Consider the following 70167-nt stretch of genomic DNA (forward strand, 5'->3'; position numbering starts at 1 on the left):
GAGCCATGAACATCAGGCCTGATAATGATGATGCGCTGCCGAACGAGGCCAAGCGATCCGCCGCTTTCGGATGTCCGGCAGGGAATCATCGTGGGCGGAGGCATGTTCATCCATTTTGTCGGGCCGACAAAGGTGATCATTTCTTTGGAAACAATGCCCACTGAGAGGGGCTCGGTCAACGGCACCAGATGGCCTATTTCGGAGGCTCAGGCGTACTGCGGATCTCGCATATTCTTATTCTGCCGGGGAAACTGCTGGGCAACAGATAGCAACCCTTGCAGGTCGAGCACCTGCACGTCAATGCGCTTTATTACACAGAAGGCTCCACCCCGCCGTCTCCATCTCCGCCTCCAGCGCCCACTCGTGCCCCTCCCCGGCCTAAGCCCCGCTTCCGGCAGCCCGCTGCTGACGCTCCGGTTCAGCAGGCCGAGCAACCCGTGCCACCCGAAGATCCCATTGTCTTCGGCACCCCAACGGATCTCCTGCTGCCTGATCGTGCCGTTCCGCTGACTGATGGTGCCACCGCACCCTCATCTCGCACCGTCAGCGAACCGACTCATCCGTCGCTGCCCCGTTATAACTCCGCACCTCCCACGCCCAACCCCGACGATGATCACGACTCTGACCCCGACTACTTGGACGTGGCTATGAAAGAGCTGCAGAAAGATCTCGATCACAATTATGTCTACAATCACCGGGGCAGGCCGTCGGAGCTCGCCATTGGGGACCAGGACAACGAAGAGGTCGACTTGGCGGCTTACGAGCACGAAGCCGTCCCGGAGCGCCCTCGCCGCCCGCCAGCCGGTTTCGCCTCAACCCAGCCGCTCTCCTTCGTGGCAGCCGCCACTTCCTCCCCCGGGTTCAGCTTCACCCGAGTCCCGGTCCCGGTCCACTTCGCCCATCGGCGTGGAGACTGCCATTGCTCGCAAGGGCAAGGGCAAAGCTATCGAGCCAGATGATGATGAGCTCGGCGACGACTACGACGACAAGCAGGGCCATGGTATATGGAGGCTTGGACTAAAGAGGAGAGGAAACTCACTGATCCCAGCGACGTTCCTATCGTCATTGCAGCGGACGGTCTCGTTCTCCTCACAGCCTCGCATTCATCAAAGTTGATGGAGGATTTGGCAGCTAAGGAACTTTCCGAGACGCAGGCGAAGCCCAAGCCCAGCAAGAAAGCCAAACGCTCAACGACTCGCAGGCCTGTGGAGGTTGTTACGGAGCCCGACACCGAGCCTCGCGAGCCAGAGGCTTCAACCTCAAAAAAGCGCCTGCGCCCGGTCGAGGAGGACGAGGACGAGATCAACCAGCCACCCGCCAAACGAATTGAGCCATAGTGGTAGTATATAGACTAAATACACTAACTAGAGCCAGGCATGTGTTAGACAAAGTTGTTTACTCCAGTTGACTCTCTGGCTCTATTGGACAACTTTCGAATCGTGCAGGCCAGGCTTGCCAGGCCTGCCGGGTCAGTGTTGATGGCCTATCCCAATGATGTAGTGATGGCTAGTGATGGTACACATATTCTCCAAAAGAATTCGTACTAATTGATGGGCTAGCTTAAACCGGCCAATATTGATGATATTGATGATTGCACGTTCTTCGTCACACTATGTCACGTAAATGATTCTGGTGATGGTACTGATGGTAGGGCCTAGGATTTGTGATGGCAGTGATGGTAGGGCCTTGGGTTAGTGATGGCAGTGATGGTAGGGCCTTGGGTTAGTGATGGCAGTGATGGTAGGGTCTGGGTTAGTGATGGCAGTGATGGTAGGGCCTAGGATTTGTGATGGCAGTGATGGTAGGGCCTTGGGTTAGTGATGGCAGTGATGGTAGGGTCTGGGTTAGTGATGGCAGTGATGGTAGGGCCTAGGATTTGTGATGGCAGTGATGGTAGGGTCTGGGTTAGTGATGGCAGTGATGGTAGGGCCTAGGATTTGTGATGGCAGTGATGGTAGGGTCTGAGCTTATAATTGTCTTTTGTTCTCTTACTCAGGTGATCTCATCAGAGCCATCATTTTTTTTTTGATATCTGAGATTTTTTTTTTCTCAGTGCTTCTTCTCTTACTCATAATTAGTTCCAGTCTCATCAGCGCCATCATTTTATTTTATTTTATTTTTATTTTATTTATATCTGAGATGTTGTTTCTTCTTATGAAAAAGACTGTCAATTCAACCCTAGACCTCATTTGCCTTCTCCTGCGGTGGATTATATACTTACTTGCACATCTAGTTGCCCACAAGGCCGACATTGCATGCAACCTTATCAAACTCAACGACGACAGGTCTCATCAACGGCAGGTCTCAATTATAAGTGCAATTTACAAACTCGATACAAGACAATTAGCTACCCAAGTCATGTCCTCCACTGCTTCAAGCCAGTCTGCCGAATACCCTTCGCCCTCTTTCTCCGCGCAGCCCCACCAATACAAAGCAGCTACAAATGTACAAAGTCCATTGTGGCCGGGGACGACGAGCTTCTCCCACTGTTCCCGCGCCAAAGACATTGGTTCTGCCTCCCGAATTGGTCGTTGACGCTCATCAAGTTTACGCCAACGCGGCTGGTTGGCAAGCCACCACTGCCACCATTGAACACGGAAGCTCTCGGACGTTTTTGACTGCGCACTTGGCCGGTGTAGCCGTTCGGCGGTTCTGGATCCAGTCACCCACATGACGTGGTCGCGACTTTGTGGACAGACCTCCAAGGCCGTTCTTCCACCCATGTCCCTTTTCAAGTCTGACCAAGGACCCCGCTAACCCCACAAACTTATTTCCCAGATCGACGCCGGAAACCTCCCCAAGCACATGATCCAGCCAGTTGGCACTCTTTGGCAAACTCGCTCGCAACTCCGCTATTGTCGGGGCATGAGTGGGGTTGGTGTCAATCGGAACGGAATCCGTGTGGTTCCCTTCCCCTTCCCCTCCTACGTTGCTCAAGGGCGGCGCATCAACCAGCATTGGATGCAAAACGGCGGAGGTAGTTGTGGCACTAGCGGAGATATGCGTGCTAGTGGTTGGCGCATCCACGAGCATTGCCGAAGGGTTGGGAGCAGGAGGGGGAGGCAGAGTCGTTGGCGGCAGCGAAGAAGCAGCGCTAGAAGGTATAGTCGGGGGCGGCTCGTTGACGGAAGTCGTGGCAATTGCAGAGATAGGCGCGCTAGTGGTTGGCACATCCACTGCCATTGCTGAAGGGTCGGCAGGGGGAGGGAGAGTCGTCGGTGGTAGCGAAGAAGTAGCGCTAGACGAGGGTATGGTCGTGGGCGCCTTGCCAACAGTTCCCCCCCTTCGACTTCGTTTTCGAGCTCTTCACGGCAGCAGCTTCATCAGCCATCGACTTTTTGAGGCTCTCGACAGCGTCAGGGATGCCAAGGCTTTCGAGAATTTGTCGGTTTCGGGCAATATTCGCTTCCCGCTCAGCCATGGCTTTCCTCGCTGACAAGCGTTGTCGTTCTTCTTCATCGACATCATCATCGTCCTCGTCCTCGTCGTCCTCGTCTTCATCATCGTCGTCCTCGTCGTCCTCGTCCTCGTCGTCCTCGTCTTCATCATCGTCGATCTCGGGCAACGTCTTGGCATCTCCCGAAGCTTCATCATTCATCGACAAGAGTGACGAGTTGGACAGATCGAGGGGCACAAAGTTGAGGGGGGGCGTCGAAATCGCCTTCTTGTGTGGGCTTAACGGGCGCGGCATCAGCAGCGACTTGTTCGCTGCGAGGGAGAGCGGCAGCTTCGCGTTCAGCCAGTGCTAATAATGTACATTAACATCTTTGAATACATATTAGAGAAAAAAAGCACTCACTGAAAGCGGTCTGCAGATATTCCTTCATTGACCCCAGCACGTTGTGAACAAAATGGTCTTTGTTCCAGTTGGGGAACGAAACTGGTGCAGGGGAGTGGTTGACGCCATAGGCGAGGCTGATGAGGTTTCAGTCTTGCCCCGAAGATAGGAGGATACGACACATACTGGACCGTCCGCAGGCTTCCTCCATATTGAGGGATTGGCCCACCAGCCATGAAAAACACATGAAGGCCTGTCGCATCTGCGATGCCTTTCATGATGCGACGCAAAAAGTGACCCAGATTGTTGATCGCCCTTGGGTCTAAGTATTAGCCAACAGTCGGTCGTTGCAGAAGCGGAAACCACATACCGTTGTCGATCCTGTGGGGTTTTCCCTGGCCAGGCGCGCAATTTCGCCCTGTAAGCTTCGCGGTTTGCAGCTGCTTCCGCCTTCGCTCGCGCTCGATAGTCTTGCTGCTCCTCCAGACTAAGCTCCTTGAATAACTGGCGCGCAATCTTCGCGCGGAAGCTGGCCGTAGGCGCTTTAGTCGGAGCCTCCTCGTCCGTCCCGTTCTTTGCCGCCCAAGCTTGTTGGACTGAAGGGTCTATGTCGGTGGTGTACTTTTCGTGCATGAACTGTTGGTAGCCCTGTCGGGCCTTATGAGGGGGGTGGATATTAGTGGCCATGGCGAGCAGTACTGTCCAGATGTCGTCTTCCGGCTTGGAGGCTCCCCGCATCGTGTCTGCACGGTAGACGAGCCATCGACGAATCTTCTAGAAGGAAAAAGCTGTGTTAGTCACACTCGTGACGACCGAAAGAAGCGCGACACACCGGCTTCATCTTCCGAATGAAGGCTGACTTTAAGCGCGAATCTTCATCGCTCAGCATGCTATCGTCGTCCACCGCTCCGGGTGCCCATCGAGGAAGAGGAAGCATCGGCTGCTCACCCTTCCTCAAGTGGAACGACACACAAAAGAAGAATTCATTGAGCACTTGTTGGAAGTAGTCGTGCTCCGCCTGGGTACCCTTCTGTCGCGCGGCTCGGAAACCGTCAACGTGCTTGCCCAGAATATAGTCTTCGATGACTCCTTTCGCCCAGCCTTTTTCGTTCTGTCGTTTTGTTGGGTCCACTGGCTTGACGACGCGTTTCTTCTTCGTCTTCCCAAGAACTATGTCTTTGGCGCTGTCGGCTGATTTCGTTTTGGACCTGGCAGGCTTTGGAGCGTCGCGGGATTTGGCAGGCGACCTGGGCGACGTTGCCTTTGCTGCCTTCGCCGCCTTGGACGACTTTTTGTTTGTCATGCTGAGCCTGAGGGAAGTGAGTCTTCATGCGTCGTCAAGCATAGGGTGCATACCGTGCGCGAATTGGTGGGCAAAGTGCCTCAGTGAAGGTTGCGTGAAGGTAGGGTCAGAGAGAGGTAGGGTCAGAGAGAGCGCAAAATCGTGACCGCACAGACATTCTCATATGTCCAGTTTCCCTACCCGATTTGCAGATCTAGATCGAGATCTCTCGGTCCTCGCTTATAATCGACAAGACAAACCATTTTCTGTCATCCTACTGATTGCCCCAGCATGATACCACTAGCCTCCATGTCGGAAACCTGCACTGTGCCTCGTCGTCACCCTATCGAGCCGTTCATTGGTCCGGTAGGCCAAACTAATACCCTTCCCGCTGAATTCCAGTTGTATTGAAAACTTCATAGGTTGTGCCCGGAGGTACGACCGCTCTCTTGTATCCACGCGGAGCTGTGCGGCCACGTATCGTTTCTTGGCCTGTCGATACCCTCGGCAAGGCGGAAACACTCCCGGCGGGGCCACCATATCTCGAGGAAAGCGCAGGATCAACACCCCGCCGGCAACCCTTCGAGCCAACACACATCCCTTACTTCGACCAGAATCCCATCGCATGCCCCTTTTGCACCCGACCTTTCCAGATTCTTGATATTGGCCCCGTCACTCTCCTCTTCAATTGCCTCCACCTCGCTGACGACGTCTTTGTTGAGAACAGCAACATCTGTGTCAACGAAGTTCTCGATCGCTACGACTCCGTTCACAAAGCTCCTCTCGGCGACGTTATCGCCCTTAAACACAGTCGAGTTCCCGAGCCCGAGGACACCGATGGCCCCGGAGAGGATTCTGATCCTGCGGAGCAAGCAGGCGACCCAGATCGGCGGCCATCCAAGGCCGATCTCTTCAGCATTCCCCATAGTCCCATCCAGCCGAGCGATGTCGACGCTATCGACTTGATGATCATTGAGTAGTGGACTTTCTTCTCATCCAGCAGATTATTGACAAGAATAACAGGGCCTGCTTTCCTTTTGTCGCAGCACGACTGGACATATTTTGTGCCCGAGACTGTGGCTCTCGCTACTCGCCACGCCAACGGCGATGCATTCTATCCGGCCATACCCTCGACTGAGGCACTGACTGCCGTGGAGATGGCGCGCCGGGCTGGAACCAGTAATATGTAGTATATTGACATGTATTTCCCAATCCGTTGCTCTCACATGTCTCAATTGTCCTTCCGACCCACCACCATGTCAGTAACCGACCGTCAGGTTTCCAAGTCCCGCCACAACAGTGACAACGACGACTCTGACTCGGACGCAATTACCATCTATACAGATGACGAAGAGAATGAGCGAGCGTTCATCTTGCGCATGCACCGCTTGGCATTGTCTCCCGCCTTCATACTCGAACAGCTTGCCGCCTTCAACAACTTGAATCTTGGACAGGACGACACCCAAACAACTGTCGCGGCAACAACCATATCGCGCCAAACCCAATCCTCCTCCTCTGGACCCATTGTGACAACGGGGCTCATTCCTTCTCCACCTGCCTCAGTCTCATCGTCAAGTACCATTCGCCCGGCAGCCGCCCGCACATCACCGGGCCGGATCTCTGATTCCTTGGCCAATTCGGGGCTCATTCCTTCTCCACCTGCCTCAGTCTCATCGTCAAGTACCATTCGCCCGGCAGCCGCCCGCACATCACCGGGCCGGATCTCTGATTCCTTGGCCAATTCTTCGCTGCATCGGCCGAGGGATTCACCATCACGCCTATATCTTTATCAGTCCCAGACTACGGCCTCGACTCTCACTCGGCATTGGCATGAAGCCGCATCCGCAACGCAAGGACTTCCTGGTGGTCGCGCCAAAACTCTCAGACGCCCAAAGAAGCGTCGCCCCAAATCGGTGGCTTACGCCGTTATACGTGGCTCGGAGATTGGGGTATGGAATCAGTGGGATGGGCCAGACGGAGCCCAGCGACGGGTCTCCGGTTTCAGATTTTCCTTGTACGCAGGATTCACAAGTCGAGCTGCAGCTCAAGCGGCCGTGGACTTCAGTATCAATGCTCAGTGGGCCTCAACGTCTTCAACGTATTCACGGACACCAGTCCCCTTGGATCTCATTCCCAAGCCTGTCAAGGACGAGCATGATATTGGAGGCCACATGCCTCGTCAACCCCACGACTGGTGGTATGTCGTCTTTATTGGGGTTCATCCCGGTCTCTATCCCTCAAGGTGGGTTGACTTGCTATTCGCCGCCTCCTCAGCTTATCCCAGCTGTTAGTATCGAGTCGCTGCTCAACGTTCTTGGTGTCCCAAATGCCTCTCACGACTCGTGGCCAACATACCAGGAAGCTAAGGAGGAGTTCGACATTGCAGTCAGAGATGGAGATGCGTACGCCAGGAATCCGCAATAGAGACACATTGTACCTTTACCTTGATATAATGTCTTCCAATGTTCATCGTGCTTCTGTTTTTTTTGCTGGTCTGTGAGAGTGTACGCAAAAAGTTTGGATCTAGGGTGATACAGGTCCGTGGCTCACTACTCCAGCACGCTCGTCGTCCTCCGACATCAGCTCACTGAAGAGCGAGATGCGGTTCTGCCGCCGTGTGGCCTTCGCTTTTTGTGCGGCAATCCGTTGTTCCTCCTCCCATCGCCGTTCCTCTTCCTCCAATTCACGCAGTTCAGCTCGCGCGCGGCGTTCACCCTCTCGCTTGGCCCATGCTTCAACGCCGTACTTCTCCATGTATGCCCTTGAAATTGGGTCATTGGGCGGGAATTGAAAAGTAGGATCACTCACTTCGCCCTTCGACTCCTATCATATTCCTGGATGGTCGACAAATGCCGCTCACGGTAATTGCGGTTGGCCTGTTGTATTCGCAGCCGGTCCTCCTCCTTGAGCACTGGGTCTTGCCGTCGTTTGGCCCGGCGCAGTGCCATTCGAGCTCTTTCCCGTGCGCGAACTTCTTCTTTATGTCTGCGAACAGATTAGTCCTTGAATAGCGCAATTAAGTCGCAAACACCTTTTGCGATGATCGGCGGAGGCGCGCCGTCGAGCTTCCAAAGCGGCTGCAGAGCGCGGTTGAGAAGGGTCGAGACGTGACGGAGTAAGTGTGGCGGCTGGGGGCAAGGACATGGATAAGAGAGGTGGCCTATGAGGAGTCACAGAGGAGTATTGTATGCTTTCGTAGACGTGTAAAAGGAGGGTAATTGACGTACAGGGAGCCAAGGTAGACGCCCACAGTGGTTACTGGAGCTGTGGCAATGTTTTGAGGAAAGTGAGTTCCAAGTAAGTGGAGGTTAAGAGCAAGATTTCAGTGTCAAATCAGGTATTATGACACCGATGGAGTGAATGTATGCACGGCTTCACGGTTTGCTAGCAGTCAAATCCAACTAGTGGGGCTTATTGTATGACCTCTTGTGATCCTAAAGCTGTGTTTATAGGCTAATCGGAGCCCTACTGAATGCCTGAGCGAGGATTTTATCCATGATGTACGGGCCCAGTGTACGTGATAAGCCGCCCAGTGTACGTGATATGCCCAGTGTACGTGATACTAGACCCAGTGGACGCGATGAACAGTCAGCCGCACCTATTGCTTTGAAGACCAATCAACTAGCTATTTGTCTTGCAATCTAATAGAATGCATCTTCCTTCTCCAACTACTTACTACCTGAAAAAAAGTGCATAAATTTGAGTGCTCGCGAAGAAGGTCGCCATTGTACACTTAAGACGGCACACGCAGAAAGAGGAAACGGAAAACATCTATTTGTAGCTTTTTCGGTAAAGAGTGACAAGCAAAACAGTACGCTAGTCCAATTCATCAACTCCCACATATCCTAGTTCACTCTCCAAAGCGATGGGGGTTTCGGACCAGCAGCGACAAACAGTCGCAGCGATGCAGGAGCAGCCTGAGAAAGGCACAGGTTCGATGCATTTACAGAGTGCGTTGGCACCGCACTCGCATTTGACTTCGCCAAGGCGCGGCGATGGGAACCTGAGACCAGCCCAAAGAGTGCTCTCGCAAATCTGGCTCTCGTCCTTCTCGGGGAATAGATATGCTTCAATGCTTTGACGCTCTTCGTCGAATGAAGCAGGCGGTTCGAATTGGATCTCGCTGCACGTTGGACACGTAAAGCCTAGATTGAAAGCCAGTCGGCAGCAGACAGCGCAAAACGAATGTTCGCATGAAAGTCTACGACTAATGTCAGCTAGTTGTTGCACAGACGAAAACGAATGATAACTCACACGACCGAATGAGATTTGACGTGGGAGCAAATAGAACAAACATGTGCGTCGGCAAGGCCGGGACGGCCGCGAATATGCTCAGGCGGGGCCTCGAAACCGGCGACATAGAGGCAGGCCCGAGAAACCTGCACAGCGTAGGGAGTATGTTGGCCCCAGGACGCGTCTACGTAGTGAACACCGAGGTCGACGAGGGCCTGAAGGGCCGTTGACTTGCTGACAGGGATGACGAGGGTCGGATTCGAGTCGGGATGAAGGTTCACATATCGGTAATTTTGTAGTTGCTCCCAGAGGACGGTAGCCATGCGATCCACAACGGTCGACATCTTGCGACGAATTTTTTGAGGGACATCGAATCGAATGTATGACGACAACATATCAACTAGAGGGGAAGTCAATAACTTTGTGTGGGATCGAGAGAGGACCTTTGACCTGGCGATCTGTACACTCGTGCAGCGACAAGTTGAGGGTAACTACGGCGAGCGCGGTCTGGAACCCCCGAATGCGTACAGAGCATAACCGCGGACCGTCCTCTTCGTCATATCCTTGTTGAAGCGCGCCTGAAGAAAGCCCTTCATTTCCTTGAGGGGGACTAGAATGTGAAACAAATGAATCAATTGGAGGGTGTCGCCAACGGTTAAAGCTAAACGACGCTCACTTGCTTTGAGTTGCGCCAAAAGCAGCTGACCTGCGAAGCGCTCAGTCGGGAGGTTGAACAGCCAAAGGGAACTTACTTTTGCGTTTAAGTGCCTCGGGTTCGAGTGGCGACTCCTTGAGTAACAAGCCAACATTCGGGGCAGAACGGGTCCGAGCCGTGGCATGATCATCCTCGTTTTTGCGCTTTCCTGGAAGTCCCAAAAGATAAGGATGACTTGTCATGGAATGCGATCAAGCAAACCTACGGCCTGCGGAAGCTTGGGAGCTGTTGCCGACGAGTGCAGGGGCTACCTCCTGGTCCGAATCTTGACTAAGGTCGATGAAAATTCGGTTTGAAGGCTCGAGTTGCCCGGTTTGGGTCGACGCCGGCGGTCCCGGCCCAGGCTGGGTGACGGTGGCCTGACAAAGAGTTGGGGACTCGGACATGAACAACGGACGCGAAGAGAGTCTGGGTGTGACGTCTAAGTATGAAAAATGGGATGAAGGAAAATAACTCACGAGAGGTCGGCCGATCGTGCGCTAGGCCTAAAACATCAAGTCTTGATACTCGGCCGAGAGTGTCGGGGGCCGAATCACTGGAAATAGTATAAAGCTGGCCAGATCTTTCACTAGTATCAGCCATTGAACTCTTCGACGCGATATCATGTCCGTTTTGAGACCAGGTATTTTTCCTTTTGTCAATTCGCCCGGAAAAAAACTAATGAATGACAGAATCAGACGGAGACGCAGCACGTGAATCTCACCACCGACAGATTAGGAGCCTACTTCATCCGCGTGTGCCTCGCCTTCTTAGCGTCGCAATGCGACCGGGTGAAATGCAACCGGGTGAGAGGATGTATCCGACCAGGGCGTGGTCAGCCCTGACGGCGATAACCATTTCCTACGACATAGCGTGTCAATGGCACCACAATCTAAAGCGGCTCATTCCGGCGATGCACACTGCTAACCACGCAAATGCTTACGCAAATACTTTGGCGTGGAACCGAGGCGATGGGGAGAGCGTTGAGCAATGGGGGATAACTCGGTCTGCGGAAACTAACGGTGTGTAATTACTCATCGCAAATTGTGAAGGACTCACCTTTTTTGCTTTTACAGCCCTTCGTGCTCGACTCTGATTACTCGGTACACTCGGATCTTGATCGTACACTTGGCGGGAATAATTCTGGTCGTTCTGTTAGAAAAAAAAAAAAAACTTCTTCCCCTGCAGACGTCAGATGTATTAGATACTTCCTTGTGCACGTCAGATGGAATGTGCACGTCAGATGGAATTTACCGTGAATTTCGGGGACTTGCGCCTGAAGAACTTTTACAGCCCTTCGTGCTCGACTCTGATTACTCGGTACACTCGGATCTTGATCGTACACTTGGCGGGAATAATTCTGGTCGTTCTGTTAGAAAAAGAAACTTCTTCCCCTGCGCACGTCAGATGGAAATATTGTACCTTGCGTGTGAGGAAAGACTTTCGCATCGTGGTCCGTGAATTGTCCGTGAATTTCTGACATGCGCGTGAAGTTTTCTTGTGCGTGTTGCTCCATTCCATATGTTGCGAAGAGCCGAGTTTGAGGATGCCCGTATCTACAAGGATCAGGCGCAGATTGATGTGAAGCGGACGACAGAGGAGAGGAGGGCCATCCTGACTATAGTAATGCTTGACTTCTTAGTGGATTACCAGAGCCTACCTTTGTAAATAGTTCAAGGTGTCGGGCGAGCCAACCTCAAGGCCCACTGTGAAGCTGGGCGGGAGATCGATGAGGAGGAGATCGATGTCAGACTCATTGTGACAGCGGGCGGTGACACGCGCTGATGCCAAGCATATCCGGCACGGTTTCCTCTGCCTAACGACGTCACCAGAGGCCCCAAGGCCCCTCTTGCCTGCTAGTCAAGCTCGTGTGTCAAGTTTGAGTCAAGCTATGGTACGACAACTGCATTCTCACTCATCATCATCTAACTATGGCTAGGACTCGTGGCGCGTTTTATGTCGGCGACGACTCCGCTGGCAACTTCGAAGCCGATGAGGGGTACGATTTCAGTTGGGACGGAGCTCGCACCCGACGGCGTCTATACAACGTCGAACCCGCAAGACCCGTAGGTCCAGCAGCAACAGCCAACTCGGTTGCAAAGGACCAATACAGCGAGTGGACGGGCTTGGTGGAGGAAGATGTTGGGACAATCACAGCCGTTGCGGACACGCTGTCGACTTTGGTTTGGGACCTCAACGACGACGAGAACTCGAAAAAGCGCCAACGCTACATCAGTTCGGTGCGCTGTCTGTCCTTGCTCATGGATAGTCGCTGATATTCGTCCCAAGGACAATCCCAATCTACTTTGGCGGCCGCTAATGGACTTTTACCTGAGTGCATTGTTGCGGCACGATGGACTGGGTCATTATACTCGGAAGCTGGAATGCTGTCTCTGTCATCAAGGAGGTGATAGTGTTTCGCTATTTCGCTGCGAAGACTGCGGCGAGTTCATCCAATGCGAAACCTGTGTTAGAGAACGACACAACCTAACACCTCTTCACGTTTTGCGGGTGAGTCTGTACTTGGTCTTCTCGTTAACGTCGTTCTCATTGAATCCCCCAGAAATGGAGCGGGGAATTCTGGACCGAGGCTTCTTTACATCGCTCGACCTCTGGCGTTGGCGAAGGCTTGAATATGATCTACCAGCTCGGTCACCATGGCTTTCCATGCCCTTTCCCCGATCCCCTCATTCGCCGTATGGTCGTGCTGGACGTTCGAGGCGTCTTCACCCTCAACGTCCAGTTCTGCGATTGTACGAAGTATCGTCAAGAAACCCACAGCCACATCGCCCAGCTGCTTGAAAACGCCTGGTATCCCGCTACGACAATTAGCCCAGCGACCTGTGCGACATTCCGCGTTCTCGAAAGGTTTCGTCTACTCTCAGTGGTCGGCAACGCCAATGCCCATGATTACGTCGGAACATTGGAGAGATGTCTCGATCCCACGACTCTTGGGACTACTCCTGTGAGTGCAACTCTCCAGAGCTAATGTAAAGCGGGCTCATTAACTCAAGGATCGTTATAAGGCGTTCAGTCGCATGTCGCGCCAGTACAATATGCTGAAACGTCTAAAGCGGGCTGGGCGCGGATATGATGTAGACGGGGTACAAGGTACCGCTCCAGGGGCCCTTGCGGTTCGTTGTTGGGCTTGTCCAATACCGAAATTCAATCTACCTCAAGGTTGGGAGAATCGACCCATGAATCAGCGGTGAGTGTTTCATCGATTGCTCGGAGGGATTGTTAATTGGGAGTAGGTATCTGGACTCCTTGGTCTTGGCGATAGATGCCAATTTTCGACTGAAGAATCGCATTCGTGTAAACGAACGGCACGATCCCTCCTTTGGACCAGGGTGGAGCTATTTCGTCGAAACAGAGTCTTATAAGGAACATCTACGAAACTATGTCGCCGAGGAAGACGTCAGCTCGTGCATTGCATTTGCAGCGCTCGTCCAGAAAGACACCCGTCTCACTACTGGTCTCCGCGTCTCGGGCGTGGGAGGCTGTGTATGCGCGCGCCACGGACTTGTCTTGCCGATGGGGTTAGGAGATTTACAGAAGGGCGAACGGCAAGTCGTTTCTAATGTCAACAACGCCAAAACCTGACGATACACAGATATTCTAACATGGATTGGGTCTTGTTATCGGCACTAGGCGTCGTCTCCGTAAAACGTTTGGTGCTGTCCTATGATATTGCTTGTCAATGGCAGCAGCATCTGCTCTCGAGGGCCAAAAGTTATCGCGAAGGATAATCCGACCATCACCACCGACCTTCATCAATACGACATAGACTTTGCGCTGCCCGTTTGGCATGCTGTCGTTCACGAGCCGACTTGTCAGGCGAAATACTCCCTCAGTTATCTCAGAGGTGTGGGACGGACGGACGGGGAGGGGATAGAGCGAACATGGTCCATCCTCAACCCAATTTCCTTTGCGACGAAGGAAATGGGAGAAGGGAATCGACATGACACGATTGACGACAAGCTCGACCACATCAATTTCGAGAAGAATATGCTTCAAGGTATGTCATGATATCCAGCATCGATATATCTTGGCCCTAATACCGGGAATTTCCAGGTCAAAGCCTCTGTCGCAAGCTTATCGTTGCTATTGCCGAGTGCGACAGGCAGACACAACAATTCATTGAGATGGACGAGAGCCTCAACGAGGAGTGCCGCGAACGCTGGAGAGCTGTCGTCGACAAATGGGAATTGGACAAAACACAACCGAATCCATATCTAATGCAAAACGGAAAGCTCGGTAGGCGTCTCGTTTAATCATCGAGTATTACACTAATATGATCATAGCGGGACCTTCAGAATCTCAGATTATGGCGGAGTTACGAAAGGAGGAGCTGACGGAGCTACGAGAAGGGCGAGCGGTAGTCGAAGGAAAGATGACGGCTGCGTCGTTCGTGAAGGCAAAGCTTCAACTGGAGGCATTACAGTAAGTCAAATATCTTCCCTGATAGATCATCGACTGATGTACGGTCGCCCCAGACGCCGCATTGAAGGGGAAACGAAGGGAAAGGCGCTTACGGCGGACCGGCGGAGTCAACTTCGACGAACTCCGCATATCTTTTTTCAAAAAACTACGAACTGTGCAGAAGCTGGAGGAAACTTTCATGCCCGGGGTGCTGGATATCCGACAAGAAGAGGAGGAATTACGCGACCCCGATATCCCTGCACCGAGCGCAGAGCACGTCCGGTTGTGGCTGCCGTCCGATCTGTCGTCTGAGGAACGGAAGACTGTGTCGGTACCTGGCCTAGATAAGATCGAGGCCAGGCTTCGTCCACGGTCAATGTACCGATGCTTTGGCTGCTTTACGAGGACGAATCCATGCCATGACTCATCTCATCCTATTCCGGAACTCTCAAGTTGTGGGGCAGAAGCGGAGTACAAGGTCAAATATGGCGGTCGCAAGGATGGCGGAGCGTAAGCACGCCGATGCTGCTAAATATCGACAAGCGTGGCGGGCAATGCGGACGCTGGTCGGACCTACCTACGCACCAGAGTTACGGGAGTTGCAGGATGCGGACTTAAATGACCGTACGGAAGTCGAAGAAGATGCAGAGGCACGAGCACGATTAGGGCAAATAGGCAGCACCCGCCGTGTGAGGACGGAACCATCGCTCAGTCGAACGACTTCCGCAGTCTCGTGGATTTGGTTTGTGGGCGGTCATGTCGATGCGGGGGAGATACACGATGGTATGTTCAGTGTATATAGCGGGAGCCTTGCTGAATGTCATATCAGGTGTACGGGTTCAATGGGCGAAGGCGCTGGCGCGGAGGGATCGGTGGACGGAGGAGGTGGCTATGTTACGGGAGGAGATGAAGCGCGTTTTGCGAAGCTTGAAAAGTGTGCAAGCTGCTTGGCAGAGTCGCGCTGACGCAGTGATGACGGGAGATTTGGGAGCAGCGGCAATGTCGGGATTGAGGGGGTATGCGCTGAGGCAGGTGGCAGTACACAAGCGCGTCGCAAACAGTTTTTTTCGCAACGTGGAATGTGTCGGCGGCGCAGGCAGTGAAGATGGTCATGCGAGAAGATGGCAGTGTGTATCAGGAGTTACTCGAAGGGACAGAACAGGCTGGATAACTGCTAAAATGGGAATAAATGTGCGGAAATTTTGTCTTAGTTATGGAATGCACCGGATGAGGCCGAGATTTGTGTGTATTCAGCGAAATGTCCGAAACCTGGACGAAATAGGTGTGGTTTTGATGGATGAATGTTGATCATCACATGCTTAGATCGGCTGCCAACAATCTGGCCTGCCGATCAGTGATTAACGGGCGGCAGACAGCGGGTAACGGGGGGGTGGGAGCATCTTTTGTAAAGTGTCTAACTCCAGCCGGTGGCCAAGCTGGAGTTGGTGTATTTTACACACTAACGCCTGGCTGCAGTGGACACTTTACGCAAAGGGCTACAGCCATGGGTGACGAATTGAAGTGGATTACACACCTTATCCCTACCTTACATGCCGCTACGCTGTCGGCGGCAAGGCGACCAACCACTTCCCAGCACTTGGGCTGTCTGAATACGACCCGAAAGACCCCGCATATCCGGAAGAGTGGGCCGCCCTCGAGTTTAACTTGGACAATAGAAAGGGAAACAAGTGGATGCGCTTGGAGGGCTTTAGACCCCACATGAACCCACGGCAGCAGCAGTTTGCCGATGCAGTGTTGGACTTGCAGAGTTATGTATTCAAGTAGTGTATTTATTATATGAATTTATGGTTATGTCGATATGTTTCAAGTTGGGCCCTGCTGACTGGCGCGCGTCATGGAGTGATCGTGTTCTTGAGCATGCGACGTGCCTACCTCCGTGACCGCGACGCGGAGTGATCGCGTTCGATGGCCCAGCCCTTGCACGTGACCCGCGTCTAGCGCGTCGACTCAACTGAGTAATCGAAACACATCTGTAATTAAGTACAGTTAATACACGCGTGCTTGAAATTGTTTTAGTCAGTACCAGTAGTTCAAGTCACGCCAACTTGTTATAACGAGGCGCAACACAGTTTTTTTTCCCCTCATGACATTGACAAGCTATGTGCTTCACGAGTACACACGTACCCGTGACCGCGACGCGGAATGATCGCGTGTGATGGCCTAGACTCTACACATGACCGCGTGTAGTGCGTCAACTTCAGTCATCTCAATAAGTCGAGACGCGTGTATAACGTGTCAACACGCGTCTGACGCATTGCACTGCTGTACTGTGGGGTAGTAAGTACTGTGTCATCCACGCATAAGGCGCGCTGACTTGTTATAAGTGAGCGCGCATCATGGATGCATCCATGCGCCTGAAAAGGAAGGGCATGGATGCATCCATGACCGTGATGCAATGGATGCATCCATGCCCCGTGGGTTGACCCAAGCTTGATTTGGGGGAGACATGGATGCATCCATGCGGTGTGGGTCGATCCATACGCGTTTGGAGGCGGGCCATGGATGCATCTATGACTTATGGATGGACCCATGCCTCGACACGTGTGACGCGTGGATGCATCCATTGATGGTTTGACCTGTGACCGTGGATACATCCATGGGTGGGTTCAATACCATCTATGGATGCATCCATAGATGGTATTGTCAAGCCGATTGGCATGTTTGACTTGGGCTCAGTATGGATGGACCCATGGTCCCTGGGAGACAGGACCGTGGATGCATCCATCGGTGGGTTCAATACCATCTATGGATGCATCCATGGACAGGTCTGGACCAACCATGGGTCCATCCATACTGAGCCCAAGTCGAACATGCCGATCGGCTTGATGGCATCATTGATGGCCAATCAATCGCCCCAGCGCGCAACGCCAGGCCAGGGCCCTAGGGTGGGGCTACATGGAGGTCAACTTGGCATGTATGATAGACTACCTGTACAGTACCTACTGTCTGTATAGAGTGCTTGGAGTATCATACAGTGCAAAGCTCAAAAAATCAAAAAATATTCAAAGGTCCATGATCTGGCCACCAATTGCCTAGGCAGTGACACCATCTTGGAGGGAATGCCCTGGCGATTTTTTGGGTGCAAAAAGGAGGTGCTAGAAGGGTAATCAGAGGCCAAGGAAAGCCATTTTGACAAAAAAAAAAAAAAAAAAAAAAAATGGACTTGAACCGAACACTTCCCCGTCACTAGGTGGTCAGATCAAAGGAAGTGAGAAAGCACTTACCGACTAGTCCAAGCATTGTATTTTTTAGGTGCTTTGGCGTCGAGCTACAAGCCATTCACCCGCCAGCCCAATTAGGAAAACAGCCCTGGGTCCATCCAAGGGGGTTGGATAGACCCAGGGCTAAAATATGCGTGACACCCATGAGCCCATCCATGATTGTGGATGGACCCAAGCACCATGGTATCAGACCATGGTCTGACACCCTCTTAGGTACTGGGTTCCACCGGGAATCTGAAGCCTCCTAGGGTAGGGTTATAGGTAGCCCGAGGTGTCTCTAGGGGTCATAGTTGGGCCATCAAGCAAATTTCTAGGTAGCTAAGTTATAATAATATATTTGAATATATTCATATCATATCTAATATCTGTGGCTGAGTTGAAATATAATATACTACCAATAGACAAAATTATGTTTCTCAATAGGCGTTGCTTTGGCCTTTGACCATCGGTCATTTATATCTCTGAGAATCACCCCCCAGGTGCTGACCAGGTGAGCATTGTGAATTCTGAACTAAACAGTGGATGCTATTTCCTACAAGCACCTGTGCAGCACACTAGACAATGCAGGCCACCCCAGCCCACAAGCATGCACGGCGCACACGCCACCGCCGTAAACCAGCCGAGTACGTTCGACTTTTGCGTTGCCTCACAGTAGCACGTGATCGCGTCGAGCGCGACGCGCCGGTCCATGTCGTCGTCTCCGAGTCCGTGCGTGTACGGGTAGGGATACGGCTCCCGCTGCGAGTTGAAGCACGGCTGCGGGCAGAAATGCGCCGGGAGCTGGCAGCAGCAGCAGTTGATCGTGAGCGTGCAGCACCCAGGGTGGTCCCGCTCGTCGAGGAGCGCGTCGTCCAGCCCCCCCGGGTTGTAGGGTTCAGAGCACATGATGCTCGCCGCGTGGCAGCAGAAGTCGCAGAGACAGATCGGCGTGCGCAGCGGGCACGTGAGCGCGCGCGTGGTCTGCGCGAGCACTTTGGCAGGGCGGGACGGCGGAGGCTTGGCGCGGACGCTGGAGAGCTGCAGCGGGGGAATGGGTGCCGGCTCTGTGGCGTGTTGGCATCAGGAGCGCCGGCCGTTGGAACGGGAACGAGCACGCACGTGTTGTCACAGGCACATCTTGTGGCAGATTGCTTGCAGATGATCTCCACGAGCCTGCGGACATCGTCGGAGCATCACCCGGTCGCGTCGTCGCGCTCTTTATAAACAATGTCGGCAAACGCAATGTGATTGGCAGATTGCCATAGGAAGCCTCCGGCGCGCGATAGATGAGCGCTGATCGGCAGTCGTCAGGAGCTTCAATCCGTCTTAGCAACAGATAAAAGCAATCACGCTCTCCTCAAAACCCCCCAACCATCCAGAGAGCCTCTTCATTCAATGCTCCATGTTTCTTCTACAAAATACAGAATCCAAAAGAAGGACAAGACCTTTCATCTACTCGCCGGCCACACGCGGCGGGGGACGCGGCAGCGGCCGGACCGGGAGGAGCCGTATAACGGGCGCCTCGACGCTCACTGTTACCAGCACCTCCAGCGGCTTCACGGCTGGCTTGGGCTTCGGAGGCTTTGGCGGGGGCGTGGGCGGGAGTGATTCGTGCTTCACATCCATAACCGCGCTCCAAGCTGTGCCCTTCTCTGCGTCCGAGGCCGAGTCAAACTTGAAACTGTCCACCGAGAAGGTTACTGTTGCGGACCTCTGGCGTGTGAGGCCCAGCCGCCCGAACAGCTCCCGCCACTCCGCCCGCGCCTCTGCGCTGAGCCCAAAAAACACGAAAAACACCGCGCTACCGGCAGGCCAGAGCCACCAGAAGAGATACAGCTCCACGAGGTCTTCATGTTCGAAGTCCACGAGATGATACTGCCAGATGTTGCCAAATCCATCATGCACGTCGGCCCACGAGGTCCATGGCTGCAGGCCCTCCTCAGAGAACGCGCTGTATGCAACGTAAGCTACGAACGCGGTCGTGAGTGTGCCTATAAGGAAGGTGATGATAACCAGGCGAACAAAAGACTCGAAAGTCATGGCATACTTGCTGCCAGCGCTGTTGCTGTGGTACTGGATGCGCACGCGGACAGTGCGGTGACGGGTATAAAGTTTGTAGAAGGTACAGGCGGAGTAGACAGGAGAAAGAATGCCGGAGAGGAAGACGGTGAGGTTGAGGATAAGGAGCGACGGCCACGAGAAGTATATCGCGGGTTGGCAACCGATGTCCTCGATAAGGTCAAAACGGTGACCCTGGACGATGATATCTAATAGGTATTTCAACGTTGCTTGGTTGAGGAAGGAAACAAGAGACGCACGAAGAGCCATGACTAGGATTGGCATCCCCCAGCAAAGCCAAATGTCGATGACGCGGTCATATAGACAGCGCTCCGCACCAGAGAGCTCGCCGTATCCAGACACAATCCTGTATAGTCTTCTCGCAAGACACAGGCAGCACCCCGGCAAGCCGACCTCCGCCCCCAGGAGCAGTTTCGTGGCTGCCGTCATCAGTATTATGCGCTGTCACGGAGAGTAGAGACAGACGCACTGATATCGCAATAGACCTTCGCCGGCAGCCCCCGGGGGTCTACATTCCCGTCCCAGACTGCCGCGCTCACCCCCTCTATGAGATTATGCAGCGAAAGCCACACTATTATCGCCAGCGTCGGGAAACTGCGCATCCGCCAGTGGTGCGGGACCGTCAAGAGAAGAAGAATGAGGGCGATAAACGGCGCTGCCGGGAGTGCACTAGGCATGGCGAAAAGGTTGAATGGACGAAGGAAGGCCCAGCCCGCGGGCCTGGAAGGAGCTCAACGAAGGTCGACGGGGCGAGACTCGAGAGCGCGGGCATGCTGATGGGGAAGGCCCTTTTAGCACTGTCCGGCGTCTCCTTGCGACGCACGAACAGACCGGGAAGATGATCAGGAACTGCGAGTGCGAGGAGCTATAAAAACACACCAGGCTGCATTGACGGCGTGAAGACAGATGAAGTCGTATGTTGCGTCGGAGAAAGGGCCCTTCCCAGCAAGGCTCAAACAACGCTATGTAGCCGCTGCTCCTGTATTCAGCCTGAGCTCAGGCTTGGGACGGCGTGAAGAGCGACCACTCACAGCACAGTCAACGCCGAAGATACCCACCGCGAAGATAGACCACAAGCCGGACGGATTGCCGTCCGCCCCATCTCCCAAGGCGCTGTTGATAGCGACGGGGGTCGTGTAAGTGCGGAAATAAGATGCGAAAACGCGGATCCTTGTTGTGACCGTGACTTCCCACGTCTTGACGAAAACCCCCATCTTGCTGGCCAGTGCGGCACGATGGCTGCCCGAACAATGTACACACACGTGCGAGCGCCACCCCACGGCGGCTCTCTACCGCTTCGAGAGTCTTTCTCCGGTTCTGCGAAGGGAGAAAATTTTCAGCACTGCCGCAGCGCAGCCAATCGGAGGCGGCGGAAATGAAATGACGTGCGTCAGCACGCTGACTACAAGCTCCCACGCTCAGACCTCTGGCTCAGAGTAGCTTCCGCCCCTTCCGACGAGCCCCAGACGACGAAGGTGCATGACCATCTGGCTGCGGCGGACATGTCGCCGTTCGGATAACTCGGAACTGGCTGCTTGTGACCCCCAGCGTTGTCAACCTGGCGGAAATCGAAGGGTGGTTCGAGGAAATCCAGTTAGGTTAACGTCAACAGCAAACCGTACTCTTATAAAAACTGGGTGGGCTGGGCCTACCTCGATATCACCCTTGTTCTTACTTCCACATGCAGCTCGTTCTATCCGCCGCTTTCGCACTCGCCCTTGCGGCGTCTTCTGTCTCGGCATTCGCCACTGACTACAAAGGCTCACACAAATTCGTTGCGCCAGGCCCCGGCGACGAACGCAGCCCGTGCCCTGGCCTCAACACGCTGGCAAACCACGGCTACCTTCCGCATAATGGGAAGAACTTCACCGTCAAGACGCTCATGGATGCCTCCTTGAGTGCGTCTTTTGCTTTGCTGTTTTCAAGCATGTGTTAACAAAACAACAACAGAGGGCTTTAACGTTGACTGGGATGCGATTCTCATCGCGGCCAAATTCGGGATGCTTTCAAGGAACGACTTCGGCTCAATTGAGAACATGAGCCTGGGCGCTCTTTCGTTGTAAGCCGTTTTCTCCCTTGAACTAAGTGATTCATGAATGCGACAGGCACAACCTCGTCGAGCACGACGCGTCCATCTCGCGAAACGACTTCGGGGACGGCACCGGTGACCACATCCACTTTAATGAGACAACCTTCTCGGTCATGGCGAATGCGAACCCCGGCGTGGACTACTATAACACGACGTCTGCTGCCGCCGTGCAGTATGCGCGCTTGCAGCATTCGAAGGAGACAAATCCCTTTTTGGTCAACACGAAGAAGGAGTTCGTCCTCCGCAGCCACGAGAACTCGCTGTACCTGAGCATCTTCGGCGACCCGCTCACCGGCATCGCGCCAAAGAAGTGCGTCCTCTCCGCCTCTGGTAAACTAATACTGATACTGATGTGTAATCCAGATTCGTCCAAATCTTCTTCCGCGAAGAGCGCCTCCCCGTGCAAGAGGGCTGGAAGCTCCCCACGACCAAGATCACGGCCGCGACGCTCTCTCCGCTTGACCACGCCATCCGCGACGCGTCGAACTGGACTGAGACATCTGTCTGCGGGCCGGTCGTGCTGTCCCCCACGAGCGTCGTCAACGACGAGCTGCAGGCGCTGCTTGTTCAATGAGGAGGACTTCGTCGCAGCAATTTCTACCATTAGATAATTTCCTTCCGTTCTTGCTCCTTGCTCTCTCCATATTGAATTTAATTCACGTTGTGTTCTTGCTTTCTTCATGAAGCGGTATCCCCGTTTTCACCAGGAGAAAAATTCCACAATCTATTCAGGCATGGTGACATAGTGGAAAAGGTGGACACATTTTATCTTGGAGTGCGAGCCTCGCACTCCAAGATAAAATGGCACTATCGTCAACTCAACGATCTTGGACTGTACGGCCCGGCGGCTCCGACGCCAAGGCAAAAGTATTTCCCGCCTGGGGTTCTGTTATTAATAAGGCTCCAACACTTTCCGTTTGACAAACTTTATAAACGGTTTTAACCCTTTTTATTTCCGTTTTATTTGTGGGGTTGAGCAAATGGTAAATAAAAGAAAACAAAAGGTTTAAAAGGTTACTCAATAAGTACTAAATAATAATCATAATAAGACTGTTAACAAGCCAAATCAATTTTCTCCTCGAGCAATTAGTAAGAACAGAAGACATTCGAGGGCCGAGCCATCCGCTCGGATACCGACTGCGCGTCCGGGTGTGCGGCTCAAAAAGCGAGACTGCGGCTCGGCTGCGCGGGTGTGCGGCTGCCGTCGGCGAACGATAAATTGTAGCGTGACACGACCAGCTGCCATCAATCCCTCTTTTCAAACAACCACCATGGTCTCTCCCGGCGTGCGGTTCCTCTTGCAGACCGTGCTCCCGGTGCTCGCCAGGCCCCTCCTGTTTGGCATCGCCCTTCACCATGGCTCGCGCTTCCTCGACTACGCGCTGCCCTTGTGGGCGACTGCTGTTGTCGCGAGCGCAAGCCTTCCCACGCTCGGCGCACTCAGCATCTGGCGCAAACAGCGTCAACATGCGCGCGAGGCTGCTGCGCTTGGTGCCCGACTCGCACCGCAACCTCAGGGGCGCTGGCTTGGCAATCTCGACTTGCTGCGCCGTCTAATGTGGAACTCACGTTACGGCTATCCGAGTATGTCTTGCCCGGTTCACTGGAATGTATATGCGACTGACGGCGGGCTTGCACAGCGGAGACGATTACGAACTGGATGGCGGAACTGGGGCCGGTGGTTAATGTCAGGATGTTTTGGACGGACGCGATAGTCACGGTGCGCAGTCGCCTTTCTGCTCTGCCGGACTTGACCTGATTTTGGACACAGTCTGACCCTGAGCACATCAAACGCGTTCTTTCGACTGACTTCAGCAACTATGAAAAAGGCCCGCGGTTCCAGAACATTATGCGCAGTGTCCTCGGAGTTGGTCCCCGTCTCGACCCATTCTATTAGCTCATTGGCATGCAGACCGGCGTCTTCAACTCCGACGGCGACATGTGGAAGTTCCATCGGACTATCACCCGCGTTCGTCCTTATATCATCCTCTCTCAATAGCGCGCTTACTCGGAACAGCCGTTTTTCGCTAAAGACCGCATCAGCCACTTCGAAGAGCTCGACAGAAACGCTGAGCTCGTTATTACGACGCTCAAGTCCCGCTCACGCGGGGGCTATGCGGTCGATTTCCAAGACCTTATTGCGCGCTTCACTATGGACTCCGCCACCGAGGTCTGTCTCCCCTACACCACCATACATTATTGACGGAGCTGCAGATGCTGTTTGGCACGTGCGTAAACAGCCTGAAGGCGCCCGTCCCGTACGCACACAACGCCAATGTATTCGGCAGTGAGCGCCCGCCGACAAGCGACGAGAACGCGTTCATCGAGGCGTTCAGCCAGGCTATGGAGCAGGTCGCGCGCCGCGAGCAGCGCGGTCTTCTTGCGCCGCTTGCAGAGATGTGGGAGGACACGACGGCCAAGTCAATGAAGGTCGTCAGTGCGTTTTTGGACCCCATTATCGCGGCGGCGGTCGAGCGGAAGAAGGTTGCAGATGCAATGGGTGGGGAGAAGCGCGAGGCGCAGACGTTGCTGGACGAGCTGTTAAACTCGACTTCTGGTGAGTGTTCACGGAAGCATTGCGCTGTTCGACTTGCTTAAGCGGTGTGTAGATCATACTATCTTGAAGGATGAGACGTTGGTTATTTCATCTCTCAAGTGATCGCTTACTCATTTTGTTATGTTCCAGCTTGAATATTCTTCTGGGTTTGTTTATTCCTGTTGCGGGAATATAAATGCTGACTATATACGTAGCCGGACGCGACACAACCATGCACACCCTCACGATGGTCATGTACTTGTTCGTCTTTCTTCGTCATTCCCTTGCTGTCATCTCATTCAAGTGTGAAGCCTGTGCATCCACCCAGCCGTGAACGAACGCTTGCGCGCCGAAGTTCTGGACCACGTCGGCCCTTCCCGTCAGCCAACCTATGAGGATATCAAGGACATGAAGTACCTCCGCGCGGTGATCAACGGTGTGTCTTCCCTATTCCCATCTGGTAAAAGGATTCTCATGCTTGTATAGAGGCTCTCCGGCTGTACCCTCCTGTGTTGGTTTTGTTTTTCATTACCCCTAGGCCCTGCTGCTCATTTAGCCGCAGTCCATTTAACGTGCGCTCGTCCGTCAACGCAACGACGTGGCCTTCACCCGACCCGAACGAGAAACCGATTTACATCCCTGCTGGCACCAGGTATGTTTTTTTCTATGCGACCAGGTGAACGCAGGAGCTTATCCGCACCAGTATCCCGTACTCGGTGCTCATTATGCAGCGGCGCAAAGATTTGTGGGGGCCTGACGGTGCGCAATATACATCCCATGCGCAATCTCACTGATATTCATTCACAGCGGACGACTTTGACCCGGACCGCTTCCTCGATGCGCGCGTGAAGAAATACCTTCTCTCCAATGCATTCCAGTTCTTGCCTTTCAACGCCGGTCCGCGCATTTGCTTAGGCCAACAGGTAAGCCTTCTTCTGCTGTCTTAATGCTGCCGCTCGACCAGGCCTATCTCTTGCGTAGTTCGCGTACAACGAGATGTCGTTCATGCTGATCCGCCTCCTGCAATCGTTCTCGGGATTCACGCTCGACGAGGAGGCCTGCCCGCCGGCGGCGCGCGTGCCACCGGAGTGGAAAGGCGCGCCGGGACGGAAGGGCATCGAGCGCTTTCGGCCGAAGATGCATTTGACGATGTCGACTCAGGTGAGCGTTTGCGATGGATATGTGCAAATTACTCAATGCACTGGCAGGGAGGACTTTGGATCAGGGTTGCGGAAGCCACAGATTGATCAGTATTCTATTCTCGGCGGTTTGATGGTTTATGCCAGGACAACTGTAATCGTTAATCTCTGCCGTCTCAGACCTCAGGCCCCTACGATAAATTGAATTTTGTGTTCCCAGACTGGACACTTTGTAGCAAGCTAATCAAGAGGTCAAGTCATGAGCTATCCTTCAATGCCTTGGCACTTGCAAGACTATTATGCACTAGGCTGATTTAGAAATTTCCCCTTATGCAAGTTATAGGAGAAAAACAAGAGTAGATCCCAGGACCCAGGAAGTTTATCTACATATGTATTCCTTTGTACAACTAAATTTTTGACACAAAAGACTGAGGAGTAAAACTGCCACATTTGTTTGACATTTGCTCAGCTGGAATGTTTACAAAGGAAACAACAATGAATGATGGATATATCTGAGTAAGGCTCAAGGTGTTTTTCAACATTTTTGCTAGTCAAATGTTTAAAATTCTCAATGAGCAATAATTGTGGCACAGAAGATCAGTTTTTTTTTCAAATGATGCAAGGTAGGGCCGACAAGCGGCGTAGCACAAACTGATTGAAAGTACATAAAAAGTGTCCGATATATACAGCATTGTAGTAGCAATTGGGTCTAAGACCGGCAATTGTGGGTATTTTCAGATTCTAAATTATCCTGGCAGGAGCTTAAGCTTGATTTAATATCCCTTCAAAGCATTGAATCACACCAGGGCTTCTGCCAAAGATTGTTCCCAAAGCAGAACATAATTCTAATGTTTAACAGCTTTAATTGATAATCAAGAAAAGAACACTTAATCTGGTCAAGGAGAACTCAAGTTCTGTATCAGGGCATAAAATCTAGAATATTTGTGAATAATAGATGCATCTAACTTAAGCCTCAATATTTTTTCAAAAAAATATTATTGCCTGAATTCTTTCTCTTTTTTTCTCTCAAAATATATAGATAATAGCCATTTTCCCACTTATCTCCGATATATTGGGTACATTTTGCTGCTGGACCTGCCAGATCTGGTCTTATATTTTGTGGAATATTCCCCGTATTTACTTACTTGCTACAGATTATGGTTAGAAAATGGTCTGTTGATATTAGCTTTGACTCATATCCTATCTGAGAAATTAATATATGATCCCATTACTTGCAAATCAAGTCTACTTTCTTTAAGTTTCATTTTCCATCTGTTCAAGTTATTAAATTGTAAATTGTGATTGTCCCTGGTATGAACTGTATAAGTTGTCCCAAGTACTAGGATTATTTACATTTGTTACCAATAAAATAATATGTCTTGAACATGCATATATGACTTTTGGTTTACCATACTCTGGGAATACTGTGCAAAATATTTACTGGGCAAGCTGTTTTCTTTTGTAAGTATTTTAGTATTTTAAAGCAGGAGTCTCTTTGATGTGACAGTGTGACAGCGGCATGAGTGATGGGGTGGTCGTCACAAATCAGGGCACTTTCAGTTTGGTCACTCCCGGTCGGTATGATTTAAGGTTGGACGGTAAGCGGCATATCACAAAGCAAACTGATTAAAAATACTGACATATCAATTGAATATTGAGCCTTGCATAAATGGTGGCCAGAAGCTCAATCAGTAATAGTGACTTGAAATACTTCCTTACACTGATTGTGTCAAACAAGTAGCAATATTAATGAGACCTGAATGTGCTTATTTCCAGATCTGAAACTACTCTGAAATGGGACTTGTGTAGATTTGTCAGGGGAACCTCCCTTTCGGCCCCTCGGAGACGTCTCCGATTCCGGTCCGATTCCGGTTCCGTCTCCGGTCCGGCCCTCCATCTTGCCTGCACAATCACCGATCCGTCAACGCCCTCCCAACGGTCGCCCTGGGACCTTGCCTGCGACGCCGCCCAAGCTTTCTGTGCCTGACAGCGGCAGCTACGGACAAGCAGTATATAGTCAGCTCCCTAGCAGGCGGACCCTTAGAGTTTCTTCTCTTTGGATCCTCCCCTGCTAGGTCAGCTTCGTTTGTATTTGCTTACCAATGTTCACGCTTTGGATCCTGCTAGGCCTTGATCTCAGGCCTCCAGGGTTGCCCTTACAGTAGAAGAAACTCTCTACGGGATCAACCGGACAAGATTGCCAGGTTCGGCGCTGACTCAGGCTTGGAGTACGAGTCCGTTCCGCCCTCGTCACCGCCTCTGCCACTTGTCCCCTCCTCCTCCACTCCTCTGGTCCCCGCACCCGTCATGCCGTCCGGAGTCACTCCCACCGCAGACGACCGGCTGGACTCACTCGAGGCGAAAATCGATAGCCTAACTGAGGCCCTTGCTTTACTCACCAACCAGGCTTCCGCTGCTGCTGCTGCTGCTAATAATGCTGGCGGACCCCAAATACCATCGCCGGAGACGTCGATTCCGACTCCGACTCCGGTCCAGGGCGATTCCGAAGCCCTCTTTGGCGACATCAACCTCGCCTCAAAATTAGTCTTGCGATTCACCTTCAACGGCGACCGGAAACGCAGCCGCGCGTTCCTCTACGTGGTCCGCACCTACGCCCGCCTTGCCCCTGAGGCCTTCGTGGTCAACGGAGAGGCGAGCGAGGAAAAGGCCGTCCGCTATGCCATGTCGTTCATGGCAGAAGGACCCGCTCAGCAATGGGCGGAGCGCCACGGAAGCAAAGCCCCGTTTCTGTTTCCGTCCTGGGGCTTGTTCGTTTCCGAGTTTCGACTCCGGTTCGTCGAGGAGAACGAGCAAGATCACGCTCTCTCCAAACTGGAGACTTCCGCCTATCACATGGGTACAAAAAATGTCTACCAGTACACTGACGACTTCGAGGACCTGATGGACCTCGCCGGATTCGAAGACGCGTTGGTCAAGGTGACCAAGTTCTGCCACGGACTTGATCCCTTGATCAACAATGGAATCACGTCCTCGAACGACCCCCCGGACCTCCGGGATTACCTCAGCTGGCGCACCCGGGCCTTCCGTCAATACGAGGCCCTGGTCCGGGCCAAGCTGATCAAGTCAGCCGCCCCCAAGACATCTGGCGGTTTGATTCGGACTCCGTTTCCGGTCAACCGCATCCCGGCTCCGGCCCCTTTCCGCCCGGTGGCTCCGGTCGTGCCACCCGCGGCCCGCGCCCCCGCTCCGGCGCCTCCAGCTCCCGTCCCTATGGAGTTGGATCGCACCAGGGCTCGGGGTGCCCCTCGTCGCGCCTGCTTCAGGTGCGGCGACCCAAACCATCTCGCCCGGGATTGCCCCCTCCCCGCCGACGTCCGCTCAATGGACATCCTCGACGAGGTGATCCAACAACTCGGTGACGAGATGTTAGCGGAGTTGATCGCCTGCTACACGAACACAGCTGCCCTGCCGGAGACGGCGGCGGAGTCGATGCCCGGAGAGGATTTTGTCCCCCGCGACGAGTGACTGGTGTGCCCTCGTTCGCGTCCATAAATCGTTTTGCCTCCTTGTATAATGAATGCAGTTCTTTGCCCTACAACGAGCCTGAAACGAAAGATATACCCTCTCCTGCCCCCGCTTCGATTCCGTTTCCGACTCCGCCTGCGACTCCGGTCATTGTCCTTCGTCGCCTCACTGCCTGGGAAAAGAAATTGCCCAAGCAGTACACTGTCGCCGCTACCCCTGGGGCGAACTCCCTCCACCTCCCGTTGGAGCTAGAGTCTCTGGTCTGGTCGATTGTGGTGCCACCTCCGACTTCATCGACACAAATTATGTCGCTCGGAATGGCATTCCGGTCCGCACCCTCGACCAGCCAATTCCGGTTTTCAATGTCGATGGCACTCCCAATGACGCAGGCTCCATCAAACAGATCGCGGACTTGGTCCTGCACTACAAGGGACACGCCGAACGAGTCCAACTGGCCGTCACCCATCTTGGTAAGCAAGACCTCATCCTGGGGTACTCCTGGCTGCGGAAGCATAACCCAGAGATCAATTGAGAAACCAAGGAGGTCAAGATGACACGGTGCCCCCGCGGCTGCTCCACTTGCCGCGAGGAAGAACACGTCGAACGGACTGAGCTGCGGCGACTCCGGTCGCTCCAGAAGCGTCTCCGCTCCGGCCCGTTCCCCTTGGTTTGTGCCATGGACCTCTCCGGCCCCGACGACGGAGACAATTCCGTTTCCGATGGCGATTCCAGTCTGCCTGATCTGACGCCGGACTCCGACGAGGACAAGGACGATGGCCAGCTTGAAGATGGTGACCGCATCTTCTACACCTCGTTCCGCCCCTCAGAGGAGATACATACTGGCAGTACCGTCTCGCAGCGTCTAGCTGAAGCCTTTGCCAGGAACTCTGCCCCTCCGCCCTCTGACATCCCGGACTGGGCTAAGGAGTTCCAGGACGTCTTCAACAAGGAGTCTTTCGACACGCTACCGGAACGGAGAGCCTGGGACCACGCCATCGAACTTGTCCCCGACGCTAAGCCCACCAACTGCAAGGTGTACCCCATCTCGCCCCTCGAGCAACGCGAGCTCGACGCGTTCATCGAGGAAGGGCTTTCGACGGGCCGGATTCGCCCCTCCAAGTCTCCGATGGCGTCTCCGGTCTTCTTCGTCAAGAAGAAGGACGGCGGACTCCGCTTCGTCCAGGACTACCGTGCTCTCAACGCAATGACTGTCAAAAACCGGTACCCCCTTCCGCTGATCAACGACCTCATCAACCGGCTCAAAGGCGCTCGTTACTTCACCAAACTCAACGTCCATTGGGGCTTCAACAACGTCCGGATCAAGGAAGGTGATGAGTGGAAAGCGGCTTTCCGGACTAACCGAGGCCTGTTCGAGCCCTTGGTGATGTATTTCGGCCTGACAAACTCTCCCGCGACGTTCCAAACGATGATGAATGACATTTTCCAGGACCTCATCCTCTCCGGAGACGTCATGATCTACCTTGACGACATCCTGATCGCCCATTCCGACCTCCGGAAACACCGGCAGATCGTCCAGGAGGTCTTACGCCGACTCCGGGAGCATAAGTTGTACCTCCGAGCGGAGAAGTGCGACTTCGAAAAATCGTCAATCGAATACCTCGGAGTCATCATCTCCCACAACCACGTCGAAATGGACCCCGTCAAGGTCGCAGGCGTCTCCGCTTGGCCGACTCCGGAAAACAAGAAGGATGTTCAGCAGTTCCTTGGGTTTGCTAATTTCTACCGCAGGTTCATTCGGGACTTCTTGGCCCTTGCGCGACCGCTCTTCGTGCTCACCAAGAAGGACCAGCAGTGGACTTGGGGCGACGCGGAGGCCTCCGCGTTCCAAGCGATCAAGGACGCAGTCACCTCGGAACCGGTCCTGGCGATTCCGGACGATGCACGGCCTTTCCGACTCGAGGCGGACAGCTCTGATTATGCGACGGGGGCGGTTCTTTCACAATCCGCCCCGGACGGGAAGTGGCACCCTGTAGCATTCTATTCCAAAAGCTTAAATGATGTCCAGCGCAACTACGAAATCCACGACAAGGAGATGCTTGCGATCATCCGCGCACTCGAGGAGTATAGACACTTCCTCGAGGGTGCCGCGCATCCCGTCGAGATTTGGACTGACCATAAGAATTTGGAGTACTTCAGGAAGACACAGCACCTCAACCGGAGACAGGCCCGGTGGTCCCTTTACCTCTCCCGGTTCGACTTCATGCTGCACCACAAGCCTGGCCGCGACATGGGTCGACCTGACGCCCTCTCTCGGAGACCCGATCACGGAGTTGATTCCGACAACTCCGACGTCGTCCTTCTTCGACCCGAGCTCTTCCACGTCCGCGCACTCAAGGGCGTTTCCGTTTCCGGTCCTGGTTCCGAACTCCTTCACGACATTCGCGATGCCCTCTCTGGTGAGCCTGACTTGGAGGAGCCCGTCGCACTAGCAGCCCGGCAACTCCTAAAGGTCCAAGGTCAAGCTCGAGGCCCCCGCTCCTCACGCTCCGACGAGTGGGCCGTCTCCGGTGGTCTTCTTCACTTTCGTGGGAAGATTGTCGTACCAAAGGACAAGGACCTTCGGAGACGGATCATCGAGCTCTGCCATGACACTCGAGTCGCCGGACACGCAGGTCGCTTCAAGACCTTGGAGTTAGTCTCCCGGAACTACTGGTGGCCTCAAATGTCTCGCCATATCGGCCGGTACGTTGCAACTTGTGACTTGTGCTGTCGTGCCAAGGCACTCCGGAGACTACCCCACGGAGAGCTGCACCCCACGGAAACGCCTCCGGAACGCTGGCATACCGTTTCCGTCGACTTCATTGTCGAGCTCCCCGAGACCCATGGGTACGACGCGATCATGGGGGTCGTTGACACCCTCGGAAAGCGCGCCCACTTCTCGGAGTGCCATACGACGGTCGATGCAGTGGGGGCAGCCCGCCTCTACTACCGGAATGTCTGGCGGCACCACGGGACTCCGGAGAAGTACATCTCCGACCGCGGCTCGCAGTTCATCGCGGACTTCACCCGAGAACTCTGGCGTCTAATCGGCATCAAGCCTGCCACGTCCACCGCGTACCACCCGCAGACCGACGGTCAGACAGAGCGCGTCAACCAGGAGTTGGAGCAGTACCTGCGGATCTTCACCAACTATCAGCAGGACGACTGGGATGAGCTGATTCCGGCCGCGGAGTTCGCTTACAACAACCACGTTCACTCCTCCACACAGCAAGTCCCCTTCATGACGGACACGGGGACGGCTTCCGCGCATGGGCTTCGAACCCGGAGTCCGTTCCGCTATGGAGTCCGTGAACGAGTTCCGCGACCGGATTGCCACTGGTGTTGCCGAAGCCAAGGCCGCGCTCACTAAGGCCAAAGAGGAGTACAAGCGCTACTATGACCGGAGACGCACTCCGTCTCCGGAGTTTAAGGTTGGCGACCGTGTTTGGCTGGATGCCTCTGACATCAGGACGACTCGCCCCTCGGAAAAGTTCTCCCACCGCCGCCTCGGACCGTTCAAGATAATCGCGGAGATCAGCAAGGGTGCCTACAAGCTCGACCTCCCTCCGTGCTACTCGAAGCTCCACCTGGTCTTTCCCGTCGTCAAGCTTGAGCTCGCCCAAGACGACCCCTTCGACGGACGCCCCGGCTACGACCAGCCGGTTTATTGGCCTGTACAGGGACCATGTCACGGCACGTGCCTCCATGATCGGCGATTGACACAATCTGTCACCGCTTTGACTGTGCCCTCCCATGTCGCCGCATACTCCGGCCGGTCCGCCAGCCCCCCCGACTCTTGCACCTGCCAGTGGACAATGCGGACAATGTCTTTCTATGCGCCAGCCAACGCCCTTCAACGTCTTTCACCTCTGCCACCACCTACTCTGCAGCCCCGCCCTCCTGCCCAGCCTTTGCATGGTTGCTCAGCCTAAAAACCGCACGCTCCCGCCCCATGGCATCCCGCAATTCACTCTCGCGGACGCATCAAATCTATCGCAAAAACAACACAGCCCACCCTTTGCGACCACATCCAGTCTGCACTGGCCTGGAGTGCAACCGTCATTGGAGCCGAATCCACAGATGGCTCGGAGCCTGATGATGAGATGGAGGATAACGAGATGGAGGACTCGGAGATTGACGCCGGTGTTGGCGACTCAGAGGAGTTGCTAGGGCCTTTGTTGCTCCCCCCACTTCCCGCACTTGACGATGACTGTCCGCAAACGCAAACGCAAACACAAACCGCTCAGATTCCGCCAGCGTCAATGAGTGCCTTTGAAGCGCAAGCCCACTCTCGACTGTTTTTCGAGTTGGACCGTGTTGAACACACACTCGGCATCTGTCTGGATGCTCTACAGAACTCGGCTGAACCCGCCGCATTCACAGAGGTTGAAAATGCCCGCCTCGAGAAATTTGAAGTGATGTTTGGCTTGCTCGCTACTCAGTTCCGTGCGCGCCGTGCTGGGGTTCCTGTTGTTGTGGCTCCGAGTCCGAGCCAGGGGACCTTGGCCCGAATTCGGGCAGCACCGGAAGACGATGAAAACGAGGATACCCACTTGCCCAAGCGGCAGCGTCTTCTTCCTCCTTCCCCCAAAAAGCGGCCACATCGTCATCAATCATATTCGGCAACATAGATTACTTTGATTATGTACATCTGTATCTTGCTTAAAATATCATCTAGATCTAGATCGTGCTTTGTGTGAACAATGAAGCAGAGGACAATGGGTGCGGCAAGGCCCGGACACAATGCGCAAGTTGGGGCACGTGCCGTCACATGCTCCCTGTACAAGCCAGAACGCCCGACCAGCCCCCTCCGGACCTCGAGGACGGAGTCCTGGAGTGGGAAGTAGAGGAAATCTTGGACGCAAGGGTGAGGTATAAACGGCTGAATTACTTCGTCAGATGGAAAGGCTACGACGCGTCGCACGACCAGTGGGTCCGCTTCGACCGCGTCTTCGCCCCAGATAAAATTGCAGAGTTCTATCGTAAGTACCCTGGCAAACCACGGCATATTGCCTCTGCAACCTTCGACTTGATTCCGTTCTGGTCTATGCGTCGGGACACCGCATTCAAAGGGGGGGTGATGTCAGGGGAACCTCCCTTTTGGCCCCTCGGAGACGTCTCCGATTCCGGTCCGATTCCGGTTCCGTCTCCGGTCCGGCCCTCCATCTTGCCCGCACAATCGCCGATCCGTCAACGCCCTCCCAACGGTCGCCCTGGGACCTTGCCTGCGACGCTGCCCAAGCTTTCTGTGCCCGACAGCGGCAGCTACGGACAAGCAGTATATAGTCAGCTCCCTAGCAGGCGGACCCTTAGAGTTTCTTCTCTTTGGATCCTCCCCTGCTAGGTCAGCTTCGTTTGTATTTGCTTACCAATGTTCACGCTTTGGATCCTCCCCTGCTAGGCCTTGATCTCAGGCCTCCGGGGTTGCCCTTACAAGATTTTATTTTATTCAACAGAGAGGAATATTCTCCTGAAGCATTAAATTATGAAGTTTATTGTTGATGAGACATCATATCTCAAGGAGTGAATGTAGCTTTAGTTCTATTTAAATTGGCAATAATCACTGGCATTTATAGCAAGTCTGCAGCAACTATGATTATTGCTTATCCTCAGAAAGGAATTTGTCTGCACCAAGAGATTTAGACATTAAATTCTGGAGTTTGGAGAGTCGAACCAGATGCACCTGTTGACATGGGAAAATGTGACATGGCATACAGTGATGCGGTGGTGGTGACCATCATGGCAATTTTCAGAGGTGCATAAGCACAAACCTAAATCAGTTTGTGAATCAGAGTTTTTGTCACGGATAAGACCTGGTCACACCAGATTTGGTAAAACATCCCTTGAAGTAGAAAATGTTTTAGATTCTTCCAGAATCTAGAACCAAATCAACCTGTGGAAATATGCCCAAAATATACCTTTTTGAAACTGAGAATGATTTTAGTCAAATATATACTAGTTTTAGGCAGTCTGAGATGAAACTATCTATGAGACTGAAATCGTTGCTGGAATGGTTTTTGTCTGTGCGCAGACATCATACACCAAATGTGGCAAAACTGACAGTGAAACAAAGGATTTCACTGACAGTTTCAGCACGGATTATACAAAGGAAATCAGCAGTGGAGAAATTCACATAGATTCTCTTTTTTTCCTATTTGCATCTCTCCACTGCTGAAACTGTAGGTTTACAGTACAATGAAATCATTGTTGAAATCTCACATTTATTCATGGCTGTTAAGTGCCATGCAAGAACCGAAGAGAAGTAACGGAAAGTCCGAAGCGGAACCGAGTGGCTATCACAACACTATATCGGAGTGAGCGACTACATGTCTTGCAGGCCAAAAGCAAGTCTGGACAAATATGTGAACTCCTGCGGATACATTTGGAGAAGCTGAAGGCGATAAGGCTTAGAACGCAGGGAGGAGTCGGACAAGAGCAGAGAGCGAGGCAAGAACATTAATAATGAAACAGAAGTACAGAAGTGTAGAGTACGAGTATTTATACTAAGTGGTAAACATAAGGCATATCACCTCACAGGGAGATCATGTGGAGATCCTGCGGGATAAGTACAAAGGCATAGTAAGTAAGGGGAAAAGGTCAGCTTTACCCTCGCCACTCTTTCTTGTTGTCGGTTGATGCTGATCCTGACATAGTGAATAATTGCTGATAAGGAAATGTGGTGGTGTTGTGAGTTGTGTTCGTTGGGATACCTTTTGTGCAAGAGAGAGACAAAAAGGGGTCGCTTGAGATTGTGTGTGTGTGGTTTCTTAGTTGAATACCAGTATTGCGCAGATTTAAGCAGGGCCTATAACCTGTCAATAAATATGTATTGTGGGTGGGAGAGGGTAGCAGTAAGGGGCTCCGCCCAGGTTCCTGATGTAGATTGGATTAGTAATGGATAAGATCACTTGGTGGTTGCGTCAGTCTCCCACACGGTCAGAGCAAGGCGCCCGATCTCGATGCGGATATCCCCGCAAGCCCGCGGCCGCGGCGTGACGCGGCGAGCGCGACGTGCCTGTGGTGCATACCGCTATCTTATCCCGACCTTCTTATCAGCTTAGTTGAATGCCGGCCTCCGCGAATGAGGGATGATCAAAGTCTGGCCGGAAAGGATCTTTGCTGATGACATATTTGCCGACCGGGACTCCGGGAGAACCAAAGGGATGCGCACATGGCCGGTACGCGCATGACGTCTCACCAACTCCATCACAACATGTGGAGCGTTTCAACCTCTTCCACCGTAGCCAGTAATCTTGGGCTCGTTTGGAACCACCTCGCGCTCGACGAGCTCAATACGATGTCGGGGAGAAGAAGCGAAACACAGAACGCCGTCACTGTAGTCAGGACCAGGACCCTGCCATTGATACACTGGCCGATCCCCACATGTGCACAGACTCGATCACTTGCTTCATCCCTTCTTGACCTTGTTTTGGCCTGAGGCCAAGCAATACGATGTCGAAAAAAAGCTGGCTTGCTTTTTGTTTCATAAAGATTACACTAGATTAACGAGAACGCGATCGTGGAGAAGGCGGGTTCCATCAAATTTGAAGCCGAGGCATGGCATCACAAGCTGGCTTGCAGCCAGTTGCTTGCATATGCCAGGCTGAGGCAAGGGCTTCATTCATGCCCTTGCCGTGGTTTTCTCGTAGAACTGCCGACGATTCGGTCACGCAGTAGTCAGGACCCCGCACACCGCGGGAGCCGAGCTCGAGTAAAAGTGATGGACATCGGTCAAAATCACCGGGTCCTGAACACCCTAGCCGTGTCGTCAGGGGGAGAGAAGACAGTCTGAGACAACCAGCGGCTCTTCCGGTTTCGCTTCCGGTTTCGCTCCGAGTCCCGGTTTCGCAGCGCGCTCAACGTGTCGAATTTCGAAATTTCAAATTTCGAAACCGGTTGCGAAATTCGAAACCCTGTGAGTAATTCCGCAAGCTATATGTACTGGGTGTCTAGGAATGGGGTCGTCGTCGGTTTTTCCCTTCTGCAACTACTCCCCCGGCCTATTCCCTCCCTTCAACTTCTTGCCGCCAGACCGGCTTTTGTTTCCTTCACTTCTTTTTGCGCTAGATCGCAACTTTCTTCTTTAACTCAGCCGCCCCGCACCGTGACGTCCTTCGTCTACCGACCAAACGATGCGCTTCCAGACAAGCTTCCTCGTCTCGCTCCTCCTGACACTGCCCGTGTTTGGTAGTCTCGAGCCGCCTACCGCGGCGGACGACGCCGAGCTAATGGTGCGCCGAGTTGGTTCTTCTGCTATATCTTTCGGTCGCATTGAAGCGTCTTATGTTATAGGCGCTTGAGGCTCGTGCAGCGCGCAATGCCGCCGCTTTGAAGAAGCGGGTGCGTAATCCCGTGGTTGTCAGCCACGTCGCTCACTGCCTCGGTATATAGGCGACGAATCCTCCGGCCAAGGCGCCGGCCAAAGCGCCGGCCAAAGCGCCGGCCAAAGCGCCAGTCAAAGCACCCGCTCAAGCGCCCGCCAAAGCGCCCGCCAAAGCGCCGGTCAAAGCACCCGCTCAAGCGCCAGTAAAGGCTCCAGCAAACGTCCCCGCGAAGTCACCGGCTGCGGCACCTGCCGCCAAAGCACCTGCAAAAGCACCCGCCAAGGCACCCGCGAAAGCGAAGTGCACGCAGGCACAGATCGCCAAGGCGTTGCAAGCACGATATGCCGAATTCGGGCTAAACCGCCACGAGGCGCGTGCGGGCATAGTGCACCCTGGCGGGAAGAACCGCGTCAACCTCTTCCACGGCACCAATCCACGCCTGGGCGAGTCCCTGGAGGCTGGCGTGAACCTCTTGAAGACCCGTCCAACAGGCGACTTCAACCACAAGCCTGAGGTGCCCGGCGGCTTCTATCTCACCGACAGTGTCATTGCTGCAGCGCAATTCGCGTGTTTTGGCGCAGTGCTAGACCAATTCGCACCGCTCAAAGTTGACGTCTTCGGTATGTGTTTTAATCTTTCTAAGCTGAGAGGACGTTGATCGTATGAACCATCCGTTGCAGAGTACACCTGGAACGGACCTGGTGCTGATGTATTCGAGTTTCCGGGGAAGACGAAAGACTGGAAGGATGTGCGTGTCTTGCGTGTCTTCACCGCTTAGCAACTCACCCACATGTTGTTGCAGTTTCAAGTGTATAACGACAACCCGGATACCACCAGGGAGAATGTCAACAGTCCTTTCCGTCCCAAAGCCGTCGAGATATACAAGAACCAGATGATCACCGGGCCGATGGACGCCGCAGAAGGTGTGTCTTCTGTTCAAGTCTGCTGGAACCTGCTGCTCATACTATGTGTATCCGCAGATAACCACATGACCGACGAGTTCCAGCAATACGCTATCGTCAATCAACCTGCGGTGAATTCGCGCCTCAAGCTGGTCACCGCGCACCGGAACATCATCTGCAAAAACGTGCCCAAGGCCAATGCGCTGACGTCGACGCTGTACATCAAGGGCCAGGCTGGGAACCCCGGTTTCCAGACTCTCCTGGCGAAGCTTCAGAACCCGCTCCTTGTGGTGCCGTTGGAGAATTGTGTTATTGAGTAAGTGGTGGCGATATGGTTGTAGCACTTACTGTACTACCGGCCTGAGTAAACTTTAAACAACTTTTGAGGACCCTCTATGTCACGCATTCGCGCCGGACGCCGGTTTTGGCTGTGTCAGGCTTGTGTTGGCTTCAGCAACTAATAGCTATGATGGATGAGAGTATGGAACAAGCACGTAATGCATTCAGGGTCCGGGACCCCAGGCCTTCGCAAAATCGTCGTCGTGGAGAAGGTGCCACACCACGCGTAGAAGTACCGTGTTCCGTGACGGTGGTCGCGATCAGCTCTGTGCTGGCACTGGCCCACTGAACCAGGCCGCCCAGGGTCACGTTTTACCAGAAAGCAGCCCGACTAGTGCTGTCCACAATTATATTATGCTAGAATATATTTTGAATATATTCGAATAAATATGATTATATTATGCCCTTTGCATATTCAGACCCATTGAATATGAGTGATTATGAATATGAATATATTATGAATATAATATATTATACCTTGGCCATAATTAATTATATTCAAATACACCAGCAAGCCCTTCAGCCAGAGGTACTAGCTCTGTAGCAGGCTACTAGCAGCAGTAGCAACATCTTCAAACTCAGTCTTTACCATATCAATGGCTTTTGGCAGTAAATCAGGCCGGACAATATCCATATCCAGCCCTGACAGAAGGCTGAAGTTGACCTTTATATTACTACCCTGGACTTTGATGATACTCTTCGCTGGTGAAGGTATCATACTTGACCTAGGCTAGAGTTTTGTTCAGCTTAATATCTTGTTGTAGAATATCCAGGCTATGTTACCAATCCTGGTTATGGCTGCAAAGAGCATCTCTGTAGGGCACCTGGTCTCCAGACTCCAGCATCAAGCATAGGATGACAGATATGCATGCCTCAATGACTGCAAAATTGGCCACAGAAACAACCATAACCAAGGAGTGGTTCAATAAACCATGAGATAAGGTGGATTATATGCACTATGTGCAGACTTGTGAAGCTTGAATATAATTGAATATATTCATAATATATTCATATTCTGAGCCCAATTATGATTATGAATATGAATACAATTATAATATGCTCCAGCAGAGAGAATATATTATGAATATGAATAAATTATGAAAATTTCGTATTCATAATCATAATTGGACAGCACTAAGCCCGACATCTGGGCGGGCGAGCTGCGGAGAATGAGGCAGCCGGCCGTACTCGGGCCTCCGCTAGGCATGGGCTCGGAGGCTCGAGTCCGACGATTAGCGCGGAGAGAGGGCGTTTGTGAGCCTTGTCAAGTGTCTTCAATACAGGAAGGTGTGACCGTGACGCGATGACGCCATGGCTGACTCTCACCACTGCGCTCGCGTGTGTGAGCCGCGCAGCCTGAAACACAACAAGATGTGCCAGAGCCAGTGGATGCTAGTCTCGAGACCATCAGTTTTTGGTAATTCGAGTACGTCAATAAAATGTGTATAATGGATCGAAAGGGGCACCGTTTGTTCCCAAACTCCTGCAGTGACTCTCTCAAATGTCTGGGGCAATTCGATTGACACCACCCCCATCAAGTTACAACTGTCAGAAATGTAAGTGTGACCGATGAGTTGCGTCTATCATTTATGCACTAAGCGAATGAATGGGCGTGTCAAGGCGTAAACAGCTACTCACCGAGCATGGTCCCGAACTCCTTCAAGCTGCCTGTAGTCTGCCCGTGATTTCTGACATGTCATCTGAGTCCTTCGAGTCCACTTCGGAATCACTAGCTGCATTGACCACCTATAGTGTACCCTAATACCCTCAGTGTGCATTGGCCATGGGATCATCATCAGAGGCACTCTCGGACTCATCCGGGACATCTCCATCCTCTGGTGGGTCGTAGAATAGCAGTGGTGGGTCAATAGTGTCGTCCAGAACAAGTACAATATGCGATTGTCAGCGGTGATCCAATGAGAATGTGGAAATATAGACTTGTTGACAACTACTGACAGGGAAGTCATCCTCAAGCCACCCCGTTGGTCCAGAATCCGATTCCTCAAGGCCCTATCGACCACTCCCGGCAGTCTTACCAGGTATGTTATGTTGCATCATTTCCTCAACTATATTTAATAATGATGAATAGTTTTCAATCCGTCCTTTTGCATCAGCTCCTTCGACTTCTTCGGTTCCTATCGATCCGGCCCTGCTAGCTCTGGATGCAACTCGTGTTGCTTCAATCAGTACCACCCCAGCAACGGCAACGGCAACCACAGCTGCAACTAAGCCTCAGTGTCACCGCCACTCAAAATCTAAAAAAGAGTGTTTATCAGACTCTGACGTGCAAAGAAGGGAAAGGCGAAGGAGACCGTTGTGGCTTCAGACTTGGAGGTCGAAGTTGTGGGGAAGGGGAAGCAAGGCCGACCTGCGGGAATACTGAATTTCATGTCAAATGACCACAAACTGCTCAATGCGACTTTGCAGAGCGTGACTGGCTTCCAATTGGCGGGAAAGGTTGGGAGGCTGTTGAAAAAGAGTTCAACAAGCGAGCAAAGGCAGCACAGTGAGCACACCAACCCGAACATGTGGCAAAGTTCTTGGAGCAGAAGCATAAAAGTGTACGCTTGCAAATCATTTGACAATCATATGCTTACCTGGCCTACAGGCTGCTGCTTCCAAGAAACCCACAGGTGAAGGGGAATGCCCACTGCATATCCTCAAAGCAAAGCGACTGGAGAAACTTATGCACACGACCGTATAGGTGCTTGCGATCTTGATGATACCAACACTCCGTCAGATGCAAACTCTAATAACGATGACTCTGACGATGCAATAGTTACTGTGACAGCTTGCAAAGCTCCATCCCCTGCCCTCCCATCGTGTTGATCTGGCCCTAAAGGTGCCGTCAATGCTATCAACTCCATTCTTCGCCTGCACAACCACCGATCTGTCAAGACTCTCCCAACAATCACCTTGGGACAGAGCTTGCGATGCCGCTCAGGCCTTCTGCGCTCCACGTCAGCAGTTACGGACAACCAGTATATAGTTGGCGCCGCTATGGGGGACGCGTTGTATTCTGGGCATATAGCTACAATACAGCGCAAATATATACCTGGGGCCATCACTGCCTTACATAATCGCTGGCCGCGGCTGCCAGTCACGTGCCTGGTTCCGAGATGGTTTCAGCCACTTGTTTTGTCTCATCCTGCTTCAATCTACTCCCCTAATGCATCCTGAGACGTCTTAGTCTCTCGCGTTTTGCTTCAGCAAGCGTTTGAGATCATACACATCCCATGATGCGTTTCAGGGCCTCCGGCCGGTTGCGGCCCGGTCTGAACTGTTCCAGAGTGGATTTGGGGGTCAAAAGCACTCTTAAGCACCACCTTCAGCTCTTTTCCCTCCACCTACGCGTCCCGCGCTCAACATCTCCCCCTTTTTGAAATCTGAGTGTCCTCACTCAACTGATCCCGCGAATCTCCCTGACCATCGCCGGATTTCGGATTACTGGTGATTCGGCTAGTTGTCAGGGGAACCCCCGCTTCGGCCCCCTTCGGACCGTCCAAGCGCATCCGAGGCACATCCGACCAGCGCCCCCTCGGACGCTCCAACTATCGTCCACAGCCTCCTTCGCCCGCACAATCACCGATCCATCAAGACCCTCCCAACAATCACCTTGGGACAGGGCCGGAGACGCCGCTCAGGCCTTCTGCGCTCTACATCGGCAGTTACGGACAACCAGTATATAGTTGGCACCCTAGCAGGCGGACCCTTAGAGTTTCTTCTCTTTGGATCCTACCTATACAGACATATGGGATGTCTAAAAATCAATGAGTTTCTCAGAGCTATGATAGACATTCATTAATGTATAACCCAACTTGGATTATGATTATCCATGCATTCTTGACCCAGCTATCAAGACATCGTTGTCCTTGATTAAATTTGAAACAGAAAAAACTATGGAAAAGTGGTATACTAGGATAGTCTAAAGCTATGAGACTATAATCACTTCAGAACATATAAAGGCTAGGTAACTACCTACCTCCTAGTAAGACAAACATCTGAATTCATCAAGAACTCATGAAAATATGGCGTGATTAAGATATCTGATAGATATCTATTAGGTAGTGCAGCACACAGATAATATTATATTGATAGAGATATTTCTTGAGTAGCACTTCAATCAACTCTGTAGCCTGTCCAGTTACTGAGATATTATCTTATCAGTTGTAAACAGCTAATGATTGGCTAGTGCTGGCACAACCATTTAGCTGCCACTATATATTACTCAATAAAAGTTGTTCATATAGACAAAATATACAACTTTGGTTGTGTGACAATGTGTGACATTCTCTGATGATTATAGTATTAGATGGCAGAAATTTCCTTTTTTTGGACATCTGTCACACTATGTGTCACTATGTAACATTGTGACTCTGGCACTGAAATAAACACAAGTTACTTAAGGGTGTAATTATCCATAGCACAATACACTTGTATTAGAGTTTGTAAGAAAAATTCATTCCGGACTGTCCGCTGCGATCTTCATTGATCGTCTCCGAATTGTAATTCTCTACTGGGGAGATTTCCGCGTCTATGGTTCCCATTGCTGCTAATCGCTCGGCAACTTGCATCAATTCCTCCAACAAATGTGGATCTTCTCGACGTCTGTCTAGTGCTGCGACTCGAAGACCGAGTTCTTCTTGGACAAATCGACTGACTTGCTGGTCCAGAGAGACTTGTTTTGCGAATGTAGTTTCTTTGCCACAACCACGCAGCAAATGGACCAAGCCAATGAGAAGATGGATCGATTGGAGCAAGAGCTTGCCGAAATCTGGCACGAAAGGGACAACGACAACTTCAAGTTTCAACTGACAATGCAAGAGATGATAAACAAGAATAGTTTTGCTCGCAGCCCTGGGCCATCGCAGAAGAAGTACCACCATTCACCTTCACGGTCGCGCAGCCCCCATGAGCAATGCTCTTCACAAAATTGAGTGACACAATCATTTTGACACTGCTGCACAGTAGCAATTCTCTCAAAGTTATCCCACAACTCCTTGTCCTCTCTTGTTTGCTTCCAAATTGGCATATACACACTCTTGATTTGGTTATGGCCTACCTGTTCTGCTTGCAACTCGGAGTCGCAAGGTGTGCAGGCGGACACAAATTTTGAGTAGATCTACCCATGCCTGATTGTCATTGACCTCGAGTGGCATGCGTAAGCGGCCAAATGCGCCCTGAAATCCCCGCATTCCCCATTCCACTGTCTGTTGATATGAGAGTAAGTCGCAGCTAAATGCAATTCTCTCCGATACTTCTGTCGCTGTCCCAAACAACACCTGCCCAGTCTTGATAAGTGCACAGATTTTGCCTGCAATTTGTGCCGTCCCTCGAGGAAAGGCTGTGTCTGCACAGAGATACTACCCATCAGGCGTCATCTCCCAAGAGTTTGTCATATATGGGCTTTGCAATACGGGAATCAAGCCTAAAAAAGTGACAGGTTGGCACCGCTCAGGATATCTTTTTCCCTTACAGGAAGTCACCCAGTAGTTTCGTTTTTTCCTGATGTCTGCTAAAACGCGCAGCGTTCGTCGACCACATCAATTAGAGTGGCTGCATTTTCAATCGCAGTGGGCGCTGGGCGATGTACATCGCTCATCCATCTGGACTGGCGCTGACGTCTGACATCGATGATCGATTACACCGCCTCCGCTGGGCTAAATAGGCGCCCCGCGTCACACGCCCCCGCTCTTGTCTTCTCCCCTCACGCAACAACACCCAACGATGTCTTACGGCGGCGGCGGTGTGCGTTCCCTGCTGTGCCTGGCTGCGGAGACGATGTGTGCTGATGGGCTTTAGTACGGCGCTCCTCAGGGCGGATACGGTGGACATGGTGGTGGATATGGCGCGCCGCCTGGTGGGCCGCCTGGTACGTGCGCGCTCGTTCGTAGTGTTCTTCTCTGATTTGTTTGGGCAGGTGGTGGATATGGTGGCGGGGGCGGATATGGCGGCGGGGGTCACGGTGGGTATGGTGGGCAGCAGGGCGGATATGGGGCAGCGGGCCAGCCGGGCGGCTTTGCGCCTCAAGGCCACGGTGGCGGGCCTCCTCCCGGCGCTGACCCTCAGTGCGTTGTCCCCTTTACTTCAAGGAATGAGCGCTGATGATTGGGCAGGCTGTGGCAGTGGTTCTCAACGGTCGACACAGACAGATCCGGCGCGATAACGGCGCCTGAACTTGGTGCGCTCTTCGTTTCGTGATAGGCTGGTGTTTTCTAACATTTTGCATCGCAGAGCGCGCGTTGATTAATGGCGATTGGACCCGTAAGTGCTGGCGCCCGGGTCGGTGGGAGAGGCGCTGACGTGTCCGCAGCATTCGACCTCGATACCGTCAAGCTGCTCATGACCATCTTTGTTCGTCATGACGTATCACGAAGGGTGGAGCTGTGGCGCTAATGGAGAAATAGGACACGGACCGTAGTGGGACCATCGGCTTCAACGAGGTGCGTCTGTCATCTGCCCTATTTATCAAGTTTCTAACCAAGGGCAGTTTGCCGGGCTGTGGAAGTACATCAAGGACTGGCAGAACGTCTTCAAGCACTTTGACCGGGACCGCTCCGGGTCGATCGATGGGAACGAGCTGCGCGACGCCCTCGCCCAGTTCGGATTCAACCTCTCGCCGCACCTCCTCGTGCTCGTCCAGCGCAAATACGGTGAGCCTCCTCCTTCCTCTCCCCCCTCCGCCCGATCATTTACGCGGAATCAACTTACGAAGACATCAAAGCCTCTTCGGCCGGCGGCCCCCCTGGACGCGCACCCCCGGGCATCACGTTCGACCGCTTCGTGCGCGCGTGTGTCGTCGTAAAGCAGCTCAGCGAGGCCTTTGGGCGGCTCGACACCCAGCGCTCGGGGTGGATCCAGATCGGATACGAGCAGTTTATGGAGACGGTGCTGTCGCTGCCCTGAGAAATGGACGTTTGTAGGAAAAGAAACGCGATAGCGGATGTGTATAGTGTTTGTTGTTCGAGAGTCTGTTCTGTTTATTTGAGTACTAGTAAATAAAGGCAACGTGTCTGTCCACCGTTCGCTGGTTGTGAGCCATGATTCAACTTGAAGGAGTCTGCAAATTATAATTTATAGGCTTATATAGCATTCAGTAGTACTAGGCCGTACATATGACACAGTTATCTACCATAATATAGAAAGTTGAAACGCTCTTGAAGTACTGCCAGTGAGACATTTGGAGTGAAAATCAGGCAGAGGACTTCAAGTGAAATGGCGTGATATGAGTAATATCCAGAACTCCCACGTCAAACTCCTTGGTTGTTCCCACTATGAACGCCATGCCACCTGAGCTCATCCGCGTTATCGTCAGCAGCATCGACACCCAGCAAGACCTCAAGTCATGTTGTCTCGCAGCCTCCTACTTCCGCTCTTGGTGCCAACAGAGGCTCTTGGGCTCTCTGGCGCTCTCGCTCACCCGCGCTGCCCGCGACACGCGGGAACGGCTCAACCATCCGCCCAGGATGCGCGCTGGCAAAAAGAGCTTCGATGATGCAACGGAGCGCTTCGGGCGCTGGCCCCACCTCGCCGCCCTTGTCGTGGACCTCGACCTTGAGCTTAGCATCCTCGGCTTGGAAGCAGGCACCCTCGGAGTCGATGCTCCTGCCCTAGCCGCGCTTTTCTCGCTTTTCTCCCGCGTCAGCTCGTTGAGAATCGTCGGCCACAGCCCATGGAGCAACATCGAGCCCGCGTTGACTCACGCCCTCGCCCACTGGCTCGGGCATATCCCCCACGGCACATTGCAGTTTATTCACATGTCATACGCTATGCAGTTCCCGCGCAGCATCTTCCACGATATATTCCGCGCCCTGGCTCCGCATGCGCAAGTCGATTTCTTGATCGTATCCATGGACGCTGCGGAATGCACAGATCGGGGCCCATACACCACGGCTCCGTTCGCATTTAGTTGCGATCGCGGCCATGGCGTCCAGGCTGCACTAACCCAGTCCGAGTTTTTATCCGCTTTGCGGGGTCTCCGTAGCCTGGTCGCTCCCGCGGCCCCCGGAAACACCTTTGGGGAGTCGCTGCGGCTCTGTGAAGCAGCATCCAACACTCTCGAGCACCTCAACCTTCAAATAACATGTATGTCTCCCCAAGAGCTTCAGATATCAGGCTCATGTATGATCAGTCGGTCGCTATAATGCCCTCCTCGATGCCCCACTTCCGCAGTGCCTGTCTGTGCTCACCACGCTCACGCTCACTTTTTCCCCGCTCGAGGCGGAACTCCGCAGCGACACACACTTCTCCTGGCTGCTCACCACCGTCGTCGCGCCGCTGCTGCATCCCGCGGTCACCCCGCAGCTGGCGACGCTCACGATTCCGTGCAAGTTGCACCCGCTCAATAGCCTTGCGTCGACCGTGGCCTTTCTTTTGAGCGCCGTCCGCCAGGACACTGGGCAGGCGTGCCTCCGGATGCTCGACGAGACTCTTGCGGGCCGGCACATCCGGTTGCTGTTTGTCTTCTTGGTGGTCAAACCGCAGCAGGTGGTCGCCGGCGAGGCAGATGAGCAGCAAACTGTTCTCCGGGAGCTGCAGGTCTGCTTGAAAAGACAGGCGGAGCGGGGCCTGCTCGATGTTGCTCTCAGGTTTTCGGGGCCTCTTGATTGAGTGATCATACCTGGATTCAAAATGATTGGTTCCATTACCTAGTAAAACTTTGAGGTGTGTTGATCTGATTTGCAAAGCTGTTAGAAAGACCTGTAATTATTGGCAGGGGAATTACTTACAGCTATCTCAGTGTTAAACATGTGCTTACATAGGTAACATGCCACTTATTGCCACATGTTGTAGACACTGGGCTGATTTAAGAATTTTCCCCCGGGGAAAGTTAAAGGATAAATGGAAGAATAAATTCCAAATTTATCTATAGATTGTCTTTATAATAAAAAACCAAAAACAACTGTATGTGGTAGTTTTTGACACAAGGAAAATTCAGAGATAAAGCTTGTCTGTTTCCAGCACCAAAGCCCAGGGTAAAACTTTAATATAGATAAATGTAAAAACCTAAAGAAAAGATAAATCTGCACATTTATCTGTAAGACAAATGTGGGGTTTATCTGCTGGATAAAGCTGTAGAAAAATCTGCCATTCAAAAGACAAAGACAAGTTTATCTGTTGCTTTATCTGTCAGAAAAACTCCATGTTTTTCCTACAGATCAATGCTCAGATATATATATGATTTACCTCTTGTTTTTTTCCGTTATAAAAATCACAGCTTAAATTGGTGAATAAATGTGGCATTTATCAGACCATTTTCCTTCAAGTTTTTCTGCTGGCAAAAGAACAGCTTTGTCCACAGATTTTCTTTGTGTTAAAAGCTACAATGGGGTTCAACTTTCAAATCATTAGGTTAGGGTTAGGATATAGAGTTGCAAGGTTTTTTCCGACTCTCCCTCCTGCCATATAAGGCAATATATTCCCTGGATTCGCGTCATGTGACCGCTGATACAATCAAAAGTGGTGCAAAAAGAAATTCAATCTTTATAAAACTTCTAAAATTATCATGCAGGTATATATATATACCTCGAGCCTTCAAAAACCCCTGCCAGAGCATATTAAGGCCTGTTTTGAAACCGGTTTCGAAACCGGTGGCAGGGGTTAGGTAATCACGGCCATGCAGCCGACACCTGAGCAACGGAGGCGAGCGGAGATGAATTGACGGCGACGGAGATCAGCGGGGGAAGCTGGTCGCCAGCTGGCATCTGTCAATAGCACATCCGAGGGCCTGGGCAGGTCAGCGGGGACCGCACCCAGCCGCTTAGCCGGTGATGGGTCACGACTGTACACCAACTTCTGAACCCAGCCAAACCCGGACCCTCGGAGGGTCTAATAAGCCAATATGATTCAACAATTTACTATCCAAACATGATTTTTGTGAGTTTTTAAGATATGAAAGAAATCACATGTCACCAAGCAGTGTGGTGGAATGATGGGAAAAGCTGCCCACCTAATGTCTGGTGCAGTTGGTTCGGCTAGATTACATCAATCTGTCAAATAAAGTGCTACCTACTGTGACAATTAGCTGAGTATCGACCATCTGCACCCCCATGCAGCATATCTGCCAGTGTGCGGTGGCTTAATACTTCCATAAGCCTGGCATGAGGCCAACAGAGGTGCTGAAATTAGGGCATGGGTTGCTCAACATACCAGAAACAAGCTGGGATTACAGATCTACATCAAGCCACATCACGCTAGCCGAGCGAAGTGCACCAGATCCTCTAGGGGTGATGTGTAGAAGTGATACCATTGCCGGCATAGCCGGCAACCCCCTAGAGGATCTGGAGCCGAGATTAGGGAGGATCCAAAGAGAAAAAACTCCAAGGGTCTGCCTGCTAGGTAGCTGATTATATACTGCTTGTCCGTAGCTGCCGCTATCAGGCACAGAAGGCTTGGGCAGCATCGCAGGCAAGGTCCCAGGGCGACTGTTGGGGGATGGGGAGGGGGGGGCTGACGGATTGGTGATTGTGCGGGCGAGATGGGGGCCGGACCGGAATCGGACCGGAATCGGATGCGTCTCCAAGGGGCTGAAAGGGGGGTTCCCCTGACAAAGACCTTGAGAAATTAGCTACATATACTATACCTGACCTAATATCATATAGCAAAACATATATTATGTTTAAATTATTGTCCCAAACTCACCTTCTGCCTCCAGGTCTGCAACCTGTGGGTCAACCCGGACCTGGTTAGTCCTACCCTAGTCTTCAAATTCCATTATCTTTATGATATCCTTTCACGGTGCTTCTTGCTTGCCTTCACTGGCCAACTGGCATCCTCTGAATTGGTGTTGTTTGTGACAGATCCGGCCCAAGACGCAGGTGCAAAAAAATAAACATCAGGTCGAAAAAGCGAAATAAGTACCAGTAGACCCTCCTTACTCTATTGACTAAGCATGACTAAACCACGTGACTTCCCGAAAAGGAAATTTTTTGTCATCACAATTTCTACAAATTTTTCTTGTAACTGTGCCCTATCAGAGAACTAATTTGTGCTCAGCACCTCTAAAAGACCCACACAGCAGAGATGATAGAGAAGGGTGATAACATGCTTACATGTCATTCTTTGACATCACACTCATCACCAAACTCTCCCAAGGAAATTGGCCATCAAATGTGCTGTATTCATTGGTGCCAAGTGCTACAAACAGATAAAATGCATTTTCCCTAGACATAAGTCTGAAAAGTGAAATTTCCACTGGGGAAATATTCCGTTATTAAGCTCTGTTTTTCTTATTTCTTGTACATATAAAGTCCCAAAGCCTTATCTCTTTGAAAGCTCTACAAATGTCATGCTTTTATATATGACAAAAATCAAGACTAAAGTCTGTAATTAATTCTCTCTGAGCTGGCCATTGCTTGCAAGCTTAAAGCAAATTATTACTCTCATATTAAGCAGATGGCATGTGAATGTATACATATGTTTGGCACCAGCCTTAGCAATTCATTTGCTCCCCACTTCCATTTTTGGGAAGTTTACAGACTTGGGTTGTATTCTTTGTTGACAATAGTGGACCAGACATTTAAGAAGTCCATTTGGGCAGCAGTGTGCTATTCTGTAGTTGGTGGGATTTTTTTGTAAGTTAGAAATTCATATTATTCAAGTCACATTCAAAGGTCCCCAGCCCTACATCAGCAAAATTACATTTTCCTGGGCGGTCTTGGGAGCCTTGGGGCCATGCCATCCCAAGACCCAAACACCCAGAACAAGTTTTAGGCCCAGAATTTATTCTGGGAGCATATTTACCTCATAATCCCAGAATGATTTCTGAGCCCAGAATGGATAATTTGCGTCCACATCTGCTTACTATTATACCACTATTCATGAAATTCAATACATATTGAATTCATATGCCTACATACACATACACGCATTCATCCGTTCCATCCCGCTGGGTTCACTATCTCGTAGCGCAATGCCAGCTCCCCCTCATGCCCAACCCAACCCAGACTGATGCCCGACCCAACCCATACCACTGCGGACTTGCGTTTCCATCGTTGCGGCGTCGCCCAGCGCATTTACCACTCCCTTTCCCTCTTCTTCCCTGCTCCGCTGGGCGGGCCACCCCCGGCATGCAGGGCCCATCCCACAAAGCTTCGCAAGTGCCTTGAGGAGCTTGCTGCGTCTTGCGGCACCTTGAGGGCTTGATGAAAGCCTTTACATGTTGACCAATGAGTTTCCGCTTGCGTTTGGCTTGCGTACATGCGCGCTTGCAGCACTACTTGCACCAGATTGCTTTTGGCCTTGATTTTGGTCTTGGCTCTGAATGGACGGCCACTAGTAGAGTGTCAGGAACGGGGCCGGCCCGGGCCCACGTGACGGTCTCCTGCCAGTCTGACAAGTGTGGGAAAGATGGTTCAACCCCCATAGCTGGGTGGTCGGCAACCAGGCAGCGTAGATGGTGCCACTGCAATAGAGAGCAGGGTAGGGACAGCTCGGGGCGACTCGAGACGCCCCGCTGTCACGTTGTGTGACAGCGGTGTCACAGGATACGAGTGGTCGTCTAGAGTGTCCTACCCCTGCTGAAGGGAACGAGTCCATAGCCAAAGAGTGCTGTCTAGTAGAGTTGGTGCCCAAGACATAGGGCAAGGCATAGGCTGGGCCAGTTGAACAGAGCCGTAGTGGTAATATATAGCCTAAAACCAGTAGGTGTAGCTAGGAGAACGCTTGCCTAGGAGGGTAGCTGTACCTAGGTAGCCTTTTACATGCCTCCATTAGAGCCAAATGTGACGATTTGTAACGTGTGACATATGTGTGACATATGTGACACATGTGACATTCTTGTGAAAAAATGCATTATTATTCTTTATCTAGTATCCTATAGGTTGTGACAATGCCCCTATCTGAGTAATGTTTTTAATGTGGAACCATTTTTGATGGCCATCAGTACTTTTGATGGCCATCAGTACTTTTGATGGCTATATCATAGTACATCAATTTTGTCCTAATTAGGATTGTTATTGATTCAGGCCTTCCTAACTATAATCCGGGTCATCGGCCTGAAGAAAAGGAGTTAAAAGTATTATATATATATTATTATCAAATTATATGTATCCTATACCCATTTATCACATCATTGATGCTATTTAGTTATCTGCCTATTAGATAGAAAAGGGCTTAGAGAGCTAGGTACAGATAGCCCTAGGTACAGCTACCCTTCCCGGCAACCATTTTCCTACCTGTACCTAGGGCTGAAGGCTAAATCTTACAGCTACGGGTGTTGAACAAGCCGTTCGGGCGGGGCGTGACGTAACGCGGTCACGCCCGACGGTTCGGGGGGTCGAGGGGAGTTGCCCCGCAGCAGGGGCTGCAGGCCCGAGACCCCTGGAGCGCTTGAGAAGGGTTGCCAGTCCAAGGGGCGACATATCTCCTTTCCTGGAGAAACGAGTCGCTGTGGCTCCTAGACACCGCGTGACTGCGCGGTGTGACGCGTGACATGCGGGCCCGATCGGGCCCGCACCCTCCCATCGCCCCGTACCAGGGGAACCCAGAGCTTGAGGCCAGAGAGCAAGAAGAAGTGGCTAGGACAAGGGTGAACATAAGAGACAAGAGCCTGAGCTGTCCAGCCCAACCAAGGGCTCAGGTCAATGAGGCAAGCTAGCCTGGAGTGTTGGAAGTCGTCTAGACGCCCCTTTCCTGGGGTATGGTCGCAGCAACCCCGCTCTAGGGGACCAGGCCGGAGTAGGGTTCAAAGGAAGAGACTTCAATGCTAAAACCTAAGGTACAGGAGTAATACTCTGGTCTTTATATACTGTGGGCGCTAGGGGCCGATCGGGCCCGCTGAGGGTCGATCAGAAGGGAGCAGGGGATGTCTCTGGTCGTCCCTGGTCGCTCCGCTAGGAGCCCAGGGACCATTCCTCTGGAAAGGAGCCATGCCAAAGTCGACACTAAGGAGTGTTTGGCAATGCAACAGTAAGGAGCACCCTCCTGATCCCTGTGGTTGTCTGGGGCCGATTGGGCCCGCTGTCAAGGGTGTCCGGCGGCGCATCATGATCCCTGATGGCGGGTCATGATGGCTTGATGGCTGACTAAAGCGCGATCCGTGATTATGTCCCTTCTCTGGGATATTAGTGTTGTTGCTCAGTGCTTTGAGCTTGTGAATATATGAGGGCTTGTCAAGCCCTAGGGCTCTAAGGGTGGTGAGGGCCCGATGGGCCGTATAGGGCCCGTTGGCCCGACCCGAACCCTGACATCACCCCCCCACTAGGCGAAACTCGTCCCGAGTTTTATCGTCCGATTTCCATATTCAATTCCGATTTGTTGAGAAAAAAAATTTCGTCATTCGCATGTAGATGCCTTCTCGTCGAAGGGCTTAGTCGATTCCTCTCTCGCGTCCAGGCCCCAGTCGCGTCCTCCCAAAGGATGATCAGACATCCGGACGCTCTCCTGGGTCTCCCCCGTTCCCCGTTCCTGGCCGAAGCGGAGGTGGTCGTACACCCCATCCGGTCCAGGCGCTGCGCCTAACCTCCCAGCACTCCTCCCCATCGCCTGTTGCCCCAGGCGCGCCTTTGCAAGGGATGATCGGACATCCGGACGCTTCTGAGTCTCCCCCATTTCTCCCATTCCTAGCCGCAGAGGGGACGATCGGACATCCCTTGCGGGCCAGGCGCTACTCCTAACCTCCTAGCACTCCTCCCCTATCGCCTTGTGTCGAGTTGGGCTCGGCGACGGCTCGACGCGTCGTTCTCGGTCACGTGCTTCCCACGTGTGCGTTCCTCCTACTGGGGCGCATGTTCCCCGTCGTCACGTGCTGCGTGTTACGGGCCCGCAATGGCCCGACACCAGCGCCGGAGCGGACGGGCCGGGTCTTATCCGTGACATCGCCCCCTCCCTTGGAACGACTCATCTCGAGTCGGCGTGGCTTGGTCGCCCCGGTTTCTCGGGGTGTTTGGTTGTTCACATTTTCCGAACACTGGCTTCCAATTGCATGCTGAGCACCGGCTGCGCGTTTTTAGACCATTCGTAGCTTCTCCCGTTTGCGTGATGTCAGCCCGGTCCGGTCCAGTGCGTCCGCGCGTTTGCCATGTTCAGTCTCGTTGCCAGTCGAAGCCCAGAGGCGATGGGGTCGTTATGACGACGCCTAGCCATCCCTCTGTCCAGCCTCCAGTTTTGGGGTGTTATTGTCCCCGGTTTTTTGCTGCCAGTGTGCAGCCACCCCGTTCCAGGGGTCATCGTTGTTTTTTCGTATATGCAGATTTGGCCCGTCAGGCCGATTCGGGCCGATGTGGGCCCGAATCGGGCCGATTCACGTCATCGATCCCATCATCTTAGTCGTAGGAGGGTTTGAACATCAATTCGCACGGTTTTGGGTTTGTCTGGTTGAAGGCCAGCACCTTTGAACGAAATTTCCCACGGTTGGGAAAGGGGTGACGTTTCGGGCGCACGGGACGGGTCTCTTGCTAGTGAAAAGAGCCTGGGTCTGCTTCTTCCCCCAGCGCTCCCAGAGTGGTTTTCCACTTTCCTTGGCTGCTATAGAGGTGGGGACGGACTCAACGTTTCCCGTGCCTCAAGCGCCGTTCACCGGAGTGGACGCCCCATGGCAGACAGAAGTTGCGGCCCAGAAGTCGACATCTGGGGGAGCCGATATTCCTTACCTCGGCGCCAGGGTACGAGAATTCGAAAGAAGAGGGTATAGGGAAAGAATTTGCCAAGTAGGGGCGAAAGAAACAAAGATTTGTGTTCGGACCAACGGGTCATCGGGCCCGTGGATTGACAGGCCAGACTTCAAGTTGGGCCGCGCAAGGTCTCCTAAGAACGCACACCAAGAACAAAACAGACGGATTGTCGGGCCCACGAGTATGACGAGCGGGGTAGATTTGAACCAAAAGGGCCCGTTAATTCGGTCCCTTGTCGTTGTCGGTGATCGAAGGTTCGAATCGGGTCGTTTCGTCGTTGTTAGGCGCAGAAGGTATTGAAGAACTCCTTAACCGGAGTGAACAAGTGGAGCAGGTTTTGACCTGTTCCCAGGAGTTTTAACGCGAAGGGGCGGACTCCTCAACCCATAAGACGAATGGAGCAAAAGTTGTTGGCTCCCAGGAGTTTCAAGACGAAAGGGATAACTCCTCAACCCATTGGACGAAGTGCCGACACATAGAGTGGTCGTTCAGCACAGAAAGGATGCTCCAAGAACTTGAGCTTTCCAGAGAGCGCCCCACACTTGAAAGAAGGACAGTAAAGGGAGGTTTTAGCATTCTGTCAGGAACGGGGCCGGCCCGGGCCCACGTGACGGTCTCCTGCCAGTCTGACAAGTGTGGGAAAGATGGTTCAACCCCCATAGCTGGGTGGTCGGCAACCAGGCAGCGTAGATGGTGCCACTGCAATAGAGAGCAGGGTAGGGACAGCTCGGGGCGACTCGAGACGCCCCGCTGTCACGTTGTGTGACAGCGGTGTCACAGGATACGAGTGGTCGTCTAGAGTGTCCTACCCCTGCTGAAGGGAACGAGTCCATAGCCAAAGAGTGCTGTGTAGTAGAGTTGGTGCCCAAGACATAGGGCAAGGCATAGGCTGGGCCAGTTGAACAAGCCGTTCGGGCGGGGCGTGACGTAACGCGGTCACGCCCGACGGTTCGGGGGGTCGAGGGGAGTTGCCCCGCAGCAGGGGCTGCAGGCCCGAGACCCCTGGAGCGCTTGAGAAGGGTTGCCAGTCCAAGGGGCGACATATCTCCTTTCCTGGAGAAACGAGTCGCTGTGGCTCCTAGACACCGCGTGACTGCGCGGTGTGACGCGTGACATGCGGGCCCGATCGGGCCCGCACCCTCCCATCGCCCCGTACCAGGGGAACCCAGAGCTTGAGGCCAGAGAGCAAGAAGAAGTGGCTAGGACAAGGGTGAACATAAGAGACAAGAGCCTGAGCTGTCCAGCCCAACCAAGGGCTCAGGTCAATGAGGCAAGCTAGCCTGGAGTGTTGGAAGTCGTCTAGACGCCCCTTTCCTGGGGTATGGTCGCAGCAACCCCGCTCTAGGGGACCAGGCCGGAGTAGGGTTCAAAGGAAGAGACTTCAATGCTAAAACCTAAGGTACAGGAGTAATACTCTGGTCTTTATATACTGTGGGCGCTAGGGGCCGATCGGGCCCGCTGAGGGTCGATCAGAAGGGAGCAGGGGATGTCTCTGGTCGTCCCTGGTCGCTCCGCTAGGAGCCCAGGGACCATTCCTCTGGAAAGGAGCCATGCCAAAGTCGACACTAAGGAGTGTTTGGCAATGCAACAGTAAGGAGCACCCTCCTGATCCCTGTGGTTGTCTGGGGCCGATTGGGCCCGCTGTCAAGGGTGTCCGGCGGCGCATCATGATCCCTGATGGCGGGTCATGATGGCTTGATGGCTGACTAAAGCGCGATCCGTGATTATGTCCCTTCTCTGGGATATTAGTGTTGTTGCTCAGTGCTTTGAGCTTGTGAATATATGAGGGCTTGTCAAGCCCTAGGGCTCTAAGGGTGGTGAGGGCCCGATGGGCCGTATAGGGCCCGTTGGCCCGACCCGAACCCTGACATAGAGCTGGTACCCTTGAAGGATAGCTTGCGGCGCCAGAAGAGGGGATGGTTGGGGCAGAGGAGGAAGCTTGTTGCAGGGAGATGGGGGGGAAAGGAAGGAAGGACGGGCGGTGATACACCGTATTTGAGAATGATCTGTGATGGTTGTCATCAATCAAGGGTGTCATATCACATGTGATTGCCGGCCCGAAATTTGCCGACTTACAAGCGACTGGTCTGACTTGGGTGGTCCTGTTGAGAATGGCTTAAAACACAAACAGAGCTTTTACATGGCAATCTACTATACTGAGACAGGCTACAAGTCCATGGACTGAAATTATTGAAAAATACTTGATACCACCCAGGGCTTCCATGTCACCCAGTCTCCCCAGAGCTCCCCAGGTCGCCCAGCAAAATGTAGTTTTGCTGATGTATCTTAAAGGTATGTCAATGATAGTATTCATATCTTTGAAAAAATAGCAAAAGGAATGATTACTAGGATGAGTTGTTATAATATTTACTTGTATCTCATAATTTTGACAACTAGTACTTACTTCACTTATAGGCAACTTATAGGTGAAAATTCCAGATTAGATGATCCAAGAGTCAATGGGACATATTATATCAGACTATGGATTGTGTACTCTTGAATCAAGCTGAACTTTTTTATTTTGTTTTGGTAAGCCTGCAAATAAAAGGGCCAGAATGGTTGGGGCCACATTACTTAAATCTACAAATGCTGCTAGAGGTATGATCAATCTACGAGTAGGTATTTTTGTTCAAAGATATAAGTATTGCCGTCATAGGTTATTTCTGGATATGACGTCTTATCTATCCATGGGGTTGGATCTGAACTCCGAGGCAGGGCAAGGCTGTCGGCCTGGCGACGCCGTATTTTTGCCCTCGCCCGAAACCCGAGTAGGAGATGGGGGTGAAACGGAATGGAAGCTGACTCGCCGCTAGATGGATGGCCTGCCAGTGTGATGGGCCAAGGACGCCGGGGCGGAATCACGTATCATGTATCACGCATCGCGCATCGCCATCATCAGCGCTGGGCTGGCGTCCGCGTCAGGTTGTATTGGGCTGTGGGCTGCATCAGATCATTCATGCTCCGCCTCCAACGAGGGAAGCATGCCCGCATGACTGCTCGCGGCCACACAGACCTGCGCCAAGGGCTCGCCGCGCCCCGTCGCCGCTCGACAATCGCGGCGAGGAACTCCGCCCGACAATTTCAGGAATTCAAATTGCTACTAGGCTTGGTCCCGCGCGATCGGCGCTGTGACAGCGCCGAAAGGGTGCCACGCTGTCACGCGGCTCCCTTCTTTTTCTTCTCCATCATGTACATCTTCGCCCATCTTTGCTCTTGGGCGGGGGCTGGGCTGGGTCCCAGGTACACCGCCCCCGATGCGTATCGCACGCCAACCCCGCGACTGAATGGATGCGGATGCAGACGCGGCCGCGGAATCAGATGGGCCAGGGACGCCAACCGCAATCGCAAATCGCAATCTATCGCCCCGGTGACAGGCAGCGACAGGACACGACACGCGGCGTTAGCGTTACGGCTGGCATATAAACCGGGGGCAGCTGGTGCCGGGTGCGCTTCGCTTCTTCTGCTTCCTTTGCTTCCTTCGCCAAATTTGCTCCCCCCACTCTACACGTACTTGCTTTCTACTTCCACACCACACTCCATGACGTCGCTTTCCCCGCTGGATCGGCTTGCGCTCGCAGGCGACGCTGCCAAGCACTGGCTCCACCGCGAGCTCCCCAGCGCGCCCGACGGCCAGTACGACTCCGAGCATGTCGCGCACCCTGAGCAGGAGGCGAAGAACCGCTCGATCGTCAGCGAGGGCGTCGCCGAGGTGCGCTCTCTGCTTGCTTTCATAGAAGGGTGCTAATGAAGGTGCAGCTGAACAGGCTCCGGCCAGGCCTCGAGGCGACGGCAAAAGACGCTCTAACAGGCGCGGTGCGTGTTTTCAGCTGTGCAGGCAAGGGGGAGCTGACGATGACGATGAGTAGGGCGCGATAATAGACGCGGTGCTCCACCCGAATGCGGTGGACGACCGCAAAGGCGCCGTGCGTTGTTTCCGTGCGTTTCTTCCCGTGGCTGACGACTGCAGTTTACTATCGCCCTCGAAGTCCTCGCGAACCTCCCGCCCGAACACGTGGCGGCAAAGAAGATCAGCGACGCTGCATTAACGCTGCTCTACAACACCATCCCGCACGTGCGTCCCCTCCCCTCCCTTTTTTCCACTGCCATACTGACTCGCTTCAGCCGCCCGCGACGGGCCTCGGTCCGGAACACGCCTGGCGCTCCGCGGACGGGGGCGGGAACAACATCCTGAGCCCGGACATCGGGCGGGCGGGCACGCCGTATGCCCGCAGTGTCCAAAGCCGGACACCGATCGCGCCGAGCACGCTCCCCGACGCGGGGCTCGTGTTTGACGTGCTGATGCGGGCACGCGACGTGCAGCACCACCCGGGCGGCAACTCGAGCCTCACCTTTGCATGGGCGACGATCGTCACGCACTCGCTCTTCCGCACGGACCCGCGGGATTGGAGCAGGAATAATACCAGCTCGTATTTCGATTTGAGCCCGCTCTATGGGATTAGTGCGTCATCTTCCTCTCTCCATCGCTGACTAATTTGTGTGTAGACCAGGCGACGCAGGATTTGGTCCGAGATAGGAAGGCCGGCAAGGGATTGCTGTACCCGGACGTGTTCTCGGAGGAGCGGCTGACGTTCCTCCCGCCCGCGGCCAGCGCGATACTCGTGCTGTTTAATCGGAACCACAATTATATTGCCGAGAAGCTGTTGAAGATCAACGAGCGCGGGACGTGGGCCGAGCCGCCGCCCACGGACGAGAGCAAGCGGGCGCAGCAGGACGAGGAGATCTTCCAGATTGCGCGGCTTGTCAAGTAAGTTCCGTCAGCGCTGAGTGAGCAGCGGCTGATCCCAGGTAGTTGTGGCCACTTCATGAGCTTCATCGTGGGCGACTACGTCGCTGCCTTCTTGGGCGTGTCCGAGGGGATAACGTCCCCGCTTTTAAACGACGCGTTCAGCCCCATGACCGACGCGAAAGGCGCCCCGGTCACGCGTGGCGAGGGGAACCAGTGCAGCGTCGAGTTTAACGTGCTCTACCGCGTAAGTCTCTTCATCTTACTTTTCCTGTATGCTAATATTGTCTGCAGTGGCACGCGCTTCTGTCGGAGCCCGACCGCGAATGGACGACGACGACGTTCGAGCACGTGTTCGGGGACGCCAAGCCGCTCGACGAGCTCACCCTGGCCGACTTCGGCGCGGCGTTCGCGCGCGTATCCAAGCAGATCCCGCCCGACCCGCGCCTCCGGTCCTTCGGCGGGCTGTCCCGGGCCGCGGACGGGCGCTTCGCCGACGGGGACATCGCGAAGATCCTGCAGGACGCGACGGCGACGCCAGCCGGATCGTTCCGGGCGCGCGGCGTGCAGAAGGAGCTGAAAGTCGTCGAGGTCCTCGGCATCGAGCAGGCAAGGCGGTGGGGGGTGTGCACGATGAACGAGTTCCGCGAGTTCCTGGGGCTGAAGCGGTTTGAGAGCTTTGAGGAGTGGAATCATGACGAGGGCGTGGCGGCGGCGGCGCGGCAGCTGTATGGGCACGTGGACAACCTCGAGCTGTATGTCGGGCTCGAGTGCGAGGAGATCATGCCGCTCCGGCCGGGGGTAAGGCTGTCGTCGGGGTACACGGTGGGCGTTTTTCTTCTAGTTGCGGAGGCAGAGGCTGATGCGATGGTAGCTCATGCGCGCGATATTGGCGGATGCGCTCGCGCTGATACGCGGGGACCGGTTCTTCACGACGGACTTTACGCGTGCGTGAGCTTCTTCCGTTCTCTGATGCGAAGACTAATCGGGGTGCAGCGTGGAACCTGACCGCGTGGGGCTTCCAGGACTGCCAGCGGGACCCGCACAACGGCGCGCTCGGCGGACAGAGTGCGTCTCCCCCCCTTTCCCTTTCTCCACATACTAACAAAAGCCACCAGTGTGCAAATTCCTGACGCGCCACCTCCCGGCGTACTACCCGCCCAACTCGGTGTACAGCTGCTTCCCGTTCTTCACGCCAGAGCACATGAAGGCGAGCCTGGTCAAGCAGAAGAAGGCGGGCGACTACACGTTTACGCGGCCCGTGCCGCAGCGGCCGGTGGTCGTGGTGGAGACGATGGAGGGCATACGGGAGGTGGTCAGGGATGAGGGGAGGTTCAGGGATGTGTATGGGGTCAAATGTGGGTCCGCTGATATGATGCTTGCATGATAGGCTGATGTTGTGGTAGATCTTAAAGGCAAAGACCGGAACTGGGTGCGTTCCTTCCCCTCTTCCATAATAGCTAGCTGACAGCTATACAGCTCATCGACTCGCTCTTCCCCGGCTCACCTATCGCCGCACAGACGACCTACCTGGCGACGCTGCAGAAGCAGATCGCGACGCGCAGCTGGGTGTACGACGGCGCGCCGGGGACGTACGTGGACGTGGTGCAGGGCGTGCTGAACCCCGCGGCGGTGCGCTGGGCCGCGGAGCAGCTCGTGCGTCTTCCTTTTCATCAACTTGCAAGTTGCTGACAATTTTTGGTGGCAGTGCGGCATCCGGCCGAAGACCGCCGCCCACCCGGCCGGCGTGTACACCGAGGCCGAGCTGTTCGACATGTTCGGCACGCTGTACAGCAGCACGTACCTCGCCGTCGACGACGCCGAGCACGGCTTCGCGAAAGCCTGGGCGGGCGCACGTGCGCGGGAGCTCCTCCTGTGCCGCGTCGAGGAGGCCATCCGGGGGGTGCTCCCGCACAACGGACACCATACCATCGCCGACGCGCTCGCACACGTGACGGAGCTGTTCCACCCCGCGGACCGGAAGCGCCCGTTCGCGGAGTTCGTCGCGCGCCTGGCGGAGGCGCGGCCGCAGGCGGGGGTGGATGAGTTGGCGGCGGCGGTGCTGGAGCTCGGCGTGGTTTCGTGTGCCACTTATGCGCAAGGTAAGTGCCTTTTGGCCCGGATAGAGGGGGTGTTGACGGGGCTTGTAGCGGCGGCGCAGGTGGTGGACTTTTACCTTGAAGACGCGCAGATGCATGCGAGGGAGCATATCGTCTCGCTCGTGGGCTCGGCTGATGTCGGGGACGCGGACAAGGTGCTGCTAGCGTATGTCCGCGAGGCGCTGCGTGCGTATTCCCCCCCTTCCTCTATTCGTGGAGTGCTGACGGGGACGCAGGGCTGAATCCCGCTACCACCGGCGTCTGGCGCGAATGCGCGCAAAACAGCGTCATAACACAAGGCCACGCCGCACTCCCGGTGCACGTGAAAGCGGGCACGAAGGTCTTCGGCAGCCTCGCGAACGCGTATCGCAACGTGCGTCCTTTCCCTCCCTGCCGCTTCTTCTCCTTACCCTCCATTCAGCCGGCCGACTTCCCCGACCCGTTGACGGTCAACATCGCCCGCCCCGCCGCGGCGTACGCCTTCTCCGCGTCCGAGCCATCAGAGGACGTCGACTTCGAGCACCTCGCGGCGGCGCAGGCCCTGCGCGCGGTGTTCGCGCTCAAGCACGTGCGCCGCGCGGCGGGCAGCACGGGCCGGCTCGCGGGCTTTAAAGAGACCGCGAACGAGACGGAGAAGACGGTGTACTTGACGCCGTACGGGACGACGAGCGCGTTTCCCGGCGGGATGCAGGTCGTGGTGAGTGGTGTTTTATTCATTTGTTGAGACGGGTGCTGACGGAGGGCAGTATGATGCGTGAATGTGCGGCTGGATGACTACGAAGGAGGCAAAAAATATTAAACACGATGGGTGTATTTATCGTGGGTAATCTGTTGTTTTAGTAATGAGGTGTATCTAGCTAGTATTTCAGTGTTGGTTTTACTTAAAGCGCTGTACCGTATGAACAAAAGGAAACAAGGAGGATGAACTCCTTCTGTCGTCGAAATGGGGGTTAAAACTTGAAGCTGCACCGCCAAAAAATATTTCAGCTTTAGGTGTCTTCCAAAATAGGAAATTTGATGGCAATGTTAATTAACATGTTAATAAACAGGGTCTGGAGACTGCCGGAAATCATTCACGTAAATATATAGGATTGGGAATTACTTACAGCACCCTATAACCCCCTCATGAAGACGTGGGCGATCGGGGGGGTTGGCTCAGCTAATGATGATGCAGACGCGGACAAGGTGTTGTCGTCGGCCTATGTACACGACGTGCTGCAGAAGTAAATCTTTATTCTCAAGAATCTCAACCATTCAAACGATTTTCGAGGCGTCGTCTCGATCGGGGTTTCCATGAAGACGCCGCGTGGGAAGTCATGTTCCCACGCTCCCATCTTATCTCCGAACTTCCATGATGTTGCTCATAAGCCTTAAACAACGGCATCTATGCTTGGTGCAAACAATCCTTAACACTTTGAGTCAAGATGTCCTCAGGATTCCGGGAGCTCTGACAGAATAAGCACTTCCTTGATACTTCTACTCGCAGTAGGGGTGCTCAATTCTTGGAGGTCGGAAGATAGGAAACTGTAGAATATAATATTTTTATTAAGCGGGAATTTCCCAGCAGCCAAACAGCCAATTTCTCTCTCACACTCAGCCCAGCCGTTCCCACCCGCCATTTACCCGACAACTCCCCCTATTCCATGCCCAAGCATGGCCGCCAGGACATCGAAAATGAGGTCGTTGAGCATGCTGCAGCCACCTTCCTCATCGCCGACCTTGTCGATGATGCACCAGTGCCCTTCGATAACGACAATGATCTCTTGAATGAAGATGGCGATGATCAGTTGGTTGAGGCATTGGCAGCGGGAACCACGGAGGCTGCAGAGACGCTGAGGCTGTATGGAGCCTTGTTGGCTCAAGAGGCAGCCAATCTAAAGGGAGATGGGACCCGTGGGGTACTTTTTCGGCACCCCTGGCCCTGGTCGTAAGGATTTGGAAAGTGGCCTGGTTACAACCAGGGTGGTCGGATTGCACCAACCCCGGATACAACCAGGCCCTGGTTATAACCAGGAAGGGTGCGAAAGGGTAAATAGATGCTATTTAAATAAATGGCAAAAGGGGGAGTCAAACCGGGGCAACGTCGGTCAGAAAAGACGAGACATATCAACCGATTGACTAAGAGACAATTTGAAGTCCTATTAAAACCCCGGCCGCCGCGGCCGCCGCCGCAACTAAGCAAGCCCAATGATTATTTATGTCAAAAATAAATAAGAAAAAATTCCTAGCCCCCGGCAGGGTGGGTCCAGGGCAAAGCCCTGGTCGGGGTCCGGGGTGGACAACCCCTCGATTACCAAGATTTACAGACTGTGTGGGGAGTGGAGATGGGTCTCTTGTGCAATCATCGGAGCAGCCGATCTGGATAGGGCCTTCATATTTGAGCCGGAAAGGCTTCTTTGTGGTCTGTATTTCTGCTGCTATAGATTATTATTAACATTTCATACTAGTATTCTATTTTTACTATTGTCGACAGTGGTATTCGATTTGCGGCATGGGATCTTGGATGGCCTGGCAGTGTTACCGATGCACGTGTATTCAAGAACTCACCTTTCTGGCAACATTGACACCAGTATCTGAAGAACGGTCGTCGTATCCTGGTCGACAAGGGCTATCCATCAACGCCATACAGTATTCGACCCTTCAGTGCGCCAGAGATTGCCAAAGCATCACCCGAGGACCAGCGACGGATGAAGGACTTCAATTTCATTCTTTCAGGCCAGCGTATAACAGTTGAACATGCGTTTGGTTGTTTCAAGCTTCGCTTCCGGTCAATGCAGATGGTTGGCGGCCACAAATATGTCGAAGATGTATGGCGGGCAATTAACGCTCTTATGACGATGCACAATATGTGCTTATATCATGGAGATCATCCGGATAAATTTGCGGAATATACTCCAGGCCTGGGTGGAGGTCTTGCTATTGATGTTGCAGGAAATGGACTTGATGCTCCAACTGATATGGCAACACCATTTGCGGCAGCGAATATTCCGGTACACGAAACTGCAGCATGGCTGAAACGGGAAGGATTGAGGGTTCGGCAAGAGTTACTTAATATTATATTTCCAGTATAAACAAATAAATCAAAATTATACTTGATTAAAGTGAATATACTATAAATGAACAATAAGACCTTGAAATGTTAACTGATTACTCCAGCTCAGAAGCAAGATATGCATTAACCACAGCTCTTGCCTTTTCCCGATTCTCCTCCAAATATACCCCTGTCTTGTCCGCCAGAATCCGCTCCGCTAACTCCACCTTCTGAGTAAGGCGCTTTGTCTCCATAACCTTCTCCTGCATTGCCCTATTTGCCTTGTCCATCTCTACCCGATTGGCGAGATAGTCATTCATGGCTGCTAACGGTGTCTCCTTCTTGATCTTGGTTAAAGGCTTGGACTTCGAGGTCAATACAGGGGGACGTGGGTCGCTACTCAATTTCGATTTGGTTGATTTCTGGGCAGTATTTGCGGGGGTAGATGGTGGTCATTTACCCATATATTTGATTATGTCATCAGTATCGTCCTCTAGATCATCGTTGTCTTCAGGTTCGGAGAGATCGATATTCGAGCGTGCAGTATTGCGACTGACTTTCGGATTGTCTTGATATCTAGAGCAAGTCAGATAACTCTTTCCCCAAAGATATCGAAAACATACCGAGCAAGGAATAGGTCATACCAGCCTTTCTCCTTCCATAACTTGAGTTTCATCGCATTAAGGCCAGCAGTATCAAAGCCAGCACTGGAGCATGATGCTAGAAAGTTGTCGATAGACTCCTCCGACTCCCAGTCTGTTGCATCGCCATCAGCGCCATTGCCAGTAAAGTTCTGAAGCTCAAGCATCTTTTTAAAAAAAATCCAGCGTACGGTCGAAGAAGGCCTTCATCTGCTTGGCTGTACGCTTGAGACCTGACTCCTGACAAAACTGGGACCTCATTAGTCGAAAGAACAAAGAGAAACAGAGCTTCCGTACCAGTTCCCAACAATTATTGGATGTCAATAAGAGTTTCTTGAAGTTCTTGTCTGAGTCTGCACCAAGGGCAACTTGAAAGAGTATCTCGATTTGGTCATCACTCCATTCGCTTCCCACACTGCCCTTGTCCTCCTCCTCCTTGACCGTTGGCTGGCGAGAACCCTTTGATGGCTTTGAACTGGGTTTCCGTATAGTTTTCGACAGCTTCTGGGCAGGCTTTGGGGTCAGAGATGGAGGTGGGAGATTCTTTCTGTTCTTTGAACCCGGAGGGCGGCCAGGACCACGACGAACAGGTGTTGCGGACACCCCTTCATCATCGGAGATCTCAATTGGGATCGCAACACGCTTTGCTGCTGCCTGAACTAAGAAGGAGGGGCTTGCCGGCCGCTTTTCTGCCCAATCGAACCTTTGCGGCGGTTGAAAACCATTTTCCGCCTCCGTTTGTGTCAAGAAATTGTTTTGATGAGGGTTTGGTGCCGAGCAATGTTTCAGGGCTGGAGCTACTTCAAGCCCGCGTAACGCGTCATTCGGAAGTGCCCGATGTCCTCAATCAGACAGAGTTGGTGCCCGGGATGACGACGAAGGCCGGCTGGCCATAACTAGTCGGTCTGTGGTCAATTTGGATCATGTTGGAAGGGAGGCGCGGCTGGGAAACAGCCTGAGGTCGCAGATCATATTCATAGTTCCCAGATTGCATTGCACGGCGCCGGTCATTGTTGGCTATCCTCGAGTGTAGAAGGTGTCGAGTTGAATGACAGCTCCGTGAACGGCGACTCAGCATATTGTCTCATAGATTGGTATGGTAGAGTAAGTTGAATTAAGTCTTCATTGAGGTTTTGGGGTGGTTCTGGACTCGGAAGGGGGAGTTGAGCTGCCATGCTCGCAGCATCCGCAAGAACATCCTGTTTTGGTCTTGTTACTGCCGCCCAAAGGTAGCAAAAAGACTCATACCATGCTGTTCTCTGGCAGCAAGAGCGGAGTCTGAGTTCAAAGGCCAACGACTCAGCGCATCGAGCATCGAGCAAAATATAGGCGTGTGGGAACAGCTGGGCTGGGTGTGAGAGAGAAATTGGCCGTTTGGCTGCTGGGAAATTCTCGCTTAATAAAAATATTATATTCTACGGTTTCCTATCGTCCGACCTCCAAGAATTGAGCACCCCTAGTGTAGTGACCGGTGGAAGCATGGTGGCATTGAGCTTCTCCGGGAGGAAGATGTATATCTCTCAGATGCATCTGTCTGGTTTGTGTTATCTGAGCGTTTCCCTTCAAACAGTTAATCTGCACGCAGACTGTCTCGGACTTGTTCGGACCCTCCGACCATCAACTTGGATCTTTACCCATTTGGACTTGCGTTTGTTTACTTATATCCTTTAGGCGTTCGCCTTGTTTCCTTTGCCTCGTGTATGTCTTCTCGTTCCCCTTACTTACTATGCCTTTGTACTTAACCCGCAGGGAGATCCTGCGGACCACATCGGATCTCCCTGCGAGGTCATATGCCTTATGCTTACCACTTAGTATAAATACTCGTACCTTACACTCCTGTACTTCAGTTTCGTTATTAACGTTTCTTGCCTCGCTCTCCGCTCTCGTCCGACTCCTCCCCGCGTTCTAAGCCTTATCGCCTTCGGCTTCTCCGAACGTATCCGCAGGAGTTCACGTATTTGTTCAGACTTGCTTTCCGGCCTGCAAGACGCGTAGTCGCTCACTCCGATATAGTGTTGTGATAGCCACTCGGTTCTGCTTCGGACTTTCCATTACTTCCCTTCGGTTCTTGCACGGCACTTAACAGTATAACGAAACTCAACTACTCGCCTTGAATCATCATAGCATAATATAGCTATGCAAATAATATTTGATTGTCCTGGATATTGATCTTATCATTTAGGTACCCTTGGTAGTGCTTTAATCACCTATATAAGTTATCCACTTGCTGATATATTACTCAGGTGTAGATCAGCCAATAATTGACCAATTCTAGTAATACAATTATTCAGTTGCGACTATAGGTCACTTAATGAAAGTTGTTTGTATAGCCAAAATACACAACTTTGATTTTTGTGACGATCTGTGACATTTTTTGATGATTATACAGTCAAATAGTGAAAATTTCCTTTTGGGGAAATTTGTCACACATCATGACACACATACATAACCCAGGTGCTGAGTTCAACCCAATTCTCTAGAGGGTTTGAATTATTCATTACTATTCATTATTATTCATATCAGAATACACTTATATGATAGCTATACATATACTAATAAGCTAAACTATATACAATGCTACTAGGAAATACCCAGTCTATTCAACATTATTCATACTATGAGTGAGGTGATAATAGCCAGTCATGTGGACTTGGTGCGAGAAATGGTGAAAACCTAAGAACTGCTCAGATTTATTCAGTTCCCTTTCCAAGGTTTATTCAGTTCTATGGCAATGCTAAGAGCAGCATGGCTTATCTGCAACACCCCGCTGGGGTGGACTAGATAGTACACAGTGGGTATTGGGCTACACAGGTGAACAACTATCGAAAATTGGGGGGGGTCCAGGCCTCCGACTTCTTCTTCAAGCAGCCTACACAATATCATTTTTATGCCTACTGCGGTTTGATGAAGCTCTGTAGATTCAAATGCAAGATATCACATTTGTTAGTCCTGATTGTGTGCATATCTCGCTGCCATTCCGGAAGACTGATCAGTATGGGGGTATGTCAAGAATCTTCTCATATATAAAAGGATTGAAAGTATTGCAGAGATCAAACCATTTTATCTTTACGCAATGCCTGAAGAACTGGCATATTTATGTCCAATACGGGCACTTTCCCGATGGATCAGCTTTGCCTGTATTGACAAGGGCAAACTTTTCCCTGTGATGAATTATTGTGATGAGTTAGACTGCTTGAGATCAATGGTTTACTTCATTTCTCCCAAGTACCAAATATACTGACTTCATAATAGCGGCCCGAAAAATTCCTAGAATATTTCCGTCATAACCTCCTTGATATCGGTATTGACCCATACCCATACGGAACCCATTCATTTCGTCGGGAGGCTGTCAATATCTTGCGACATACTGTCGTTGGAGCTTGCGGCGCATCTGCGAATGGGGAGGCTGGAGTACTGAACTCACCAACCTGACAATTGTCAAGTATTTGATCAGCTGGAACGACGATCCAACAGAGAAATGAGAGGATTTTATGAATCCAAGGCAGAAGGTTACTATGCGGTGCCCATTATGTGGTCGCAACTGCCCTTGTAGTAAATAATAGATGTATTAAACGGATTCTACTTTGTCTTCTCGAGTTCAAGATAGCGCTTAGCAATGGCACTGTCCTTGTTGAGATATATAACCGTACCAGAAGGACTTCTGGTACTGGAATGCATCCGTCCCATACTTGGCTTTCGCGCTTGCAACAATTTCACTTGTCACCATGCCTCGTCTCATCTGAACCTCCTTCACTAGTGTCGTGTAATTAGGACGCCGACCCTCCGTGTCCGAAAATTCCTGCCAGAACTTATCTGGGTTGGTTTCCAGGTAATACTCGGCAAGGTGCTGCATGATAATTAGCCAAGTAATCGCAAAGTATAAGAAGCCAGACCTTGAATTCATTCCACTTCCCTTTATGCGCCTCCCAAGACTTTGTATTAACGAACATCATCGTACGGATATATTTGAGGGTGATAGGTTCACCATCAATCATAATCATTGAATCGTTCTTCCAAAGTGAATGCTGATCATCCCATTGTTCGAAAAGCTTGTCGACATGCTTAGCATAACTGAGGACTGGAAGGCGATAGGTTGCGGTATCAATAGTGATTGTCTTTCCGTTCCCGATAACGATCGATCGACTGCTGGCCATATTGGAAGAAGGGCAGGAAGACAAGGCTGGTATCAACGGCTATATAGAACGAGTTAGTATAACGCCAGCAATGATGGAAGACAAACCTCAGAATGACTATTTAAAGAAGGCTGTATGAGGGTTAGGGTAGCTTGGGCAACGTCCGATAGTAGACCGTGTTGATGAGAAGATAGAGTTGAGATCATATTCGTATCCATCGTATTCGCGTTCGACAGAGAGCCAGTGTCCATAGTGGTTGAAGTTGTTGTGACAGAGGAATATTGCGCCTCTTGAAGGACCGCACCCAATTGTGCTGCCATACTATGTAAAACTCCCAGCGTTGCATCCTGCGTAGACATCAGACGATCTAAGGCTTAAATTGTTGGTTCCAAGATATACCTGATGTGCAGTCGGTAACTGTAAGTGCGTGAGTCCTACGCCAGCATTAGACGTTGTTGTTCCGTCGGTTTCTGGCCGTCGTGGTTGATACGGATATCACTTGACATTCATTTCTGCCTGTAAAAAGGTTTGAAGAAAGTAAGCACACAAATATGAACAACATCGGAATAATTACCCAATTCAAGACGTGGTTCACCTCTTCCTATGTTCTCAAGTCCTTCGAACACTCGGTATTAGGGTTTGTATTCATAAGCTGGGTCCGTCATGCATCTATCTTATTCGGTGACCGCTTTGTTTTGCTGGCCTTCTGATTCTCAGGTCGTGGGCCCTTATGTGAACGCCTTGCAGGCTTTGCGGTGCTTTAATAGATGTTAGCATATGATTCGTCTCGAGCAAGTGAATAAACGACTCACAACCCCACTGGGTCTGCACAATAGCTCACACTGAACTTCTCCAACTGGTCGCAAAGGTATTTTTTGTTGCCGCTCTTGGGAAGACCATATTTGATGCACAATGCCTTCAAACTGTCAACCTTCATCGTTGCTCTGGAAAGAATGTCAGCAAGGAATTGAGCAACACAATAAGACCACTCACATTACACACCTGTTGAGCCCACCCAATACCGTAAGTTATCAGTGTCATTCTGCTAGAATATCACTGATAAGCTATAATGGGATCTTGGGTTCCCATATAATTGAATAATTATTGGAAAGAGCTATAGATAATTTTGAATATTTCACCTATATCAGACCATGCACGCCTACCAAGTCGCACAGACTGCACATTATCAGCAAATGCATGCTGTGAATAATTTTCAAATATTTTCAGCACTTACTGCACCTCACAAGTCACTACCCATGCAGCTTGTCAGCATAAAACAGGCATTGAATAATTATGAACAAATTGACCTAATACAAGAGGTCACTATCATACTAATATATACATAAACTGGATAAGGTAGTTAGAGAAAACTTAGTACTAGAGG

The 70167-nt window shown here is 52.5% G+C and overlaps 8 protein-coding genes across 8 annotated transcripts; 7 read left to right on the forward strand and 1 right to left on the reverse strand.

Moving 5' to 3' along the window:
• Positions 1 to 13671: 13671 nt before the first annotated feature.
• On the forward strand, positions 13672 to 15374 carry MIND_00647600 (CxC2 domain-containing protein; the record flags this gene model as incomplete). The annotated part of the gene is made up of 5 exons (XM_037363208.1): positions 13672 to 14005; positions 14062 to 14244; positions 14292 to 14430; positions 14509 to 14691; positions 14759 to 15374. The coding sequence occupies 5 exons, from the start codon at positions 13672 to 13674 to the stop codon at positions 15372 to 15374; spliced, it is 1455 nt and encodes a 484-aa protein (XP_037221129.1).
• A 3708-nt stretch (positions 15375 to 19082) lies between these two features.
• On the reverse strand, positions 19083 to 20386 carry MIND_00647700 (Fungal pheromone STE3G-protein-coupled receptor; the record flags this gene model as incomplete). The annotated part of the gene is made up of 3 exons (XM_037363209.1): positions 19083 to 19897; positions 19949 to 20128; positions 20179 to 20386. 3 exons carry the CDS (start codon positions 20384 to 20386, stop codon positions 19083 to 19085), a joined length of 1203 nt encoding a protein of 400 aa, XP_037221130.1.
• Positions 20387 to 21390: 1004 nt separating this feature from the next.
• MIND_00647800 (HEME-HALOPEROXIDASE domain-containing protein) lies at positions 21391 to 22372 on the forward strand (the record flags this gene model as incomplete). Its single annotated transcript, XM_037363210.1, has 4 exons — positions 21391 to 21607; positions 21660 to 21768; positions 21815 to 22108; positions 22162 to 22372. The coding sequence occupies 4 exons, from the start codon at positions 21391 to 21393 to the stop codon at positions 22370 to 22372; spliced, it is 831 nt and encodes a 276-aa protein (XP_037221131.1).
• A 688-nt stretch (positions 22373 to 23060) lies between these two features.
• Positions 23061 to 25581, forward strand: MIND_00647900 (Peroxidase; the record flags this gene model as incomplete). The annotated part of the gene is made up of 16 exons (XM_037363211.1): positions 23061 to 23382; positions 23439 to 23518; positions 23570 to 23665; positions 23711 to 23767; positions 23816 to 23968; positions 24013 to 24355; positions 24408 to 24432; positions 24485 to 24501; positions 24550 to 24595; positions 24646 to 24770; positions 24821 to 24845; positions 24897 to 24986; positions 25038 to 25093; positions 25142 to 25257; positions 25316 to 25495; positions 25543 to 25581. The coding sequence occupies exons 1-16, from the start codon at positions 23070 to 23072 to the stop codon at positions 25579 to 25581; spliced, it is 1761 nt and encodes a 586-aa protein (XP_037221132.1). The 5' UTR covers positions 23061 to 23069.
• An 11510-nt stretch (positions 25582 to 37091) lies between these two features.
• On the forward strand, positions 37092 to 38505 carry MIND_00648000 (uncharacterized protein; the record flags this gene model as incomplete). Its single annotated transcript, XM_037363212.1, has 6 exons — positions 37092 to 37190; positions 37252 to 37299; positions 37351 to 37903; positions 37964 to 38031; positions 38086 to 38206; positions 38264 to 38505. 6 exons carry the CDS (start codon positions 37092 to 37094, stop codon positions 38503 to 38505), a joined length of 1131 nt encoding a protein of 376 aa, XP_037221133.1.
• Positions 38506 to 44215: 5710 nt separating this feature from the next.
• Positions 44216 to 45430, forward strand: MIND_00648100 (uncharacterized protein; the record flags this gene model as incomplete). The annotated part of the gene is made up of 9 exons (XM_037363213.1): positions 44216 to 44272; positions 44327 to 44396; positions 44445 to 44592; positions 44641 to 44705; positions 44759 to 44788; positions 44838 to 44878; positions 44932 to 44967; positions 45015 to 45177; positions 45240 to 45430. Exons 1-9 carry the CDS (start codon positions 44252 to 44254, stop codon positions 45428 to 45430), a joined length of 765 nt encoding a protein of 254 aa, XP_037221134.1. The 5' UTR covers positions 44216 to 44251.
• Positions 45431 to 45789: 359 nt separating this feature from the next.
• Positions 45790 to 47134, forward strand: MIND_00648200 (uncharacterized protein; the record flags this gene model as incomplete). The annotated part of the gene is made up of 2 exons (XM_037363214.1): positions 45790 to 46609; positions 46656 to 47134. Exons 1-2 carry the CDS (start codon positions 45799 to 45801, stop codon positions 47132 to 47134), a joined length of 1290 nt encoding a protein of 429 aa, XP_037221135.1. The 5' UTR covers positions 45790 to 45798.
• Positions 47135 to 57322: 10188 nt separating this feature from the next.
• MIND_00648300 (Heme peroxidase) lies at positions 57323 to 61736 on the forward strand (the record flags this gene model as incomplete). Its single annotated transcript, XM_037363215.1, has 18 exons — positions 57323 to 57844; positions 57892 to 57948; positions 58002 to 58058; positions 58103 to 58207; positions 58258 to 58594; positions 58639 to 58900; positions 58946 to 59126; positions 59174 to 59704; positions 59754 to 59826; positions 59876 to 59947; positions 59998 to 60237; positions 60286 to 60311; positions 60359 to 60535; positions 60588 to 60981; positions 61030 to 61164; positions 61215 to 61351; positions 61400 to 61675; positions 61725 to 61736. 18 exons carry the CDS (start codon positions 57323 to 57325, stop codon positions 61734 to 61736), a joined length of 3594 nt encoding a protein of 1197 aa, XP_037221136.1.
• Between the last annotated feature and the right edge of the window lie 8431 nt (positions 61737 to 70167).

The sequence above is a fragment of the Mycena indigotica genome (genome assembly GCF_014461135.1).
Source record: "Mycena indigotica strain 171206Taipei chromosome Unknown Mind.scaff0005, whole genome shotgun sequence".
NCBI lineage: Eukaryota > Fungi > Basidiomycota > Agaricomycetes > Agaricales > Mycenaceae > Mycena > Mycena indigotica.